The 72089-nt window shown below is 32.6% G+C and overlaps 3 protein-coding genes across 5 annotated transcripts in view; all 3 read left to right on the top strand.

The window, feature by feature from the left end:
- Window positions 1–13823: 13823 nt before the first annotated feature.
- LOC120090836 lies at window positions 13824–17119 on the top strand. 2 transcript variants are annotated; one of them, XM_039048546.1, is made up of 3 exons: window positions 13824–14795; window positions 15403–15441; window positions 16613–17119. In XM_039048546.1, exons 1-2 carry the CDS (start codon window positions 14420–14422, stop codon window positions 15405–15407), a joined length of 381 nt encoding a protein of 126 aa, XP_038904474.1. In that variant the 5' UTR covers window positions 13824–14419; the 3' UTR covers window positions 15408–15441; window positions 16613–17119. The 2 variants fall into 2 exon arrangements, with proteins under 2 accessions (XP_038904474.1, XP_038904470.1); XM_039048542.1 differs by lacking the exon at window positions 15403–15441 and having other exon boundaries at window positions 13832–14795.
- A 3312-nt stretch (window positions 17120–20431) lies between these two features.
- Window positions 20432–44785, top strand: LOC120082742 (BAG-associated GRAM protein 1). The gene is made up of 18 exons (XM_039038030.1): window positions 20432–20653; window positions 22238–22291; window positions 22470–22567; window positions 24613–24688; window positions 27856–27984; window positions 28097–28143; window positions 32352–32475; window positions 32906–33022; window positions 33140–33169; window positions 33266–33365; window positions 33623–33729; window positions 39857–40015; window positions 40102–40206; window positions 40826–40972; window positions 41860–41913; window positions 42254–42317; window positions 43711–43772; window positions 44244–44785. The coding sequence occupies exons 1-18, from the start codon at window positions 20432–20434 to the stop codon at window positions 44358–44360; spliced, it is 1812 nt and encodes a 603-aa protein (XP_038893958.1). The 3' UTR covers window positions 44361–44785.
- A 27003-nt stretch (window positions 44786–71788) lies between these two features.
- The window catches only part of LOC120092323 (transcription factor bHLH153-like), a 5035-nt gene continuing 4734 nt past the window's right edge, over window positions 71789–72089 (top strand). The window contains exon 1 of one of the 2 annotated variants that reach the window (XM_039050507.1): window positions 71789–72089. This exon is cut by the window's right edge and continues 105 nt beyond it. The gene's annotated coding sequence lies outside the window, so the exon portion shown is untranslated. The other variant, XM_039050506.1, reaches the window with a different exon arrangement.

Consider the following 72089-nt stretch of genomic DNA (forward strand, 5'->3'; position numbering starts at 1 on the left):
GTGTGCGTTGTGCGAGTATAGTGAGTTAATCCTCTTTGCTTGGTGAAATGTTGTAGCAACGCTTATCTATGGGTTGTTGCATTGCTTGTCTATAAGTTAAATAGCTGCATCTAACTGCCTGAGAAGTAAGAGATGGAACACACTAAAGCAAAGTATGCATTGTTCCCAGAGATAAGCATAATCTTATGCTCGACGCAACCATACACTATAGAGATATAGTCATGCGGCTGACCACTGCGAGGTGTGCGATGCGTTAGTGTGACGAGATGGGATGACTCAGGCGATTTAAGATAATAAACATTACTATGCGTTAATGGTTGTTGTGTATTTACCTCTTCTCATCGCAAGTCTTCTATTGCTCAATTTGTTTAGTTAGGAGTAGTAGTGTGTAAATCCATTAAACTTTCTTCGTTTTATTTTTATTCATCGCCTCAAACCATTACTTCACCAGCATTATTAAGTGACAAGTCCCTGTGTTCGACCTCGGATTATCCGAGAAACTTGCATTTGCGTTATACTTGGTGCGAGCATAAGAAAATTTGTGATAGGAACCCGTGGTCATTGCATACTAGATTAACGCATTTTCATTCTGACGCATGACCTCAAACGCATGGGCACAAACGCATAAGCCATGTCTAACGCATGTTGCATGTACAAACCCCATCCGTCCCTAATAATAATTTTCCTTCCAACAATTTTTTGGCACCGTTGCCGGGGACTTGGCAGCTAATGTTTTGTGAAGTTTTGTGTTTTTGTAGGCATTTTCTGGCACCATTGTCGGGGACTTGGCATCTAATGTTTTGTGAAGTTTTGTGTTTTCGTAGGCACCCTTTCAATCTTAGACGTATTGTAGATTATGCGACCAAGCTGCAAACAATATTTGAAGTATAGACGATGCGTTGAAAGTCAAATATTGACCTCGAGATAGAGAGGTTATCTGTCGCATGAGCTGAAAGCAGTTAGACGCATGTCAACCATCATGCATCCAACAATTGCTGAAAGCTCTAATGGTCAGAGCGACTCCTTGACCCGAGCAGTTGAGAACCATCTCCTGCATGGGAGACTCCTTACAGTGACAACACTCCAATTTCTCCAGGGACGTCTTCTACTCTATCTTTACGTTGCTTTCTTAATTTAGTTTATTATTTCTATTTATTTTTATTTTGGATATGCGGCTGCTTCCTTGGTTGTGGTGCGTTTGCTTCTTGTAGGTGCGATAATAACTCTCCTCGGTGCGCAGTTACAACAGAAGAATCCTCCACATTCTTCAACGCATGGCTTCAATCGCATGAATACCAACGTATTGTCACATGCGTTATTCTACTTAAGGTTCTATTCTTGTTATCTTTTATGCCTTATCCTTTTGAATTTCTCTGTCTGACTGCGGTTCTTTGCGATGCATCTATAATGGTACAAACAATTCACCGCATCCTCTAACTAATATCACAAGGGTCTCCATACTTTTAATAACTTCTCCATATTGTGAAAGTCTATAGTTTTATTATGTGCAAACCCTTGCTCAAACATTTGTTATCACATTCCTGTTGAGTTTGTTTTTAGCTTGCAGTGAGAACGCTGCCACCCTCTAAGTTTGGGGGTGGCAGGAGTCTCAGAGAATTCCGTTCATCACATTGCGGCCATTTCCTTCAAAAAAAAAAAAGCTTTTGAAAATAACAACTCCACTGCCAACGTAATGGGGAAACCCATGTTGATAAGAGTTGAGTTGTGAAAGGCACTTACCCGTAGTTAGATATCTGCATGACACCTGTGGGGGCAAGCCAAAGCGAAGGTAAGTCGCCAAGATCAATGCATAAGTGCAACTTCTCTATCTGGCACAAGCCAAATTAAGTAAGACATGAGTTGAGTTGAATATGGAACGTAACCGAAGTTGGATGTCTGCATGACACATGTGGGGGTAAGCCAAAACGAAGAGCGTAACCAGGTTCAACGCCACATTCGAATAAGTAAACGCATAATCTGGAATTATTTTGAACGAACGCATTCTCAAGAGCTAAATGCAAAGTTGCGATGAATGAATAAAAAGTTTTTTAGCAAAGCCTTGCCGAATTTAACTTAGAAAAGATTTCTTTGGAGAAGCAGCCGAAGTGGATGAGAGCATTGTGTCCATAGTTAGAGGCACGAGTAAATTATATTATGAGAAGATGGTCATCGCAAAGAGATGGCAGAAAGTGAATTAAGAATTTCTTGAGTATAACGCATGCTTGAGGACAAGCATGATTCTAAGTTTGGGGGGGTGATAACTGGCAGAAATGCTAGTTATTATAAACCTTTTATTTAGAATCATGAGGGCTAATAAGTAGAAAATGTGGTGATAATACTTAGCATTTGCGAAAAATTGAGTTTTGCATCGATTAACACCTAAATCTTCACTGACCCCAATATTATGTGTTACTCCATGCCAAAGTGTCTATTTTTGTAGCTATCGCAGGAATCAAAAGCATGCGTTTGAAATAAGTAATCGCAGACAAATGCATGCAGTGATACTAGGCGATCGTAAAGACAAACACGTGCGCTGAAAGTTAGATTGCATGCGTCCATCGCATGAAAGTTGCGGTGATCGAATGCGTCCATCACATGGAAGTTACGGTGATCGAATGTGCCCATCACACGAAAGTTGCGGTGATCAAGCGAATGTGGCGATCAATTGGGAATTGCGGCCAAAAAGCGACAACCATAATAGAAAGACGATCGCAGGATGGGTAGAACATGCTGATGCTTCAGCTGAATCAAGCTCGGACGCATACCTTGAGAGTATCAACAAGATAAGACGATGTGATATTGCCCATACCGCGACAAAAGCAACAGTGAGCCATAATGAAATCATGATAGCTGTCGGCGTTTAAACTCTATAAATAGCCTTTTGGATCTTCATTTCAAGACATTTGAACTTCTGCCTCAAGGCAAAGGTTTTGATCACAGATGAGAGCTTGAACAAGATTTTCAGTGAGAATTCTTCACCTCCACAAACCAGATCGAGTGATGACTGGAGATTTCGCTGTAGATTGAGCTCGAGAGGGACATCTCCACCATTCATCCATGGCACCACCGGCAGCCTTGACGCAGAGTCCTTCATTTCTCTTCTAACCTCTGTATTGTATTACATTTTAGCTTAAGATATTAAGACAATTTGAAATCAATGCATCTCTTGATTCCTTCATGTCATCTTCTTCATCATCTTTATCTCTATCATTGCTTATCTTCAGCGTTTATTTATCAAAGGCGATCACATACTTAATCGTGTAGCCTAGAGATAGGACGCATGTAGCAACCCACCGAGAGGTGTGCATTGTGCGAGTATAGTGAGTTAATCCTCTTTGCTTAGTGAAAGGTTGTAGCAACGTTTATCTATGGGTTGTTGCATTACTTGTCTATAAGTTAAATAGCCGCATCTAACTGCTTGGGAAGGTAATAGATGGAATGCACTAAAGCAATGTATGCATTGTTCCTAGAGATAGGCACAATCTTATGCTCGACGCAACCATGTACTATAGAGATATAGTCATGCGGTTGACCACCACAAGGTGTGCGATGCTTTCATTCCGACGCATGACCTCAGACGCATGGGCGCAAATGCATAAGCCATGTCTAACGCATGATTGCATGTACAACCCCATCCGTCCCTAATAATCGCCCACGCCCAGCACTGCATTACGCCCACGTCTATGCATGATTTGCCACCCAGCCCAACGCACGGACAGCTGCCCACGCCTACCAGACTGCCCAAATAACCTCCAAAGCTGTGTTTTTTAACATTAAACCTATTTTTGGGTATTTTGAAGTGGGTAAGTTGGTTATTTTAATTTAAGGTTATTTTTAAGACCAAAATAGGATTATTGGAGGAATTTCTTGTTAGGATATACTAGCATGTAATAGGAGCAAATATAATCAATAAGTACTCTAATTACATTTAATTTGAGTTAAAAAATCATGCTTAAACAGAAACTTCAGAAGAGTGTTTCAAAACTACATACATTTGATGAATTCTCCCAATTCCAAGCTGCTTTTCATGTGATTCCAGCTCCAATTCAACAGTGAACCACCAAGAGATCTTCGCTACTATTCTCAGCCTCTAATTTGAGTGGTGGAACTCATATTGGAGTGAATTTGTGAAGAGAAAAATGGGTTTATAGATGATGAACAAGCTTTCTGTAGAAAACTTTTTTCCAGCAGTCAGTCTCCCCTTCATAAGCAAAAATGGAGTGTTTTATATATTACCCATATGCAGGTCCTCAAGTTCAGCAACCTTGACACTTCAATTTGCTGAAGAAAATGGGAAATGTGTGTATTTCATGGAGGAACACTTCATACTTCATCAAGAAATGGGAAATCCCCAATTTTACCTAATTTCCATTTTACTTATTAATCAATTTTAATTAATTCTCAATTAACTAACATTATATAATCATTTCAAATTCTGAATTTGAAATTAAAATGAAAAAAATGGATTTTAATTAATTAAACAAGTTTAACTAATTAAATAATAATTTAATATCAAATATTAAATTAATCACACATCTAATTTAAAAACATGAATCCTATTCATGTAATTAATATTTAAATATTATTAACTCTCCAATTTTGTTTAATTTCGATAAATTAAACATTAATTAATTATATTAAATATAATTATACAAACTCTAATCTGAATTTGAACTTATTCAAATTCAAACCCTAATTTCAATTTGAAATTCAATTTGAACCCTTCCAATTGATATCATTCCAAATTCACTCAATTTATTAATTCAAGATGTTCATGTTTTACGAGCTAGTAGATAAACTTTATGGACCTACAGAACATGAGCTCCAATGATTTAAGATTAATTAGCTAAAACTCTTTAGACCAAATTAATCAGTATTCATTAACTATCAAGTCACACCACTATAGTTTGATAGTTGCACTCTCCTCACTGTAGATATATTTTCGTCCACTTGACTTAACCATAATCATAAGTCGACTCTTCACAGGTTGTTTGTAATAATGGTTGGGCCAATATGCTGTTTTACCCCCGATATTATATCTTGCTCCTTAAGTTCCACCGATCCTCTAATAAACAATTGATTTTTTATCCAATCACTAAATCGGATCCCTTTTGGCCAATGAGAGGGTGGGACCCCTTGTTCAAGACCTGGATTCAGTACTTAAAAGAACAACCTTTATCCAATCCCTAAATTGAGTCGGTGTGAGTTCCTTATTGCACCTATATCCCCAACTATCTACCAGGTATTACCCCTGAAATGGGAGGCTTATTGAGCCAGAGCTGTTGAGTCAGCCCTTACCTATGTAAATCTAAGGATAGTCCCAAATAAACAAGATTTCATAGTTAGCTCAGGATTAAGATCGAGTTACCTAGGTCATCTAAAGCGAAATAATCATTCTTAAACAGTAAACAACGTTATAAAGTAAGAGTGACTTATTTCTTGGTCCGATCTTACGCAAACTTATTGCATAGGATGCCTCCACTTCTCATGTCAATAAATGAATGAATCAAGATCACTTCGTTTGTAGCACCTTACAATAAATTGTAATAACTACAGAGTGGGCCGCATCCGATAATGTTACCAGAATAAGGCACCCAACCTTATTTATGTACTATAGATCTTTGACTATTTACTCGAACCTAATCTATTTTTCTATCTCCACATAAAGTTCAAGTATTCATATATAGTCATGGATCTTAGTTTATTAGCTTTAGACTTTATAAGTGCAACTTATAGATTCAATAACAAATTTATTAAAGTAATGTTGAATAACACCTTTATTGATAATATAATATGTTTAACTTTACAAACTGCTCATTTTAGGACATACAACCCAACATTTCTGAGCTAATTTAGGACTTCTTTTAAAAGAATTAGAATTCAAAGGAATCAGACCAAAAGCTGCTCGAGGAAAATTTTAAGGAAAATCTTCAAGAGGACTGTGAGTGGTTTACTATTTTCATATTTTGAATTATATGTGTATATATATAGTGAGGTTTGAAATTGGCATGAATGGGAAATGTGCTTTCTGGATTTTATTTGTTGATTTTATTTTTGTGTTTTGCACAATGAGTTGCATTGGAAACTGGGATTGTACCCTAGGAAATTGTTAGTGTGTCTCTAGCACATCTAACGGGATATTGTCGACATGTGCACATTCGGCGGGCTATAAGGGTGTTGGGATTGTTTCCACAACATGCATGGTAGGAAATGAAGGAACTCTTATCAAAGAGAACCTATGAGCGAAAGCAAGATCGTTCCAAATTCATTGTGACAGAATTAAAGCATCCACAATCAAACAAACTAGTTATGCATTTCAGAACAAATTATGGCATGCTTTGATAAATTAAATATAAGGGAACAAGAAACATACCTTTTGAAGAACTCTTCTTCTAACTTTCTCTCGCTCTCGTGGATTCTTAGACCAACATGTCTTGCTATTGCTTAGAACGCCAATCCAATCGTCTACCCAAATCTCGCTTAGCACATGAACAGTATTCCCATGAACAAGCAGCCTTTCAGACACCACCACTTAGTGACCTTGGTATTCTCAGAATGAGAATCCAGGAGGTGTGGACTCTATTGGATTTGGTAGAAGGAAGGAGGAAACAACGATCACACTTAATAACTAAACAAGTGGAAGAGTATTGTGTCTATTGTATAGACTTGTACTTGATCGTTTAGAAAAGGTGCAGGATCGTATAGTAAAACAGGTCTTATCGTTTACACGATCGTTTAGAGAAACTCGCTAGCCATGCAATCGTTTAGTAAAATGCTACACTATTGTTTAGATAATGGCGCGTGTACACGATCGTTTAGACAAACACTTGAAGCTATCGTGTAGCCTCTCGTGAGCTAAACGATATGTAGTGTACTTGATATAAAGCGATCCATACAAAATGAAAACAAGTTTCATTTTATCCTTCATTTATGAAAACTGAATATAACCTCCCACTATCACACACGGTTAAGGAGAAACCACCAACAATTATCTCATAATTGTTTTAATTATAAATAAATATAATAACTTTTAATTATAAATAAATATAATAACTAACTTATCATATTATATTTATAACCTATAGTTTGAAATCATAGTTGTTTTCTCCTTTACTTGATATAAATCATATTTATATCATTTTCCTCCAATTAATGTATCTCATACATCATGTCAACTATGTCATATATAATTGAACCAGTTTAGTCATATCATATATAATCAAATTCCCTCTCGTCAATTTGAATACTTCAAACTGACCCAAAAACTGATTCTCAACTTGAATCCATTGAGCTACCAAAGGGGACCTTATGGACCTATAGCTTGAAGCTCCAACGATACGTGAATAGCTGACTAAACTCTTTAGCCACGAGATCCACTATCCGTTAACTGTCGAACACTCCACTAAAGACCAACAGCTACACTCTTCTCACTACAGATATATTTCTGTGTCCATTAAATATAACTAGTGAACAATACATCATAGTCACATCTAACTCCTTAAGTACAACTGATTCCTCTAATGAACAATACATCATAGTCCTACCATGAGTGAACACCTCTTAGGTCGTGAGAAGGTGTGTGGCGCCACATCGTTCAAGCCTCGGAATCAACCCTTAAGGGGAAATCTATCTACTTACCCTACTTTGGGGAATGAGTGAATTCCATCTTGTGTAGCCGAGTTCCCAGCTCCCCAATCAGACGAATCCTCAAAGTGGTAGGTTTAAGTCGGCAAACTGGCCACTCGCACTCATGCAAATCAAAGGACCGCTCTTAAAGGCAGGAGTTTCCAACTCACTCAGGATTAAGGTCATGTTACTTACGGTCATCCTAGTGAAGTGAAGTCTCTATCATGAACGACGTTATATAACGAGACTATACACTTCGTGGTCCGGTCTTATACAAACTCCTTTGTATAGGATGCCTCCACTCGCATGTTTCCACATGAATGATCAGGATCAGACCATCTGTAGCACGTCACAACATTGTAACAATGTACAAAGCGGGTCACATTCGTAGTGTCACCAGGATAAGGTTTCCCTCCATATCCATATACTACAGACCATTTAGGTTATCACTTAAGGCATGATCCACTTGTATGTCTCCACATACATGCTTAAGTTACAACGACAACCAGGATCTTAGTTTATTGGTTTGTTGTAAAGCAATTAAAACATCTCATGTTCATAGACAACAATGAAGAAAAGTTCTCATATTATTATATCACAAGCATTTGTTCAATACAAGTGTTTACAAACTATAGGACCCAACGAGAGTTTAGGGCGTCAAACCTAAGAATAGTTCATGGGAACCCTCAGGAAATACATGATCATGCCATGGATACCCAGTTGTCAGGCTGGAAGGGTTACATTCTTATGTGTGATAACTGCTTGATTGTGAAATTGGTTTACCAAAAATGAATTTCTGATACAAGCATATTTTTTTAAAAGAAAATATACCGCTCACTGGGCTTTTAGCTCACGTTTTTCAATGTTTTATTCCTCCCCCCCCCCCTCCCAGTAGCGAAAGCGGAACGTTCTGGGAAAAACCACTCAAGGTCTAGAACTGACTCTCTCACAGAGCAAAACTCGGATTGGGTTATCTTTGAAGGTCATTAGAATTAATTAGGATTGAAAATGTATTTAGAATGAATGTTTGTAACCGTTGCTAAAATTAATTAATTAAATCTTACGTATCTTGTCACTTTCTGAATTGGCAGAATTTGGACAGGGGATATCACAAGAATGGTATCGACTGTCTTCACATCTTCTTTCGAGTTTGGGAGATAAAACTCGGGAGGGGGTGTGACACAATATGCACATACATGATATAATTTAGGTATAACATGTATCACATGCATAAATATTTAAACAACATTGATATGGACCAGCTTTCGCATCCTAAGCAAGCAAATAAGCTAGTTATTACAAAAATAACATAAAAACAACTTCAAAAAGCCTTTGAACTGCTCGACCAGACCCGGACCGAACCCAAACCGCCCAAATCGATCCTTCAATGCTCCAAAAGGTGTTGAATCAGATCAAAACAGGTTGAACCGAACCTCTATGCAACTGAACTAATCGAACCAGAACCCTTTACGAACCGGTCCTCCCGTGCGCGCATTTCTGGGCTAGGATGAGCAGCGTTGCGACACCCATCTCAGCGTTGCGATGTTTCGGGCCTTCAAGAACAGCGTTGCAACGCACTGTAGCAGAATTGTAATGCTGCCTGGCAGAAGCTCCAAATCCAATTTTCTCCAACTGGCCTTGCTTGAATCGTTAATTACAACTTAATTTCAACTCTATTCACTCCAATAAAATTATAGACCCTTAAGTACATATTAAGGTCCATCAAACAAGAGCCAATTACAATTATTATAACATAATCAAAGAAGAATCTAATGCCAAAGCTGGATAAAAAACTATATCAATCACCATAACATGCATCTCATGAAATTCACCCACCATATTCAAATTAACATTAATTGAGTACTTAAATCATGCTCTGATACCAATTATTAGAGTAAACATTCAATATATGGAAGCTAATAGAATCACTAAGCACTCTAATTGAGTAACAAGCATGCAAACTCATAGTTTCAAATATAGGATTTCAGTTTTACTACTTTTGTAGATTTTTATTTAATCCTTGCAAGTTCTACGAAATTGGCCTTCAATCTCTTCAGTAAACCACCAAGACTGTCTTCTCTACTAATCTCAACCTTGGATTGAATGGTGGAACTCTTAATTGAGATAGAATTGGAAGTGGTTTGGAGAGAGTTTGAGAGAAAAGCAATTGCAGCAGAATATTGAATATAATTATCCAAACCCTGAATATTGAATATAACCAAATACTTTAAATTGAATTTGACAGTAGAGCTTGAGTTTCCCCTTTTATTTAGAATAATGAGGGCCGATAAGAAGAATATGCGGCGATTATTCTAAGAATTCATGAGAAAGTGAGCTTGCATCGATCAACAATGAAAATCTCGGCTAACCCACTATTATGCGTTATTTTGCGTCCAATTGTCTATTTTTGTAGAAATCACAGGAAACGATCACATGTGGTGAATCTCACCATCGTAGAGGCGATCGTATACATTCAATGCATGGATGTTGCGGCCATTAACTGCATACGTCCATCGCATAGAGGGTGCAGCTAGAAAGTAATAACCGTAATAGAGGGATGAACGCAAGGGTGGTGCAATGCGATGATACTTCGAAAACCAAGCACGACGCATACCTTGGGAGTATCAAAAGGTGATGTTGACATTTCACCTACCACGCCATTAGTAGCAGAGATTCAGAGCAGGTCCATCACGCCGTTAGCAGCAGAAATTCAGAGAAGGACCATTAATGTTGTCGTCGATCCAGCTCTATAAATAGAAGCCTTAGAGCTCAACTTCAATTCATCCGAGCTTCTGCCTTAGAGCAGATCCTTGTGATCCAGACAAAAGCGTGAGAAGATATTCTTGAGAGTTCTTCATTTCTCCTACCATTCCGAGTGACGATCGGAGCTCCGTCGGAGATAGATCTCGAGAAAGACTACTCCACCACCCATTCATGGCACCACCAACAACCTTGACACACATCTGATGGAAGCAAGACATTACCCATCTGGCCCTTCATATCTCTTCTATCTCTGTATTGTATTACATTGTGGCTTAAGAGATTAATACATTTTGTGATCAATGCATTTCTCTACTTCCTCCGATTCCATCTTTATTTACCTTTTCTTATCATCCTTTACTTTTATTGCAACAACTAAGTAAGATTGCTAGAGTATCACATACTTAATCATGCGGCATAGACATATGAAGCATGTAGCAAACCATCGAGAGGTGTGCGTTGTGCGGGATTGTGAGAAATTCCTATTTGCTTAGTGTGAGGCTAAGGCAACGCTTGTCTATGAACGGACGCAATGCTTGTCTATGAGCTGAACAGCGGTGACTAACTGCCCGAGAGGGTAAGTAGTGGAACGCACTAAGCAAAGTAAGCAGTGTTCATAGGAATAGGAATAATCTTATGTCAACCATGCTTTATGTGATTACCTTGTCTTATGAGTGCATCATTCATCATTTAGGCATACTTGGGAGAGTAGTCTAAAAACCAAATCTAGGCTTGGGAGAGTCAGATTGGATCGCATAAGCAAGAATAGAGGCTTAGGAATAAGCTATGTTTGCCATGACACAACGTATGTACCCTATAGATAAGATATGAAAGTATGCAGTCACATAGCATGCGTCTAGAAGTAGGATACGGTGGTATGCGGTCACCATGTTTATGTGTGGGAGCACGTGAGCAAGAATAGAGACTTAGACATAGGTTCTATCGACACTATCGCATATGCATCACATGCATCTTCGTCAAGTGTGTATAGCATAATCGCATAGCTTGCGCTGGCTAGGGTTACCCTTGCGATCAAGCTTATTGATGTGGTGAAGTCATCCCCGCCATTTTATCTATTTTTTCATGCATTTTATTACACGTTAACAGTTGTCTCTAACTCTCATAGTCATACTTCCATTGCTTAATCTGTTTAGTTAGGAGTAGGAGTAGCGCATAGCCCCTAAACCTCAATATTCTTTTATTCTTCGCCGCAAACACATTACCTCGTAACATTTAGCTACAAGTCCCTGAGTTCGTCCTCGGATCACTCCGAGAAACTTGCGATCTCGTTATACTCTGCGAGAGAGCAAGAAAACTTGTGGCAAGAACGTATGGTCATCAGACGCATATTGCATATCCCTTAGTCCAATGCATGACCAGCGACGCATGGAGAATGAACAATGAACACATATTTATTTACTCCATTTTCCACCCATCACATAGCGATGAAACCCTTTAAGAGGCGTTCCCATAAAGGAGGGGGAGTTCCGATTCGCTGGAGAAAAGTATTTCTATAAAGGTAATCTCTTCTCCTTTCCATTTTTCATACTTAAAATTGTGATATGTTTATGCTTATGTAATTTACTATTCTATGCTTTTCTGAATTTTATTTCTAAACAAAACTCAAAACAAAAGGCGATTAAATGCTTATATTGAGAATTTCATTCCTTCACCCATATCATTCTCCATCCCCACAAGTTTTTCCACGGATCAAGACGGGGATTCCCTACAAAGAATTTTGTGGGAAATTTTTTTCGTTTGATGTTTAAAAAAAAAACAATTAACTTAAATCATCAATATGGATAATTTTTTTTTATTAAATAGTTAAATTCTTCATTAATTTTTTATATGATTAATTACACGTAAACAATTTGTATTTAAAGAGAAATTAGTCTAGTAAAAGAAAAATTACCAATCAAATTATTAATATATAATCTAAATTTAAATGATCAATTCAAACATATTCATTATTTTGACCATTAAATAATAAAATTTGAAATTTAAATATGATATTCATATAATAGTATTAATAACAAAATAACATTAAATTATTATAATAAATAAAGAAAAGAGGGTAACAAGGCAGGGGCGGGGAATGTATTCCCCATCCCATTTCCATTTAGGTTACGAGCAATTTTTTCCCACTCCTCCCATTTTTCCGTCTAATCAGGGAATTCCCATCCTATTAGGGATGGATTCCCTGGACCCATCCTCGTGAGAAAAATGGACATTTTTAGGCCAAGTGGTTGTGAGATATTTCGATCATCATTTAGTGTCATTTTCGAAAACTTAATGTGTTCATTTTTTTTAAAGAGAGTATATTAAAACGCAAGAAAAAACTAAATACATCCATTGTCCTCTGACAAAGCGGAGGACATCCTATCTGGGAAAGACCCACACCCAAAAAGCTCTTTTGATCCCTCATTCAAGGAAGAGACACTACATAAAATATGGTGGGGAAGCTAAGCTTCCATCGTCGCAAGGACATGAGCAACCTTATTGCAAACCCTATTACAAAAAGAAAACCTCAAAATATTCACTTGAGGAGCGAGGAAAAAAATATCCTCAGCAACATTTGACGTCTCAAATAAGTTCAAACTATCATTTTTTAATCCTTATGGATTAAGTAAGGTCAATAATCAAATAAGTTACTTTTTAATTTAACAATTACATGAGTAGAGAATCAAACTTACTATCGAAATGATAATCAATGTGTGTATGGACTAAAATATGTTTAGATATACAAAAGCTAAATATACATATTTTCTTTGAAAAACTGAGACAAATACATGAAAAAGAAATATAGGGATTATGGTACAACTATTAAAATTCAAAAACTAAAGTCAACTACTTACCTATGACTTAAAAAAAAAAACAAAAACAAAAACAAACTTAGGTAAGAAAAGGCAACTTTTCCAAAAAGTTTAAATCATCAGATGAACATAATTTCACAAATACAAACTCACTTCAAATGTAGTAACAAGTCAAAAGTTCAATTCTTCTATCTCACTTAAAAAAATGCATCAGAATTGAAATAATTACATTACAAAAATCACCATTAAATTATGGTGGTGGTAATCACAATTATATCTCAACCTTCCAATTTATAAATTTAAAACTATAATAATGATATAAATTTGATGGTTCAATTTTTATTATTCAAGATCTAATTCTACTGCTATTGCAAATTTAATGGTCAATTTTAATGAAGTTAGAAACTTAAAAGTAATTGTAACTACCATAATATTTGATTTTTGCAATAAATAAAATATGAGTGTTTTCTTAGTAACACCTATCTTAATATGTAATAAATAATTTTTTTTGGATAAAGAATGAGAATGTATGTTGTACCTAATCATTATCTTTTTGCAATGGGTTTAGAAAAAGAAATCAATCATTCTTATTGAAATTTATCACACGCCCCTATGACTTCTCCGATCCCAAAGAAGAAAGGGAAAGGCTCCAGCAAATTGCCGCATAAGGAACGCCAAACTCCCAAAATTCGCAGCAGCATGCGAAGAAGCCATTACGCGAGCGCAAAGCCGTCGTTATCCCTTGAAGATAAGATCCCAGCTCCCAATTCGTGTCCATTACGTGTAATCCACCAAATCTTCCCTTTCATTTCACCCTCCTCCATATTTATCTCAATCCCAATTCCCCCTTTTCTTCCTTTTGTTTTCTCTCTATCCAAACAGAAAATCGAGTTAAAAGTGAACAAGAACTTTCTGGGTAACCCCAAAAAAGGGTTTTTTAGTTCGATCTTCGATTTGGGTTTTCACCGTTCCGTGTGTTTGTCTTGTGGATTGAATGATTTTGTCAAGAAACAAACAAAAGTTTTGCTTATCAGACCTATCCACTTGCCGTTCTTGTTGTTGACGGGTTTTAGTCTCTCCAATCCAATCACGGGGCCCCTTTTTCCATAAAAAGTTTCTTTGATTTATCCGTTTCCCTCGACTTTTTCAACAAAAGCGTTGTTGGGTTTTCTTTTTCTTCAGAGGATTTTCCCTTTTGGGGAGTTTTTGATCTAGGAATTATGATGCAACGACAGCAGCGAGATGGGGGGCAATCGAGTGTTTTCTACGAGTTTTCTTCGCTTGTTATGAATATTCTCCGTTCGCCACCGTCGTCGATTCCGTTTTCCGATCACTCACCGGTGGTTACAACCGCGTCTTCACGACGGTCGTTTCCGGCGCAGATAACTCCGGCGGGGTTTGCGTCGCTACTTCTAGGGATTTCTCTGGCTCTGATGCTCTGTGGATCGGTTACCTTCTTCATCGGATTCATGATGATGCCTTGGGTTATTGGATTGGTTATGTTTTTCTATGTCGCCGCGGTGGTTTCCTGCCTCTCCATGATCGGACGCTCGATTATCTGCTACGCTACGGCTCCGCCTAGAAAGGATATTCCAGGTACGGTTGTTCGTTTTGATGATTTTCTTGTGAATTTCGATTTCTCTTTGATATGATTTTGCTGTGTTTGAATGACATAATCAATTTTTGAGTCTTAGAAGTAAATTTAATTTCTCCTCCAATTGGTATGTTGAATCTGTTTAAAGTAAAGTAGATTCAAATTCTTCTGTTGGAACTCTGTTTTTTTTAGAACCAATGATGGGGATGGCTTTTATGTCTTATTTTCTGAAGGTCAAGCGTGATCTTTCGTCGTATTGAAGAACTAATCGTTTGGGGAAAGAATAATTTGTCTTATAAAACAGATAGATCAAGGCTTCCTAACAATCTATGTTTCAAACCGTACAATCCCAGAATAGAAACTGACGAATAAGCACGAATAGGAATACAAATACATATATGTGTCTTACAAGTGTTGGAGTGTTCTAATATTTGGTGCTTTTTTGGAAACTGATTAGTCTGATTTTGATTTCGTTTAAAAGCCAGGTTATGGACCTTATGGTTGATTTTAGCAAAAACGGTGTCACTTTCACGTTGGCATTGTAGTGCACGGTACCATGAAATATCTTAACACTTTTTCCTAATGATAACCTTGATTTTTTTCTTCCAGGATAGAAACAACTTGCATTGAGAGAAAATGAAAAAGAAGGTTTGGCCATTTGATAATCTTGATGTCGAGGGTCCCATTTCTTGCATTTATGCTCATGGTCCACCCTCATTAATCTTGCTAAGCCACGGTCTGCCCTTGGGCTAACTTTGAGAAAGAAATAGGCTTTAAAATGAGTAAGATTTTCCCTACCTAGGACTTGGACATAAAACTTTGGAGGCTTTTCCAAACGTCCCAATCCTTTACTAATAGATCCACCAAACTTTTCAAACCATCGGTTAAGCATCGGAAAACGAAAAGGTCGTTGTGAGAATGTCAAACTCTATTTGCCTTGTTGGGTGAATTTTCTTTTTCACTTACCCTCCACAAATTGAAATTGTCTCTTATCAAAATTTCGATCCTTTCCTTTCCTAGAGCATGTTATCTTGATCGCTATCTCTTGATTTAAATTGTCTAAATACTTCAAGTCTTATAGTTTTGATAAACTTTTGTCTAATTGGAGATGTTTTTTGTAACTCCTTTGGACCTTTGGCTTGGGGTTATTCCTCTTTCCACTTTTGTAATATGAAGAATGGTTTGTCGAGATCCAAAGATGGTAGTATCAAAATCCATGGACATATAAATACAAAGATTCTCTAGGGAATGTCAAAATCAATACTAACAGAAACATGAAGACAGTTCCTTCGTTGGTCTGTTATTCAGAATTTTGGGATATGTATTCTGTTTGTACTCATATATGGAGACCAATTTTCATCTTTGTTTATGACCTTGTAAGCTGTTTGTAGTTTTTCATAGTTTCATTCAAATGTCTTGCAAATGAATGACTTCAACCAAGGAGTCATTAACTGTCAAAAAACTTCATGCTCCATCTTGGGTGTCGACAGAAGTCGCTGTTTTCTGCAATTGCCTTCTGTTAGAAAGTGTTGCCTGAAGTAAAAGATTTGTTTTGCAAGTAATAGCTTCAAGTTTCAATGCTGCATTTTCTGTACTTGTCTCTGACCGTAATTGTTAATTAGCTAACTTTACAAGTGTTCCATTTTAGCATTTGTAGAGTCATAGGACTATGAAGATTTGCTAACTTCGTAACTACTATTTTTCCCATCCGCACGAAGCTGTTTAATCAGCAACCAGCCCATCTATCGTCCCTGTTTCTTGTTTGCAACAAATATAGAACTTTCTAACTCAATTTTCCCATTTACTTTTGTGACTGCAGCTTGGAAACTAATGTGAAGAGGTAGATGATGTTGGACTATGAAGCAATTTCTGTTTACGGTGGTGTCGGGTGCCTCTAATTCCCTTGGTGCTGCCTCGCTGGTTGGCTTTCTTCTCGACTCCACGGAGAAGAAATGTTTGTTAATAGTATATTTCATACCATACTGGATCCTGTTGATATTGTTTCTGTTAAATTGAAGGGAACAAAATGTTGGAAGGTTTAAGAATATGATAAGGAAATGCAAGAAGTGGGGGACCTGGTTCCATTTCATTTCCTCCTCTTACGCTTAGGCCATACCTTTGAAGTTACTTGTATTGATTATAGAAGTAATTAGCTGTTGCCCCCCCTTTTCATTACTGAATACTCTAATATCTCGAGCCTCCTTCTACTTGGTTGAAGGTTTATGTCGTTTCACACTAGCACATCGGGGTCCATGGATGAAAAGCTTTAGAGAAAATATCTAGAAATGTTACATTTTTCTTTTTTAATAGAAACAGAGTTGTGAAAGTCTCACCCTAACACTTGAAGTTGAGAGTTACTTGATATGGGTAATCATATTGTAGTTGGCAGCCACATTCATTAACTCCTTAACATAGACTTAGTCGTAAAGATTGTATAAAAGTGGCAAAGTGGACAATTAGCCTAAGAATTGATTCTTGTTCATCCTTTTTTTTTCCCTTCAGCTTTCATCCTTTCCTTTATGGGTTATGTGTTGTATTTCTAGGTGGTCCCACTTTTCATTTAATTTCTTTTGTCCTTTCTTTTGAAGTCAAATATGTTACTTTTAGTCCAAGTTGACGATGGATTTATCCCAAAAGACTCCTGAAAAATACTGAGTGAAAATGGCTAAAATCGATTCAATCAATCGAAACTAACTGAATTGAAGTTGGTCAATTTCCAGTTTTCATATAACAAAATTTGAAAAGATATGTATAAATATTATTTTTTTATTTTTTATTTTTTTAAAATAAGCATAAAAGTAAGCATACTATCATTAACTTAGGCCTATTGCCTTAGTATTGATTTATTGTTTTTCTTTTTATGTTGTTTAAATTCCAAGTCCACTACATGATTGATTTAAATTTTTTAATAAAAAATGATTGATTGAAAATTTAAAAAAAAAAAATTGCAAATTATATTAACATGACGAAAACACTTCATCTTTCATTTTCATTCACTTTGGTTTTCCTGGAAAAAAAAATCCAACAAAACCAACCGAGCCTACTGACCGTTGGTCGGATTTCATGCACTTTTTTGGTCGATTTTTGGTGTTGATTTTCTCCCAAAATTGACATAGACCAACCGTGTTCACTCCTAAAAATGGCTATATCAGATTAAAATGTGCTATCCATGAATTAAAGACTTTGGAATTAATAGGTATCTTTTATATCTTTTATAAATATTTATAAAACTTATATTATATGTATATATTGTAATAGGAAGATCTACATAAATAATAAGATGGATAGCTTAGTGTAGAAGAAAGAGGAAGTTGATTAATTTTTTTTCCTTCTATTTACAGAAGTATTTATAGACATCGATATTTTATTTAATATGAAAATTTGATATTGACATCGATATTAATTAATTATGGCTGAGATTGAGGGATTGCTTAAAAATTGGAAAACTATAATGGGTGATAAAATTAGTTGTTATATTTGTAATATCTTGACTTTTTCTTAATAAAATGGTTTTAATTAGTCTTTGGTTGGAACTTTAGTTGTGATGTTATGTAAGAAGTCAATCACTGTTATTCAATTGTGTGATTGGTCTGAAAAAAATGTTTAAATATATTAAAAGAAAATAAGAAATATTGTTATTTAAATAAACTTTTTATTTTCAAGTGTTTGTTATTCCTTGTGAATTTTGTGGTTAATTTTATATTTGAAAAATCATGTTAAATTAAAAGCTTAGTGTTATTTTTGTTGTCTATACTCTTTGAAAAGTTTTGAAGAATGAGCATTCAATTAGTAAATTCTTGTACTATCAATTTCAAATTTAAATGTTCGATCTTTTTATCCTATATGTTTAAAAGAATTTAAAAAAAACATTTGTTGAAAAGTTTTTAATAAATGGTTGAAGATTTAAGAGTGTGTTTATTTAATTTCTATACTTTAAAAAGTACCCGCCATAATTTATAAATCTAGTAAATCTATGTTATTAATTATCTTATCTTGACCTTCAATGTTTTGAATTTCTTCTTAAATCAGTTTTTCAAATAAATTTTAAATAAATATTAAAATACAAATCAAACCTATTAGATATATTATTGATGGAGAGGTCAGAGGTCGGAGTGCTTCCACTACCAATTATTATACTAAAAAAAATAGATACAAAATAAAAATCTAGAGATGGAATCCTTAATTAAAATGTAAAGTCTAGATAGGTATAGGAACCGAAAGTTTATATAGTTATTCAAGTTTAATATCCATATTTTTCGATAAGTTTCATATGTTTTTTTTGTACAATCTTTATGTGTATAGATCTCACCCTTCTGTTCTTTCTAATGTTCTAAGCGTGTACGCGCTCGAAACTAAAAAGATTATTTCTTTATTGAAAATATTAATTTATTTGACATTATTTTTGTTTCCTATTTTGGATTTCTCTCTCTCTCTTTTTTTGTTCTCTCTTTAAAAATTAAATTCTTCAAAATAATTGTTATTTTCTTTTAAATATTTTTTTCTTATTGTCAAAAATGTTTCTAAGATGAGATTTGCACCACTTTGGTCATTGATAAACTCAAGGAAGTAATTATGTTATATATCCTTACCTCTCGCTAATTGATTGATTGATGAAATATTTTTCATTACTGAGTGAATGATTCTTTGCTATAGATTTAATGTTGGTTTTTATTGAATCTTTGGACATGCGTTTCGATTGGAGATTGTTAACTACTTGAACAATTGTTGAGCACACAATATCTGTACAAGAAGAGTTAGTGAACATAAATTATCAGAGAGTGATAGGGATTACAGCTTAAACTCAAGAAGAGAATTCTTTTAATTTATGCAAAAGATGGTCTGTACTGTAAACTAATCCTTTGATAATCTAATCTATCCTCGATGACAATGGGGATACATCTCATCTAGTGTCATAATCTTTTAGCTAGTAAGAATCTCACACGTAGGAAGTTTATCGAGACACACCCTCCAAATAAAAAAGATTTTAGGTTTGGAAGAATAGCCATGGACCATAAGATTTCTCGAACTTTGTGTATGAAAAGCCGTAGTTTGTGTCAAGTTATAAACACTATTGATTAAATAGATACTCTTCTTATGGTAATGCCAAAAGAAAAGCTTATGATCAAAAGATTATAATCAATTGATGAAACGTTGGAATATCGAATCGAATCCTCCCCTTATTATTTATTTTAGAGGAACAAGAAAAAGAAAGGTAATGAGTGGGCTCGTGACTGTCCTTGTCCAGATGAAAGCTCTCAATTAACTACCAATCTATCAGTCTCCACTTCACAAAAATATTCTTCATGCATTAATGAAAATTCAATTCCCTCTACCTAAAACACCCTTCATTTCTACCAAATTACTAACATATTCGATTACAATACGGTTGGCCGGCAAGGGCAATTTCGTCATGAAGTGGTTACAATTTTGGTCTTCTTCCTCCAACGGTCCAACTTTGACCCTTTATTTTTAAGAATTAATCACAAAGAGAGAGAAGAGAGGAAGAAGAAGAAGAAGAAGAAGAAAAAGGAAAGGTTTCAAGAAATGGCGGTTCCAATTTCTTCCATTGGAACACACAGATGATCTTTTCGAGCTCTTCAAAGTCTACAGCAATACCAATTCTTCGTCAATATTCGCTATGACTTCTTCAATTCTCCTCCACTTCGAATTCAGGCCACAAATGGTGATCGCTATGGCGCTCGATTTCCTTCTCCCCTCCTGGTTGGAGATCGAGATCACTCTCGCTACTTCTCTCTTTGTGATTCTCGCTTACTGGTTTTTCGCTCACTGGAGTGGGTTATTTGATGCTGATCGTTCTCTGATTGATGGTTCTGGGGATGGTATTCACGTTAAGGACAAGGTTGTCTTTTTCTTTATTTTTGGTTGTAATGTATTTTCTGTTTGAATTGTTTATGTTTTCTATTGATTGGTGTACGTATTAATATTTGAATGCGGGTTCGTTTTGCTGTTGGCTTTGATCGAGTAGTTTCTTGCATAACTTGTATAAGTTCATGTTTCAGTTTATGATGAAATCATTTTATTGGGTTCTGGAATTGGGTTTTGAAGGCGAATTGTTTTTATTTATTGGGGGATTTTACTGGTTTAAGAGATTACTTCACATTCAACCGTTTTTTGATTCGCAACTTTATATATATATATATATATTCATGTTAGTTTAAGGAACTGATTTCTGATCCTCAATCTTTAGTTCTCTGCTATTTGGTAGATTCCTGATATGATCCTTTGAACTTTCGGGGTTTAAGCTATTATCTCGTGGATTAAAGTCTAGCCTCTTGTTGCTACTCTGTGTGTGTTTTGTTTTTAATTCTCGTATTCTAATGGGTTTGGGCATTCTGACTTCCTGTATGTTAGTCATACGAGTTCATTTGTAATTTTGAAATTTTGTTACCTGATACCATCAAAACTGGTCAAATGGATCTGTCTACCAGTCTAATTTGAAATTTTATTACATGATACCATTGAAGTTGGAAAAGTCGAGTCTTCTTATAAGTACCAGTCAGTGGTGTAACAGACAATTCAGTATTTCTTTATGCTGGCCTGAGGAATTAGTCATTAATGTTGAAAACTTGGGTTCTCTGTAACTTAACCTGTGCTTCATACCAATAGGTTTGCTTACATAGCCAACGAATGTTACCGGTAAAATTGGATGTTTTCTGCAATCTTTGGGTTTTATCCTCTCTTTTTTTTTTTTTTTTTTTTTTTGATAAATAATGTTTGCAGATAAAAATCGCTATTAAGTATGAATATACTTATGAATAATGTGAAATAAGAATGCAGAACTTTTTTATATATCAATTTAGTAACTAGTTTTTGAAAAATAAGCTTATAAATACTACTCCCACATGTGAGTTCCCTTGTTTTGTCATCTATTTTCTAAGAGTGATTCCAAACTCTAAGCCAAGTTTTGATTCTTTTTGGCTTTTAGTTCAACATAGTGCCTCTTGGTGGTATGCAAATCATATTGAATTCTTTTGTAATTAGTCTTTTAATGATTATTAACAATTGGAGACTCTCTTTTGTTTGTTGTGTGGGGGGAGGGGTAGTCTGTATGTTTCTTAAAATATATATAAAAATAAATCTAAGTTAGTTTTGAAAACTATTTAAGGTGCTTTTTAAAAGTAGTTTTTGTTTTTAGAATTTGGCTAAGAATGAAATCTTTCTTTTAAGAGTGATGAAAACCAAATTAAAGAAATTGTGAGAAAAAAAGCACAGTTTTCAAAAACAAAAAACTAAATAGGAAGTCGTTATCCAAGGGCCTAATCTTTTCACTTTTCTGGTTCAATTTTGGAACTGATAAAAAAGGAAGCATTTAGCCGCTCTGTTGCAATGTTATATTGCTTGTCTTAGAAAATGTTAGATAGATATTTTTCCATAAGAGTAATATGTAACTCTTCTGACGTGCAGTTTTGCAATTATTTTGTAGATTCCCCCTGGTCATTTAAGAGACCTTCAAACTAATTCTGCTTATCTAATTAAGGTATGTTGGTCATCAAATGGTTTGCTCTGGTTCTTATTGTGTGGATGAAGACTGGCATTGCTTTTGTCAAATGTTCAAATCAAATTTTGTACAAATGTTCAAATCAGATCTTGTACTTTTGTCCTCAGTTACATAATACGGCTTCATTTTTGTTATTTCAATGCGTTTGATTTTTCAGTTGGAATTGTTGGCTGCAAAGAATCTTATAGCTGCAAACTTGAATGGCACTTCTGATCCTTATGCTATCATTACCTGTGGTACAGAAAAGCGCTTCAGGTTATTTTCATGTTGATCCTTTTCTGAAATTTTAACCTTTGAGAATAGTTGATGGTTTAGTGGGGATGTGAGCCGTACCTAATAGTCGGATTGTAAATCAGTTTTCTCACCTGGATATGATTTGATTAATGAAGAAAGTTGGATCAATATTTTACATTTTTATTATGCTAATGTTAGATGAATAGTGGATGGGGATGCAAACTAGCATCAGAGTTTTTACTCCAAGAATGCTCATTTGATAATCTTTATTGTTGTTCGTATAAGCTTGAAAATATAAGAGATTCACCTTTATTTATCTAAATTAGGATGTTAACCTATGAAGTAAGCTAACCACTCAAACTAAAAATTTAAAAATTTGCAGCAGTGCAGTATAAGATTCCAAACTTATTAAATCTTTTCATTCTTATGAAATGAATCATTTTTGAATGATTCTATAATAAATTTCTAGATGGATCCCCAGTAGTATGTTAGTTGATTTTGTACCTTATGGGCCACCATTAATATTAACTAGAATAAGTGACAGTCATTGAGCAAGATCGCTTATTTAGTAAAAGTGTCAAATTCCATGAGAAATAGTAAAAAATTATTGCTAATTGCCCAAAATGAGAAGTAAAAGTATCATGGTAAAGACTTTTTTCATGGTATTAATACAAAGCCTAATATGACAAAAGCTAAATGTTGGCAGACTTTATTTACAATTGTTTGTTTGGTTAGAAAAATACTCAGGATATTTTGGTCTTGAATTAATGATCATTGTTGAGCTGCACGCTTTGTATCAAGTCATTGCTAAAGGTGGAAACACTTGTTCAATTTATCTCTCATAATTGGGTCTCCAGGAAGGACATGGTTTTTTCTATTGCTAGAAGACCATTTAAAGACACGTAGGATCAAAGGATGTTGTGAAATAAAACCTTGCAATTCGTGAATTTCCCTGTCAAATAGCCTGACTCAAAGTTTTCTTTACCTGATTTTCTCCCATAGGCTCAAATGAGGGTCAGTATGGTCCCTTTAAGATAAGCAATAAGAAAATGGTTGACTACTGGTGCCTAAAAGGTATAAGGGTGTTACTCTTCTGTGCAGTATTCGTTATTGTTCGAAATCACATCAGCCCCTTGGCATCATTTTCACCACACTTCATCGAGTCCCTCCCTTTTGAATTATAACTTGTCCTCAAGCTTAAAGATAATGAAGTTGGGAATTTTACTTAGAAGCTAATAAAGAATTTAAAAACTTGAACAGAAGATGTCTTTTTAAGCTCATTGAAGCGCCAATTCAGTAGATCATTGAATCCTTGATTTGTTGAAAATTCAAGTATTGATCTTGAATTAATGTTAATTCAGTAGGAGTCACTTCTCTTATACTCTTACTCAACTTCCAAATGTACAATTCACATAGCTTATGCTTGATTCTTGTCTTTGATACCATACGATAAGACGAGAGTCTCTTGATATATCCAATGGTATTGTGTCATCTCCCTCGAGCATAAACTCCCATGGTTTTATTTTTGAACTTCACCAGGATGGCTCACACCAATGTAGATGTTTTCTTTATAATATATATTTGATCTTCTTTACCTCTAATAGATGTAGAAGTATACTTGCATCTCCAGCTCCTTTTTATAGTTTGTTTGTAACTAGGTTCCATATTATTGAAAATTTTGGTTTCCATCCTCGTGCTCAGTCCTGTGTGCTACTCTCATACTGTTCTATTTTTCTATTGTCTTCTAATTATCTCCCTCACCAGTTTCCTGTATATATGAAAACCAATATTCTGTATGAACCCCCTGTTATTATTATTGTTATTATTTTTTGGAAATCAGAACGTTTTCTCATTGCCACCTGCTGTTTAATTTTTTGCTTCATTCAAAGTGTACCTTATGAATAAAGTTTTTCAGAGTTCAAATGTTTTTAACATTTGCATGTCTACTTTGTTCTCATCATACTTATTGTGGTTTTTATGAAAACTTTTCTATTAATGTATCGAGATTGTGTAACTTTCGCTTCCTTTTCCTTCAATGCTTGCATTAAAGTACTTGCTTGGTGCAGTTCAATGATTCCTGGTTCAAGGAATCCCATGTGGGGAGAGGAGTTCAATTTTTCCGTTGATGAGCTTCCTGTGCAGGTAGCTTTGCTGCTATTAGAGATACTGTCATCATTGTTAGGATCCGACTGAAAATAGAGATACTGTCATTATTGCTAGGATCTAAAGAATTGGTTTTTTGGACTGGTCTGAGGGATCTATATTCTAAGTTTTTAACAGAGTGAGTGAAGTTTGAGAGAAGCAATCTATGTTAACCATCTACATTAACCACTATGGGTGGGCCTAATGGTCATTAAACTAGTAAAAAGGTAAATAAACTTAGAGGGAATAGGTTATGTATATAAAGAAACTCTAAACCATTCCATATACTAGAGCTCCACACACACACGCGAAATCCTTGAACTGAATGAATGTAAAAACTACACTAATTGGGACAAGTTACTTGTGCAAGTTCTTGATCAATTTGAATTGCTTTTAATACCTTCTCTATCTTTAGTTACATATATACTGAAAACTAACTATTAATAATTTAATAGGCCCACCCATAGTAGTTAATGTAGATGGTTAACATAGATTGCTTCTCTCAAACTTCACCCGTTAAATGGACTTATTATCAAATAAATAAATTATAATTACAGACTTTCAACCGTATTTTTTTCTCTCTTGAACAAGAAACAAGAATTTTTCATTGAAATAATGAAAAGGGACTAACGCTAAAATGATACTTTTCAGTTTTTTTTTTTTTTTTTTTTTGATAGGAAACGAGAAAATATATTTCAAAACGGGCAAAAGAATAAAACAACCTATGTTAACCATCTATTTAACGTGTGACTTATAATTATTTGATATATCATGCATGTCTTAGATACTTTACTAAAAACTAACTATTAATAATATAAAAATTACAAACCTGTGCCGATGACTCAAACAACTTTGCCTGACCACCTCTACTGGCATACTTAAGAGCTAGTTTAGATTACATTTAGTGTTACACCTGGCTCATCTCTGTCCTAGATACTGAAATCCAACCCAACAGTTAGTCCTTACTGCTGACCTTGCCAACTCTTTTGCCACCCCTTGATCTTCTCTACTCCGTGGAAACTCAGATGATATTTATTAAACAAATTGCAAGTTAATTCGGTGAACATATGATTCAGGATTGCCCGCATCATAGAGCAAACACACTAAAATACATTGATGTAAGAAGAATAGGGGTTAATTGGGTAATTAGGTAATATTCTAGGTTAACTTCCCTTTTACCCCCACTTGTAGTAAAACTCTATAAATAGGAACTCTCCCCTCTGGTATGAAATACATTATTCATTCTAGTAAAAGATCAACAATCTTGATTCTTGGAGAGAATTCTCCTTTTATCTCCTTTAGGCTACATCAATTGGTATCAGAGCGACCGCCTGGGCCAAGATTGACTGCCTCTAATAGAAGACCGTGAAACTCTTGGCGATGTTGATCACAAGAGGGAGCTTCGTGAGTTGTGCTCATTGCCAAACAACACACATCTCATAAGGAGAAATCCTTGAAATTCCAAGAAAGAAAGAAGAAACCAAAGATTTTTCAAGATTTTGCAAGAATAGACCATTACCAACCAAAGAAGGCGTCCAAGAAAAAATACAATAATTGATATGGGCAAGAAAATCAAATTTACTTATAAAAAGAGTCCTGGAATTTTGACTCAAGTGATTCCAAAGAAGAATTTCAACATACTAATTTTGCCCATGCTTGATTTTCTCAAATAACCTATCATTATCCACATTGGAAGTTTGATTCTAGTGATTCTAGTGATTCTGATGATGTATCAAGAGCAGTTTAGGACGGAATAAGAAGGCGAAAATATCGGAAAAAGGCCCAAAGATCCAATCAAACCCATTTTTCAAGATATCAATGTAAAGATTGGGAATTAGATGAATTAAAGAATCATCAAGAACCATCAAGAATGGATTTTTACAGCCCAAGAAAAACGTTCAAGACTCAAAATTACTCTTTTGGTTATGAAACACGATCAAGAAAGGTTGATTCAAGAGAATCAATGGATGAGCCCTATACCCATCATGAGATTAAAACATATTCAAGAATCCAACAAAATGACTACTTTGATCCTATAGCATTGGAGGAAATAAAGAAAACAACAAAAGAAATCCAACATTCATTGGAGAAAATGACTCAACATATTGATCAACTATCAATTCATTTGCAAGAGTTCAAAAACGGATTGGTTTCATATACCGAAGAAAAACAAAAAAATCATGATTGGAAAATTTTCAAATAGAAAATCTTGAAGATAAAATTGAAGAAAAATAAGAATTTGAAGATGTTGATTTGGAAATAATTTCAAATGAAGAAGAAAAATCCAACAAAGAAGATGAAAAAGAAGCATCAAACACCAAGCAAAAATCAAACAAGAACAACGACACACTGAGTGCGGAGGGAATGGATCACCAAATTGTCAAAGAACTTGAAGCGAATGATAAAGAAGATCTGATTTTTGAATGATTTTCCTTGGAATGTGATTTTTTTAGTGATTGGTCCTTTGAATACGGTTTTGAATGAGCTTGAAGGAAACATCTTTTTTGGGTATATGCCCGATGGATAAGTTCATGTTTTGGTGGTAATATTAGATTTTTTGTCTTGAATTTATACCTTTGATCATAATATTTTTGTTCAAAATGTAGGAGGTTGGTTTGGTCATACTCCGTTGAGCAAGTTTATTTCATTCCTTGTTTGCTTCATAATTTTTTTCTTTTTAAAACTCGAGGGCAAGTTTTCTTTTTGGAGGGGTAGTATGATGTAGGAAGAATAGGGGTTAATTGGGTAATTAGCTAATATTCTAGGTTAATTTCCTTTTCACCCCCACTTGTAGTAAAACTCCTCTCCCCTCTTGTATGAAATACATTATTCATTCTAATAAAAGATCAACAATCTTGATTCTTGGAGAGAATTCTCCATTTATCTCCTTTAGGAAGCCTAACCAAGATAAATTAACAAGAATCAAGATTGTTGATCTTTTATTAGAATGAATAATGTATTTCATACAAGAGGGGAGAGTTCCTATTTGTAGTGTTTTACTACAAGTGGGGGTAAAAAGGAAATTAACCTAGAATATTACTTAATTACCCAATTAACCCCTATTCTTCTTACATCATACATACTTGTTTCCATTGCTTCTGTCAAAGTTCAAAGTTGTATATCTAATTTACATGCCACTTATATAACCTTTTCCCCTTATCTAACAGATTAATGTTACAATTTATGATTGGGATATAGTTTGGAAAAGTGCTGTTCTTGGTTCTGTTACTGTTACAGTTGAAAGTGAAGGCCACACAGGTGCTGTGTGGTACTCATTGGATAGTCCTTCTGGGCAGGTTCTCATTCATAAGTTTTTTGCTTCTTTTTGTTTTATTATTTACTTTTTTCTAGTATGCATGCTTCCCTTTCCCTAAGAAGACTTACTAAATTTGTACATGAAATTTTTAGGTTTGTCTCCACATTAAAACTATAAAATTGCCAGTGAATGCCGGAAGGTACATTTTGTACTTTAATCTTCTTCTTCTTCTTCTTCTTCTTCTTCTTCTTCTTCTTCTAATAACTTGTGTTATCTCGTCATGTTGATTCATTTGAGATGTGAACAAAACTCAGGTTGGTGAGGAATATGGTCCATGGATTTCCTTTATTGGAACTAGGCTTCTATTTATTTTTTGTTTGAATTGGTCTGGGCCTCTTTTACTTTGCAAAATCATATAATTATCTCACGACAGTTAGCCGCACCTGCAAACAATACATACAACTGCTGGCATATAATTCCATTAAGAAATTGCATGACAGTAGGATATCGTATATTCTCTTTTTATTTGAGAATGGAAGGCTTTTTATTTGGTTCAAATCAAAGAATGGCTTTCTGACTTTATGTGTTTTATGAGAAATGTTGATACTATCATTTCATTGAATAAATGAAATTACAGAAGGGAGGAAAGCCAGTGGATTAAAAAAATGATTTTAATGGTAGTGAGTGATGTGATACTGTAGCTATTAAAAAGAGGGGAGAATTTACACCAAGTAGAACAATAAAAGTTAAATGATCAAAGAAGGAATCAAAATCCATTTCCTTATCCTCAAGATGCGATCATTCTTTTCCAACCATATCAACTAGAAAAAGGCCTGTGTGAAGGTTAGCCATAAGATTTCTTTTTCTTTACAATCTGGATGCCCAACATGAACAGAGTCTAATAGAGTTGGAGGATCTCCTAGCTAGGCAATGATTCAGTTGAACGTGAATTGTGTAAAAATATGCATCGCTAATCCACTATTATGTTTCAATAGGATACACCAACTAGAGGATGAAGAAAACCAAGGATATCTCATTTGTAAAACACGTGTTGTATTGATAGACCCTCCCGACAGGGATGAATAAAAACCCTTGTGCAAATTAGGGACAAAGGCTGAGAGGCCAATCCACTCAATATCGTTGTCCATGAGGTTTCTTCTAATGCCCAAGTCCCAGCAAGTTGATTCCCTATTCCATAAATCAGCCATGGTTCCATTTTTCTTAGAGATAAAGTAAAAAGTCTAGGGAAGGCCATGTTTGGAGGAAAACTCCAAGCCACTGATCAGTCCAAAAGCATGTAGAGCTGCCATTACCAATCACAAATGCAACATTATTTAAAGAAAAAAAGTGTCTTGAAGCCACCATACGTACTTCCATGATCCTTTGGAGAAGTGGAGAGAATAAGTGCCTAGTTTGTTGCTAAAATGAGAGGTATCATTGTTGTCAGCTATACTCCGTCTCCACATGTGACTTTTTCCATGTAAAACTCCCCGAGCAAAAGGAGAGATGGATTTCTACCTTTTCCCTGACTTCCATGCCAGATAATGTTTCTGTAATGTCTTTCAATAGCGTGAGCAACTTTGGATGGGTGATAAAAACATGGATCTATAATAGGCAGGAGGTTGGAGAGCAGCATGGCTTAAAGTGAGCCAACCTCCCTTGGAAATATAGGATCTTTTCAATAATCGAGCCTCCTAACAACCTTCTCAACAATAGGCTCCCAGAGAGCACAAGTACAGAGATTGCCCTTGAGAGGCAATCCTAAATATGTGGCCAACCATGCACCCCACTTGTTAAATTTGTATATTATTGAATAATCAAGATACATATTTAACCTTTTACAAGGTGAATAAATAGACATCAAGATACCAACTAAATAAAAATATATAGATGGAAAATATCCAAAAAAAATAATAATAATAGAAAATAATAATTAGTAATAAACCCTAATTTCCTTTTAACACCCTCCTCAAACTGAAGGTGGTAGATTGACGAACAACTTGAGTTTGTGAAGATAACTTTCAAAACAAATCAACAAATTTGGGATTGAAATAGAAATCCACGAAGAACAAAAACACGAAGTAGGCTGGAAACATAAACCCATGAAGAACGGAAACAAACTTTTGGGCTGAAAATAAAGATCCTCGTAGAGAGATCGATTACAAAACCTATGAAGAACGTCTGGACTGAAAACAAAGAACCTCATAGAGAGATCTACAACAAAACCCTTGAACAACCAATTTGAAAACGAAACATAAATCCACAAACGCAAAGTGAACCAAAGCAATCAAACAAACCAAATCAAATGAGACGAGGAACAAAACTGAACCAAACAAGAATGAATAAACCAAACCAAAACTTGGATGATTAAACCAAATCTCTTTTAAGTGGGCCATTGTCCCATCCCCATGTTTTCTAGTGTATAACCTCTTGTAGAAATCAAGAAATTTGGCTTCAATATCTAAATCAGTGACCAATTTCACTCCTAAGAAAGACAAACTCACCCCTGATCATAATAGGAGCTACACAGTGGTGTTTTTCATTCTCTTGTACGACATTAAACGATGTAAAAACCTGCTGTTTTCATCTCCTTCTAAGTCCGATTTCAATTTCCATTTGGGTTCAAGGAATTGTCACAGCTTGCACCTTCTAGCTGCATCCAAGTGTTTGCCGATTTAGGCCATGGAAGTTCCTCAGATGTGCATATTTTTTAATGGGCTTTCAGTTTCAGTCCAATTATACTTTGATGTTTGCAAAAATTTGCAATCTCACCTTCATTAATCAAATTAGTAAGTTAATGACCCTAATTGTAATGATTATAAGCCTAAACAAGAATGGAAAGCTAATCTTACAGAGAGGGAGACTAATGAATGTTTACCACGGTTCCAAAAGGGGAACTATTTTCAATAAGTAAAAGAAATATGCTAATAGTGGACCTTACAACTACCACTTATGTGATGGACCTTACAACTACCACTTATGTGATGAATTCAAATAGTATTAATATTATGAAAAATAGAATGATTGAAGCTTACCCTCTCCATTATACTCGGAAGACTGCCCCTTATAATTCAGAGATTAATCCAGATATTTTGGAAGAAATTTGTGTTCAGTTCGTCACTTCCTCGCCAAAGTTACAACTGTCTCTCTTTCAAAACCTTCTAACTCATACGTCCATTCAGTGATCACTCCTCCAGGATCAACTACTTAACCAAAGTTTGAGCAGTGAGGAAGCTGATGCACACTTAGTTGATTTAGGATGGAAGAACCTCCTATCAAAAACTCTTTTGTAGAAGCATTTGAAAGTCTTTCTTTGGTTGATGATAGAAGGAATTTAGTTGAAGTTTTGAACTCCATAGCATTAGTTGTTAAGTACCCTTCAGTTCCTCCCAAATTTCATTCCTTAATCAGTTTGTGGATTATAGATGAAAGAAATCACGCCTCAATCACCACAAATTAAGATCAAATTGTGTGTCATTGGTCTTTAATGATTGTACTGCAGTGTATAGTTCTTTTTAGTATTTCAGAGGCTTTGGGGTTTGTTATTTTAGTATTGTCTTGAACATCTTTTGCAATTTTTTTTTTATTATTTTTTTTTTTGTTAAGAAACAAATTTCATTGACGTATGAAATTTACAAAAGGGGGCCAACGCCCAAGCCAAAGGAGTTACATAAGAATTCTCCAATTGGTCAAAAGGGAAGAAAGGGTGTATGAATTAAAGAAAGATGTGCATTTACACCAAGTATAATGAGTTCAAATAGCAATCAAAAGAGCTTCCCTTATCATTGAAAAGGTGCTTGATTCTCTCCTTCCATGTCATCCATAAGAAAGCACGAATCAGATGCATTGTTTGGTAAAGAGATGTCCAGTGAGTGTGTATGAGAGGGCACTGACAATGTCCTTAGGAAGGGCAGATTTGTTTTGATGTTCAAAGTTTATCAGTTGAAGCTTTTTTTTGGAAGTCTTTGGGGGCTTATACTTTGGTGGTTTGGTGTTTAGTGTGGTTGGGCATCTTCATTTCCCAAGATTATTGTTCTTCAGTTTCCCTTGGCTCCCCCCTCCTTCGGTCTCGTTTGCTCAAAGCTCGTCACTCTTGACCTTTATTTTACTGTTTTGTTAGGATTATTTTTGGTTCTTCATGGAGGATTTATCTTTATTTGAGTTATTAATCCCTTTCTGTTCCTTCTTATTTGTTTTTTTATTTCTTCGGTGAAGTTTTTGTATGTTTGGGGCATTAGTTTCTTTCACTATTTCTGAAATTCTTTGGTTTCTTGTTTCAGAAAAAAAGTCTTACTATTGACTCTTGAATGTCATTCTTTTAGATGCGTTACTAACAAATGGTGGTTTCTATTTATGATTAAAAATATATGAACTTTGTATTTATAGATTTTAGTAACTGTCTTCCAGCACAGTTAATGCTTATGCGGGAGCAAATGCTCGAAGAAGAATTTCTTTAGACAAACCAGAGCTGACAGTGGTTCATCAAAAGCCAGGGCCTCTCCAGACAATCTTTGAGCTTCTACCTGATGAGGCTAGTTTCTTAAAACCATCATTGTTTTGAAAATGATTGTATTGATATTCCTTTTAATTTTCAAAATTACTAAAATATTTAGGCCTCCTTTGGTAACCATTTGGTTTTTGTTTTTTGTTTTTGAAAATTAAGCCTATAGACACTACTTCCACCTCCAAATTCTTCCTTTGTTATCTACTTTTTACCAATGGTTTAAAAAACCAAGCCAAATTTTGAAAACTAAAAAAGTAGCTTTTAAAAAAAATTGTTTTTGTTTTTGGAATTTGATTAAGAATTCAACCATTGTACTTAAGAAAGATGCAAATCATTGTAAAAATTAGGGAGAAAGTAGGCTTAATTTTCAAAAATAAAAAACAAAATGATTACCAAATAAGGCCTTAGAGTTTCTGTTACTTCTTGAGCATACCTAAAGGACATCATTTTCCTTCAGATTGTTGAGCATAGTTTTTCTTGTGCTCTTGAGAGATCATTCTTGTACCATGGTCGTATGTATGTCTCTTCTTGGCACATTTGCTTCCACTCTAACATCTTCTCCAAGCAAATGAAGGTTAGGAATGTTTGATTAATTTTTGTGTTTGATGGCAGTTTCTAGTCTTAAATCAAACATTTTTTTTAAATTAGATTTGTTGTTTCATATTATGTTTATTTTCTTTTTTCTTGACAGGTGGTTATACCACTAGGAGATATTGATGAAGTATTTTCTGTCTCCCTCTTTCTCTCTCCATACTAATTTTGCTTTTTTCTTGTGAAAATTCTTGTGTGTATATAATGGAATTTCTTTTGATTGAAGATACGAAGAACTCAACATGCATTTATCAATCCTGCTGTAACAATTATTCTTCGTATGGGTGCTGGTGGGCATGGCGTACCTCCATTGGGAAGTCCTGATGGTCAGTACCTTTCTATACTTGACAGGACACTTGTTATGTCACAAAATATGAGTTGAAAACACATATTTCAAGCTTGTCAATTTCCAAATTTCTTTGATGAAATTATTGTTCCTAATTTTTAAGCTTCCTGGTGGTGGTTTGACTATGATTTACGGAAAAATTATTAGTTAATGAAATGTGACTTTCATTTGTAAATCTTGATCTTGATGCACCTAGATGCTTCAATATCTTTCCTCACTTTCTTATTCCATTTCCAGGTAGAGTGAGATATAAATTTGCATCATTTTGGAATAGGAACCATGTAGTTAGAGCTTTACAGCGCTCAGTGAAGAACTTCCGTGAAATGTTGGAAGCTGAGAAGAAGGCATGTTTCTTATGTTTTTCTTTCCGTTGAAGATATTTCTGGAAAGATATTTCCTGTTCAATTTCCATTGAATTCAATGCAGTTCTATTTGTTTGGTTGTTTGCGTTTTATTTATTTATTTATTATTATTTTTTGTTATCAGAATGCCGTTTTATTTGTTGTTAGGAAGACATCAAACTTGGAAATTAAGGACCATCAGAACCGGACTTAAGCATATAAATCTTGAGATGTTCTAGTAATCTAAACAGATTTATTCTCTTAAATATATGTTGGTAAATTGTGTAACGACCCGAGTTCCAAATGGGTACATGAATGAACCGATATCACATCCGAATGAGAGGGATCCTGAGGACATGAAAGTATGGTTAAGAAATGCTTAAAAGAATTGAAAGTTACTACCTATACCAACAAGGTGCACCTTCCTTTTCGGTAGCTCAATCAAAAAAACTCCAAAATTAAGCATACTTAGCTTGGAGCAATCCCTGGGAATTTTCCTAGGATGCATGTGAGTGAGGACAAAACATGTTGAAATGACCTCTGTTAGTTTGTGGAGACAACTTCCACTTTGAGAAGTATTCAAGGCACGTAAGGACGAGATAGCTAGGTTGCAGGGGAATGCCGAGGCCATCAGGTGCCAAATCCGGATTCCGAATCCTGGTTCGAATCTTGGGCCTGGGGCATTACAGATGATATCAGAGAGGAACCTCTCCCAGTAAGATGTGGTCTGGGGACGAACCAAGGGGAAGCTAGTAGGCATGTAACGACCCAAGTTCCGGAAGGGTACATGAATGAAACAATATCACCTCCGAATGAAAAAAACTCCAAAGTTAAGCGTGCTTAGCTTGGAGCAATCCTATGTTGGGTGACCTCCTGGGAATTTTCCTAGGACGCATGTGAGTGAGGACAAAGCATGCTGAAGAGACCTGTGTTGGTTTTTGGAGACAACTTCCACTTCGAGAAGCATTCAAGGCACGTAAAGACGACATAGCCAGGTCACAGAGGACGCAGGGGAATGCCGGGGCCATCAGGTGCCGAATCCTAGGCCTGGGGCGTTACAAATTGAGTCTTGGTACCTCGTGGAGATGCTATGACAAGTGTATAATGAAACATAGCATTGACCATTGCTTTGATAATTAATTTTGTTACTGTTATATTATCTAGGTGTGAAGAGCAAAACCTTTACACATTGGTGGTAGTTTATATGGAAGGTTTTGAATGTTTGTTTATCATATTTCTTGAATCTGCTTCCTCCACCCAAGAATTAAAATATTGATGACAATATCAATATTGAGATTTCAATTTTACAGATATATTGACGGATATATCAATAAAATGTTGATATTGACAGATATTTTTGTAAGTCAAAAAATATAGAAAATTTGTTTAGATTAATAATTAAATTGTTTGTGTTATCAGACTAAGGTATAGATCTTGTTATTAGTATTTTCATTCATATTGGATTAAATATCAGACATTTGTTAAATTTTACGAGCATTTATTAAAGATATAGAAGATATCCGTGGATATTTAATATCGATATCATACGCTTCGACCTAAGGCCCTGACCATGAATCCTCATCTTCTATTGATGTAATATTGAACTCTTCCACCCTGACAAATGGTTCACCTTCTCCTATCTCTCCTCCATTTTTCCAACAGCAACTTCAAGCCTCATCTCCCCTCCCTTTTAGCCTTAATGATTTGGCCTCATTGTTGTCAAAACATGAATTATGTGTTATGGCAATCCCTGTCATTCCTCCTTCTAATAAAACCAAGAAGCCATCTGCCACTGTTAACAAAAAACCCTAACTTCAGCGAGAATTACTTGGCCTCTATTCGTCAATCCACTACGACAAATCAGCAACCTTGTCATTAGAGAGGGTACTCCGGGCCATCAATGAAATTCTTTTCTTGGAATGTTCAGGGTCTAAATTCTTGGAAGAAGAGAACTTGGTTAGAAAGCTTCTACAACAGCATAACCCTAGTATTGTTCTTCTCCAAGAAACAAAACTACCATTAGTTGATTCTTTTTTTATCAAATCTATTTGGAGCTCCTCATACATTGGTTGGACGACTCTGGACGTAGTGATACATCAAGGGGTATTCTTATTCTTTGGAGTGAACTTGATTTTTCTGTCCTTAAGGTCATCCGAGGCCATTTTACTATCTCTGTTCATGTTTCTTTGACAGATGGTTATTGCTTTTGGCTTACAGCAGTTTATGGCCCATTTGACAATGTTTATCAATCTGTTTTTTTTTTGCAAGAACTTGATGATCTGGCTGGTTTGAGAGGTGTAAATTGGGTTATTGGTGGTGATTTCAACGTCACAAGGTGGTCATGGGAAAAATCTCATGATAATGCAATCTCCTCCAGTATGTGTGCATTCAACAATTACCAATTGCGAGATACTCCTTTGACGAATGATTGCTTTACATGGTCTAGCTCTAACCCAACTCAATATCTCTCCCTTCTTGATCGATTCTTTCTCATAGAGAACTGTCTTCATAAATTTGGAACTGTTACACTCAAACATCTGGATCGAACTACCTCTAACCACTTTCCTTTGGCTTTATCCATAGGAAACATCGCTTGGGGCCCTTGTCCCTTTAGATTTGAAAATTCATGGCTTAAAGTTCCATGTTTTCGCACTTTGGTGGAGGATTGGTGGAATCTTCACCCCATTACCGATGAAATTACGAGGTCTGAAATCTATCATTCGTTAATGGAATACTACACAATGTTCTGAAGCATCACAACTTCCCTCTCTTGTGACGCAATTATCACAGTTGGATGTTATGGAAGATAGAGGCCATCTTGGCAAAGAACAGTTAATTAGGCGTCATTTGCTTTGAGAATAGATTGAAAATTTGACTGTTCAAGATCATGTCCATTGGCAACAACGATGTAAGCTTAAATGGCTTCTTGAAGGGAATGAAAATACCCGTTGTTTTCACAGAATCGTTGTTGCTTGGCATCATAAAAGTTCATAACTGAAATACTCTCTAGGAATGGCACTAGTCTTTTGACTGATCAGGACATTGAGGCTAAATTTTTGGGTCTTTACTCCCATTTTACTAAAGATGATAAACAAAGCTTTCTTCCAACCAACCTTGAATGGAGTCCTATCTTCTCCTCTCAAGCCACTGATTTAGAGTGTCCTTTTATGGAAGAGGAGGTTTATATGGCTATCTCTCTTTTGGCACAAGCAAATTCCTGGCCCTGATGGTTCGACGGCTAAATTTTTCAAATTCTTCTGGTCCACCATCAAATCTAACATGATGCTTTTGATACAGGATTTTTATTCCTTTAGGGTTATTAATGTTAAGCTGAATGAGACTTACATATGCTATTGATTTCTAATAACGTGGATTCTAAATCTGTTTCAGATTATCGACCAATCAACACCATTCCTTGTGCTTATGAGATTGTGGTCCGTGTTCCATCGAATCGTCTTAAGTTGTTTCTCCCTTTTACTATTGCTGCCAATCAGCTTGCTTTTGTGGAAAATAGGCAAATTCTTGATGCTTCTTTGATGGTTAACAAGCTCATTGATGATTGGTCCTCCTCTAAGAAGTCGGGAGTGATGCTTATAAGATTGGGAATTTCTTGACTTTATTCTTATGGTTAAAGGTTTTGGTAGTCTTTGGCGTACTTGAATCAGAGGTTACATCACTAGTGCTAATTACTCTATTATTATTAATGACCTTCCTCGGGGGAAGATTATACCAACCCATGGTATCAAAGAGGGTGATCCTCTCTCCCCTTTCTTATTTATTTTAGTTGTTGATTGCCTGAGTCGTCTTCTTGATCATAGCTCCTGGGTCTTACTATTGCCCATCCTGTTGGAAATTTGACTTTTTCTCTTAATCATTTGCAATTTGCAAATGATACATTGTTGTTCTCCATTGCTGAGCATCCTGCATTATAGAATTTGTTTAATGTTGTCCGTATTTTTGAATATGCATCTGGACTGAAAATTGATTTTGCTAAGAGTAAGCTCCTTGGAATTCATGTTCCTGAATCTGATTTTGAATGGTTGGTGAACTCAAGGTTGCAAAAGGGGTTTCTAGCCATACTTACCTTGGCTTCCTTTGGGTGGTAATTCCAATTCTGTCAATTTTTTGTAGTCGGTGGTGGAGAGAATTCAGCATAAGCTTCATAATTGGAAATATGCTTATATCTTGAAAGGTGGCAGACACACTCTCCTTCAGGCTACGCTTTCTAATCTCCCTACGTATTACTTTATCTTTGTTCGGGGCTCCCTCCTCTATCATCAATTGCCTTGACAAGTTGGTTCAATTTCTTTTGGGAGGGTTTTCATGGTGATGGTGGCATGCATAATGTGAATTGGGGGATATCTCAGCAACCTCAATTATCAAGGGGATCTTGGTATTATAAACTTTAAGCATCAAAATTCTGTCCTTCTTGCGAAATGGAAGGGTGAAAGAAAGAGAGAAAAAGAATATGAATGATATATGATTCCAATATGTAATATGTAAGGTCTATGGGTCATCTCATAAAAGGTAGTGTAATAAAGCATTAAGCTGATGGATTCATAATTAGATGAATCTGTTTTGTTCATAGAACAAAAAAGCCAAGAGCCCCGAGACAATAAAGACTGAGAAGATTGACTCAAAAACAAATTTTATTTTATTAAGGGCTCCATTGTAGAATTAAGACCTTGTGTGGCCTTCTCCTATCACTCATGCATCTTATAAAGCATCTTGGAGGTTTATTTGCCAATTTATTGGTCTGGTTGCTGCTCGTATCCGTTGTCGGCTTGGTGATGGTACTAATACTTCTTTTTGGAATGACTCTAGGCTTAGTGCGGTGTCCTTTCAACATTGTTTCCACGGCTTTACCACCTTGTTCACCAGTTGGAGGCTACTGTGGCTAATGTGTGGATTTCATCCTCTGGAGTATGGGACTTAAATCTTCAACGTAATCTTACTGAGTTGGAAATTACTGAATGGGCCTCTTTATCACATCACCTGGCTTCTGTCAAATTGTGCTCCTCCCCTAATTCTTGGATATGGCCTATGGATTCATCTATGGTCTTTACTGTCAAATCTCTTATGGTTGATTTGGTAGGTGCTAGGGATTCTTCCTTATTTGATCTTTATTCGATGTTGGAAAGATCGTTACCCTAAGAAGATTAAAATTTTTCTTTGGGAGCTTAGTTGGGGTGGCATTAATACTACTGATCGTTTGCAGTATCGATTTCCTTATATGTGTATTTCTCCCTCTTGTTGCCTCATGTGTCATCAACATGCTGAATTTCCAATTCATTTGTTTTTGCAATGCCAGTTTGCTGCAAAATTTTGGGATATTGTTCTGTCTTCTTTTGGGTGGTCTTTTATTTGCCCTAATTCCATCTCTGATGCTTTGGCTTCTTTATTGGTGGGTCATCCTTTTGGTGGTACTAAGAAAACAGTTCGGTTGGCTCTCATGCGCACTTTCTTCTGGAGGTTGTTGAGCAAAAGGAACAGTCGACTTTTTAAAGACTCATCTTCCCCTTTCAATCTTTTTATGGAATCGGTTTTGTTTTTTGCTTTTTCTTGGTGCAAAACTAAGCACCCTTTAAGTCATTTTAGCTTATCTTTTTCAGTCAGTAATTGGCGTTCCCTGATGTAATTTTCTTCTAGGGTTTTTCCCTGCTTTCATTTATCAATGAAATGTTTCTTTTACCCAGAAAGGGGGAAAAAAACCTTTGATTTGTAGATATATCGACATATCGATGGATATTTTCATCCTTGCCCTCACCTAAGCAGGTTACTTATGTAACTGATCCAAATAAGTCTTGGTCTTATGATTTCTTTCTAAGGCCTCTGCTTCATTCTCGTTACAATATATTTATTTGAATTGGGATGCATTTATCTTTCCTTTGAGTAATAATCTATCTTCTAGTTTTGTATCTTGTTAAAAATTTATATTCATAAAAAAAATCTTTTCCTTTTGAAATATGTTAAACTCTTGTAAAGTCTAGTAATATGGGAAGTCAATTGTAGGGATGATTAGTTCTTGAGGCCTGGTGGTAGTATATGTTTTTTCTTCCTTTTTTGGATTTATGTTAAATATCATTTTTAATGAATGGAAGAAGACAATTGTTAATTTTATTCATTTCAGGAGAAGGCTGAGTCAGCATTACGTGCACATAGTAGCTCTGTCAGAGTAAGTGAAAGTAAGGAAAAGATCACCGCTGATCATTTGCCCAATGATCATTTGCCCAAAAGTAAAAATACTCAGGCATTCCTTAAAGAGGAGGTTCTTGCAAGCATACACAATGTACGTATCAATTTTTACCATCTAGCCCTTGAAAAAAACCATAATCCTATAATGAGCTTGGTCTCTGTTGCCATTTTCTTTTTCAGGGTGTTTTTCCGTGCTCTCCCGAGCAGTTCTTTACTACGCTGTTGAGTGATGGATCAGGTTACACAAGTGCTTTTGTTTTGAGACGGAAAGATACAAATCTAGTTGTAAGTAGGAAACTCACTCTTTTTTTTCTGGAACTTGTAACTTCCTGAGCCAGAATGGTTATGGTTTGGATTGTGCTACTACTGTAAGTATAGGTTATATGTTCTCAATGAAAGTTAGGTTTCTATAAAAAGAAATGATAGATCTGTTACTTTCCTTGGAACTTAATCGTCAATCCTGACTCTCCCTCCTACAGTTGTTTTGAACCTTTTCTAGTTGGTTACTACATACTAATACTAAATGATTTGATCTGTTAATTACACAAAGTGTTTGGTTGTTCATTAAACCTACATGCTGGTTTCATTCATTACATTGACTTTCATATTATTTCAGCTTGAAGCATAGAAACTTTAAATTTTCTCCTTAAACTTGTTTGGTTCATTGCAATTATTTTTAATTAAAACTGAATTAATTTAACCTCATTGCAATTATTAAAAATAAAAATAAAAAGTACATCTTTCCTACCCTGGGGTCAGAGAGGGGCCATTATCTTATTTACATACTTTCTCCATCGTGAAATATTTTGCCAATCAAAGAAGAAAACGTTAATGGAGCAAGAGCATCTTTGGGCTTCCGTTGATTGCATTTCTAATGCCTTACATTTAATTTTGCTATATTCAGATGGGACAGTGGCATGCTGCAGATGAATATGAAGGTCAAGTCAGAGAGCTTACATATAGATCCCTGTGTCATAGCCCCATGTGCCCACCAGACACAGCGATGACGGAGTATCAACATGTAGTTTTATCTGAAGATAAAAAAAATTTGGTATGGCTAGGCTACTAATTTTCTTTCTTAATATTATTATTTAGCTTAAAGTATTTATGGCGATCAAACTGCAATCAACTTTTAATATTTTTGTAATTTCTTGATAGCATTGCCATTATTTTGGTGTTTGACAAGAAACTGAATATAATATCGAGGAAAAATTTACAAAATACCACGGATTTAAGAAACTGCAGTTTTTTTGCCCATGGTGCTTAGTCCCCGGATGGCTATTGCATTAGTGTGTTTCGTGCATTTAAAAACACCAATTCTTACGTCTCTTAAGGTTGACCATCCTTGGAAAAGAAATTGCAATTTTGCTTTGTTCCTCATTTCCTTTCTTCGGTGAATCTTCTCATAAATACTCTGAAGTCTTAGAGTTCCTCTAGGACATTTAATTGACATATATTACAAGGATAACATTTTTTTTTTAGTAAATCGAACTTTCATTTAGAAAAATGTTAGAATAACATAAACATACGAGGAAAAAAAAACAAGCCTATAATAAGGGAATCCAAGAACTAACTACAAAAAGGACTTCAATCCACCAAAGTCAAACCATGATCATGAAAATTGAACGATCTAATGTCTGAATCTTATGAAGAACATATATTACAATTCTCCTAGATGAGGTTGTTACAAATATGAGATTTATTGTTTAATTTTTTTTCTATGAAGGGTAACATGTATTACAAATCTCATGAATGTCCCTTACAGTCGAAAGTAAAACAAGAAAGAAATATACACCACTAATTGGTTTTAAATATTTATTATTTACCTTTTTTTTTTTTTTTTACTCTTGGTAGGTTTTCTTTTACATTTCATTAGACCAAATTTTTTTCCGATACCTTTTTTTGGGTACTTGATATGTTTTATATCCTTTCTTCTAGGTATTCGAGACAGTACAAAACGCGCACGATGTGCCATTTGGGGCAAACTTTGAGGTGATCAATTTTTCAAGCATATCTTCTTTACGGTGTTTCTTGATATATTTGTTGCTTTGATTATAGATAGAAGTCTTTATTAGTTTTTAATTAGATTGGTGATTATATGCTGCTTATACATTTCCTTACTTTTCTAAAAAGAGAAGAATAGATGGTTAAGCCATTATCATATAAATTAACCCTTCTTTTCTAACATAAGTAACTTTAGGGGTAAATATTTGTAGAAGGGGCCAGTAGTATCATGATTCATAAATTAGGACTGGCTTAGTTATTTGTTAAATTAGTTGGATTTTAGCTGCAAGTTACGCAATTGAACTAATAATTGTATCTACTGTTTCAGCTCCACTGTAGGTGGTCGTTGGAGAAGAATGCGGAAGACTCTTCATCTATTGATATTAAAGCAGGTAAGTTCTTGCGTTTTTTTTTAAAACAAGAAACGTAACTTTTGATTGAATAAGTAAAAAGAGTCTTAAAATTACAGACTCCACGGGCGAGTGAAATAAAAGATATAAATAAAGAGAATCCTAGCCCATACAAACTTCTGTCTCTGCTAAGAAGTCTGAATTTTGATGCTAGTGTTACAGGTATCCTATCTTTAGGCTAGAACCATGAAGCATACAGTATTTGGATTTTATGTTTATGCATCTGCTAATGAAACAACCTTCAGCTAACATGTCCTGCTTTCCATCTTAGAATGGATATTACTGCGGGGCATAATTAAAATCAAGCCAAAAGTTCAGGGTATTTTGTATAATTTAACAAAAAAATAAGTATATAGACATGTGAATTTTCAAACCAACCCAGAAAGCACCATAAAAAGATCCATAAAATAGCCCCAAAACCCATATTAATACATTAAGAAACCGGGATTCTCATCCTCGGTAGAGAAGCTGCTATGTCATCAAAATTGCCAAATAGCTCCAACGAAATACCAAAAGGAGCAAACTTAGGAACTTAGAAGCCCAACAAGCTGTAAATCTACCAAGTCAAGGATGACGTGATCACGCAAGTCCATAGTGGATTTTTTAAGTTTGCAAATATTTGATCATTTGATGGATCAAACTTCTCTTTACAGCTAGAGGAAATCCATGTATACCTTTTCTTCCAAATCACCATTCAAGAAGATATTTTTAATATCTAATTGTTGAAGACCCCAATCAAGATTTGTTGTTAGAGAGGTATTTCATATAGTGTTGAGTTCAGTAACTGGTGCAAAAGTTTCTTGGTAGTTAATCGAATGAGATTGAGTGGATCCTCTAGCAACAACTATGGCCTTCGATCTCTCAATAGTCACATCTGCTTGATGCTTCACTGAAAAGATCCACCCATATCTCCACGTGCCATTTTTTCAAGTGCTTCAATTTCATCTTCTTTATCTTTCCTCCAGTCAAGATGCTTTATTGCTTCATAAATTGGTTGGAACTTCAACATTGTCAATTATATGACTCAAATAATCCATCATATGAACATGACTCTCCCATGGGGTGAATCGTGCTGGTCCTAACCCCTTTTCTTATTACACTTTAGGAGTCACAAGATCTTTCCAGCTCACTGTTATATGCACTTATGGATTGTATATTAGAAGTTGGAACCAGTTCAGAGCTTGTGAACGTTGTCCTTTCCATTTCTGTAGCTACTCTTCTCTCCTCTTCCAATTGGAGAGGCCTTTTGTAACCTCTCCCTTCGGGGGGTTTTCCCATTTTCTGTAATTTCTTTTTTATTTTTCGGGGAAAAAAAAACATTTATGAGAGTCAGATCTCTAATTAACAAACAAGGTTCTTTTTTACTGGGACACAGGTGTACATTTTAAGAAATGGTGTCTGATGCAATCCAAAATAAAAGCTGGCGCAATGCTTGAGGTTTGCATTTTTTGTTTTTTGTTTTTTTTTTTTTTTTTGGTTTTGTTACAGTTTCAGCTATCATTCCTTCATTGTTTTTCTTGCTCTAGTTTCTTTTAGGCTTCAATTATTAAGTCCAGTTTGGTAACTATTTCATTTTTTGTCTTTTCTATTTCCTACTCATTTCTTACAATGATTTTGCATCTTTCTTAAGTACAATGATTGAATTCTTAGCCAAGTTCCAAAATCAAAAAAAGGTTTTAAAAGCTACTTTTTTTAATTTTTAAAATTTGACTTTGTTTTTTAAACTATTGGTAAAAAGAAGATAACAAAAGAAAAAATTTGGAGGTGGACGTAGTGTCTATAGACTTAATTTCAAAACAAAAAACCAAAAAACAAATGCTTACCAAACGGGGCCTAAGCTTTCGAGCTTTCGAATATTTCACTTTCATTTAGTTTTGTTCTAAATGGTAAATTGATAACTAATTACAGTACAAGCGAGCTGTGGACCTGAGGATAGAGGTCGCCCTTGATTATATGAACTCGAATTCTTCTGGCAGTGTAACCGAAAAAATTGCATCGGCGGCTCCATCAGAAGCTCAGACCTGATGATTTCCACCAAGGTCAGATCAGATTCCTCCTATACCATACACACTGTAACAATGATATTCTCTCATTTTTCTTCTTCTTTGAACAAGTTTCTTTAAAAGCTTTCTTGGTGTGTGGAAACGAGTTTCATCATATCAGAATAAGTGCTTTGTTTAATAGATTTTGTTTTAATTTTCACCCTGCCTCCTTAGGAGACTGGTGGTGTGTTACGTTTATGCAACTTAAAAAGTGATTTCCATATGGCCCCCTCCTATTGTTTCTTCAAGAAACTACAGAATCTTACCCTTTGTTTTCAGGTAACTCAGAATGTTCATAAGCACATTTACTTTGTAAAGTGATTTAATTTTCACCTACTTTATTCATATCTCGTGTATTTTTATGGAACAACTGTCTAATTTACCATACAGTATTGAGTTATTGGAAAACTAAGTCATGACGTACCTTTACTCCTGAATTGATTCGTGTGCGTTTCCACTGCTCTCCACTGCATTGGTCGTCCAAGTACTCCTACTAGAGTATTCGACGAATATTTTTATTCTACTCCTTTTAGAAGAGTGCATTTATCTTTTTCACGTTTAACTTGACTAATAAATTCTGTTGATGCTGATGCAAAGGCAATATTTTTTTTACTTTTTTTTTCGATTTGATTGTTCATAAAATGAGAGACAATGCTAAAAAATAATATAATATAATATAAAATGAGAGCTAGATTAAAGGAAAATTATCAAGTTAATTAATTAATAATGGTTAGCAACTTTTTTAATTCCATTCTAATATATATTATAAACATGATTATCCGACAAAAATAATAAAACATCATTAATGTAATCTAGTTGCTAATATCTTGTCGGGACAGGAAAAGGGAATTTGTTCATCAATTCAACCATTTGATTAAAATAATAATAATAGTTCCCTATCTTAAGATTTAATTTAGAGATTTATGTTTGTTTATAAATTATGGTTGAAATATTCAAATTTGTGTCTTTTTCAGTTGGTGTTGTTTTTCAATTATTTCAACTGTTCCATGAAAAGCAATTTAATATTTGGATTTCATATCTCTTTCAATTTTGAATAATACTGCTATATTAGATGACAACAATAATTAATTTGTATATTTTTGTTTTCTGTCAAAAAATAATAATAATACAATCATTTGCTTAATATTATGTTATTCTTAAAAATAAATCTTCTTGATGATAAAACTTTTCTTTTTGTTATCCTTTTGTTTTACTGTATTCTTAAAATCTCATCGAACTTTCAATGTAGAAATAGAATCTGAAATTTTAGAATTGATTAAAAAATAAATATTTTTAAAAACTAATAGCAAAATTATTTTAAATAGTAATACTATTAAAAATGTTTTTAAATATAGCAAAATGTCACATTTTATCAGTGACAGATACTGATAAACTATCGATGTCTATTACTAATAGTCAATAACATTTTTTATATTTTTAAATATTTTGATTCATTTTTCTATATTTAAAAATAATAAAAACTAACATGTATATATATTTGGGAATCTGAGTAAAGTTTGATAAAAGTTTGCTCAAAAAATAAAAGATAAAAAACAATGTTATTAATCAACCTATTTTTTCCCCTTCAATTTGATTAATATTTGAGAAACTATAAAATTCAAGATGTAATGAAGAGACATAGGGTTTTGTTTTCTTTGTTGCTTATCAAAATATTTAAGCCAAAGACTCGAACCTTCCACCATCAAATTATTGTGCTAAGAAAAGTGACCATAGATCACCATCATTAATATGTCTTTTTTTTCTTTTGAAGTTAGAGAGGTTCAAATCATCTTACCTCGAAATTGTGGTAAAAATTATGATGATTTTTTCCTTAAAAAAAATATGTGGGGTGGAAAAATCGAATCTTTGTCTTTAAGATTGACATTATAAACATTATACCAGTAAAACTATGTCTATGTTAACAAAATGATTATTTCAAACTCTCGACAAGTATGTACCAATAATTATAACTCATGCATGAGGAAATTTAATTCTCAACAAAAAAAAAAAAAAAAAAAAAACGTTTTGTTATAATTAGTCCAAATGAAACTTATAAAAAGAAAGTTATGAATAGTTACAAACTATGCCCTTGAAATTTATGATATTTGCAATCTTACAATTGAAATAATTTTAAATGTTTGCACAGTTTGTAATTCTATAAATACTTTCCTTCAATTAAATTTAATTGTTATTTTTTAACATAATTTTCACTCGTGACTCATTTTATATCTACTATGTCAACCAATTAAATTTGAAATTTAAGAATAATTTGTTTCTAGAATATCACTCTCCAATAAGAGAGAACTGATTTGAACTTACAACTTATATAAAAAAATATATATATTAATAATATGACCAAATAAGCAATGTTCAAGTTGACACAAAAATGGTGTAATTTGTAATTATGATTCACATATTAAGGAATTAAGAGAATCTAGTCTTTTTTTTAAGTGTGCAATGAATAGAAAATGATTTTTAGGTAAAGACTAAAGAGTAAGTGATGAGAATGACAAAAAATGGCAATAGGGAAAGTTTGGTTGTTTTTGTTTTGTCAAAAAAGGGATTTAGGGTTTTGACAAAATAAGCATATTTCATCTTTCAAAAATTAGGCTCTTTTTGAAGTCTCCAAGAGAGATGTTGACTCCTTCAAACTTTGACAATCATTAACCTTCTTTTTTTTATATATAAAATGTGTTTTATTTGCCTTTTTCACCCTAACTTGAGGATATTTTTATCAACCTTTTTGCTAAAAAGTTTACGATAATATAACGGTGGATTTACAATAGGTTCAAGCTTTCCTATGTTCATTGTTATTCTAAATAGTTAATTAGTCTCGGAACAGAATTTAAAATATCATATAATTATTTAAAGTAATAGAAAATTCTTTAGGAACCTATAAATCTATTCTTAAGAGTTTGGAGACAAAAAAATTACATTTTGAAAATTTAGGAACTGAATGCATGTGTTCCTATAAATTTGGAACTAAATATATACATTTTAAAAATTCATAGACTAAATATACATATTTCTTAAAATTTGGTGACTAAAAATGTTTGATAAAACATTTTTAGAAATTGTTTTTATAAAATGGAAAATTAAAAAAAAAAAAAAAAAAAAAGATTAAAAAGAAAGTATGAAGTTATAGTGAAGCAAACTTTTATAACTGTTTTAAAATTTTGGAACACTTGGTGAAATAAGAAATTGTGATGTCCAATCTTTTGCTTTTTCACTCTTTGTAGCCTACTTTTTTTTTTGCCCTTTTTACTCTTTGGTGATCAACTAAATTGATATCTTTGTAAAGGTTGTTTCTTACATGTTAATAAGATCTTTAAGAATCTTTTTAGCAAAAGAAAAGGTATTTAATATAAAAGTATGGTTACATATATATGAAAAAAGAGACCATGTTGGAAAAAATTAAAAAGACAAAAATTATAGTGATGCTATAAATAATTATTTTACCCTTGGGTTTATTTGCATTTGATTGGACACTCAATAAATAAAATAAAATAAAATAAATGGTGGTTGGCACTTCTTAATATTTAGATCTAATTCTGATGTGGGATTGAGACTTTTTTTTTCTTGTTTAAGCAACCATTTTATAAGAAAAGTAAATATCTTTTTGAATTTAGGGTGTGAATAAATTTTTCTTAAACTTTTAATGTCATCGTATTGATTAAATTTAGATAGATATTATTTTTTTATTGGTTAATTTTTTTAATTTAACAATACATAAGACGAGAGATTCAAACTTCTAACTTCCGAGTCGATAGACTATACTACTCCACTAAATTATGTTCATGTTGACTATTAGCTAAAAGAAATATTATCACATATGTTCGATGTAATAAATAGATATGAGGTGAAAAAGATGTATTATTATTTGTGTTGAATTTGTTGAGTTTTGAGAGGTTTAGGCCCCTTTAGATTCATGGATTCAATTACAGTTTTTTGTTTTTCTATAGTAAAAAAAAATATTTAAAAATGATTTGAAAAAGAAAATTGGTATATTAAATTTGGAAACTTAGTTTTCAAAATTTCTCCAAAATAGCATATTTTCAAAAATAAAAATGGTTGTTTTCTTTGTTTTCAAATACTATGAAAACTAGGGATGCATTTTTCCATAGATACATCCCATAAAACAGCAAATATTTCCCTTTTTCTCCCAAATTCTCGCTATTTTTTATGAAGATTTTTTTATTATATAAATCAAAATAATAAAGATCAACAAACCAAATATATACTTTTTCAAAAAAAAAATTATAAAAGAGACACAATACTGCCATCCAAAGATATACTACAAGTGAACGACGTTAATAAGGGGATCATCTTGGACTACTCGAGGAGACTTCAAGGAGATTTTATCGAGTAATCGCAGAAGTAAGGTCTCATGCAAAAGACAACTGAAAAGTATTTCAAGGTCTTGCCCTTTGAAATAATTTCAAAATCTCATAAAAATGTAACATGATTTTTCTCTAAAAATTCGAAAGGTTCAACCATAAATAGTTTGGAATTCAATCTTTTGGTCTTTAGAAGTTCTCTTCTGGTATGCTTCTTAAGTTGAACTGATTGCTTTTCTCTATAAATAATATTGGTTTTTTGAACAAAACAGATCTCTTGTCTTGGTTTGATCAACCATATGCCTTATGAAAAAAGGTTGTTAAAGCCAAGAAAGTCAATCTAGAATAGTTTGCTTAACTAACTGACTTAAAAGGAAGAAGTGTGTATATATATATATATATACACAAATAGAAATATACATTAAATTTACTACATCATTATTAATCTTGCAAATTTGTTATAACTTTTCAATTGTTGTACTTAAAAAATGTCCTAAATTCCCTTTTTTTAATCCTTTTGTTATCGGACTTTATTGAGGGTTGTCCAAGGCAAGACTAAAAGTTCACTGGTATGCCCAAGTCAAAAGAAAACAAGGAGGGGATATAGAGAAACGCACGTCTCAAAAGGAAAAAGTTAAAGTCTCAGAGTTTGGGTCGATCAATAGAGCTGGTGAACATATACCAATCGGAAAATAATTAAGCTGCACTCGGTTAGTTGGCATTGTCAAGGTTACACATAATCACAAGCAGTTGTCAGAGGAAGGGCCTTATAATAGACTCATTTGGTGAACCTAAAGGGGAGAGTAAGTCATTTCCAAAGGAGAGCGTTGCATTACTTCTTATGTGCTTAGTTGAACGATACACTTCTTGTACTAATTTAGGCATCAGAGTGTGGTGGGTGATAACTCCCCTTAAGTAAGTTATTTAGCTTTAAAATACTTAAGTTATTGAGTCAAAAGCATGTATTTAATGCCAAATTTGATAGATTTACGAGTGTTCTTATACAAAAACAAGTCATGCATGTAGCTTAACCTCGATGAGTGAAATAATGTGAAAGATGTAGAAAAAAAAAAAAAGAGTAAAATATTGAGTAATTGTTATGTTTTTACGTCATTTGCAGGAAACTGTCAAGGTTGTCAAGGTTGCAAGGGTTTAGATGACAGAATAGAAAGTTGGAAGGAATAGTCAAATTGTGCCTACCAAAAACATAAACTCCGAGATCGGTGGGGGTTTGTTGATTCTTATTAATGTCGATCCAAATCATATCAAATCTGTATTTATTCCGTCCATAACTGATCAGGAAAAAGTTGCAAGGTGTTCTAAGAAAACTCTCTCCCCTTTCAACTCTATAAAAAAAAAAAATCGTTTGCACTCCCGAAAGCATCAATCAACCAAGAAGCTCAAAAGCTCAATCTACCTAGAAATCTTAGTGTTTTTCTGTCTTTTTCTTTTTATTTTTTGTAAACACACTATAAGGCTATTATTTGATGGAGTTAATGTAGCATCGGTAAATCTTAGAGTAGGTGAATAGGGTTCAATCAAACTAATTAACGCTTTTTCTCTAAGTATGCTAAATTAAACAAATTAACAAATTTTTTACTCACAAGTAATTTAAAACAAATAAATTCAAGTCAAAATAATCAAAAAGTATCCAAACTGGTTCTCATAATAAGATTGATAATGGATATAGAAATTCAAAAACAACCAATCAAAATAATCTAATATGAACAATTAATTTCAAGAATAAAAAATGCAATTAATTTCAAGCAATAAAATATAATAACAAATTAATTGCAAAATTAAATAGGAGAGAAATAGAGAAATTGACATCGAGAATTTTATAGTGGTTTGGCACAACCGGCCTACATCCACTTCCCAAGCTCCTCTTAGATATGTCACTACGAACTTGACTCTTTTCACGACTTAGAGTCAAACCGCTACAATGTTCTTTTTTCGAGAGCAAAAATGAACCCAATTCTTTCCACGGTTGAGGATCAAACCGTTACAACCACTTTTTTTAGGGATCAAGAGCAACCTTACAATGAATTTGGAAATGAAGAACAATATGAGAACTCTTGAAGAGTAGATTTACAAATTTAGCACTCAATGAATCAATCCTCACACATATAATATCTCTCTCAAGAAGAAAATTTAAGCTTAGAGATAGTGAACAATGATAACTTAATAAGTTTTGGAGGATTGAAAATAATAAAATTGTTATTATGATTTGGAGAAAAAGATAAGTTTAAATAGAGAGGAAAATTTGTTGGAAATCACATTTAATTTGGGTCATTGCATCTTAGAAAAGAAAATTGAACGATAACTCAACTAGCAGTTAGACACAAAAATAAATAAATTATATATATATATATATATATAAATCATTTTCTTTTAAAACCCAACAAAAAGTAAAAGTTCATCATATGTCCAACTAACGTTAGACACAAACATAAAATAATATTATATTCATTTTTATTTTAAACCAATCCAAAAATCAAAAGTTCACCCTGTGTCATTCCTTCCATGCTCCAAGTGGCTAAGAAAATTGGTTCACTTTGATGAAAGAAAAATATATGTCATGTCTCGAGATTTTTCTGTTAAGTTTGTTTCGCCTATATCTTTTTCGTTTGAGCTCCGATTTGGATTCAAATTATGTTGAAATCGTTGTTTCGAGCTTTATGTAATATATATTTCAAAACACTCAAATTGTCAATAGATAAAAATAGATTTATTATCATCAAAATATTAATTAATTAATCAATTTAATAATTAAATTTTATTAATTTGAAGTTAAGGACGAGAAAGCCAACAATTAACATTTAACATGAGGAAGCAATTTGGATCTTAAGCACTCTAATTACATTAATTTTGAGGATCAAGCATTTGGGGTTTGAGAAAAACAACCTTTGTTGAACTCAAAATTCCTGCAATCCTTGGCTCGATTTTAATCACGAATGGTTCATAGACCACCGTTAGAGTCTTCCCTGCTATTCTAACTTTATAATGGATTGTGGGGTCCAAATTGTGTGAGAATTAAAGGGAATTTAAGAAAATTTGAGAGTTTTGGTGTATATAGGTTGAAGGACAAACTTCTTCAAATTGGCAAAATTGTATGAAAAAAAATTCCCTTAATTTTTCCTCTTATTTATAGAGAAAATCCATGCAATCCGATTGCATGTTGAATTGACACCAAATCTACTCAAAATTAGTAGGAATTTAGGTATTGTATGAATGGAAAATGTGGGATTTTCCCACTTTCCAATTTTTCTTTATTTTAAAATTAATTTAAAAGGAATTTTGATTTTTTGAATTTCATAAATTCAAGTTTATTTTTAAATAAAATTAATTCAAAAAATAATTTAAATAATTAATTAAACTATTTAATTAATTTAATTAATTTAATATCAAATATTAAATTAATAAAAAACCAATTCCGAACGTGAATCTCCATTCACATGTATAATATTTAAATTGAATTTAAATATTTACATCTCCCCAATTTTGTTTAATTAGATAATTAAACATTATAACTATATTACATATAATTAACATAGTTTATTCCTTAATCCGAATTTAAACATTTCAAATTTTCTCACCACACTATTTTAAAGTTTAGTGCATTATGAGCTAGTAGGGAAACCTAATGGACCTACAAATAATGAACTCCAACAATCCGAGATTAACCGTTAAACTCATTAATCTAATTAATCAACATTCGTTAACTACCGGGACACTCCACTAAAACCCAGTAGTTGTACTTTCCTCACTTTAGATATATTTCTATCCACTTGATTGAACCCTAATTAGTAAGTCGGCCTTTCACAGGTTGTTCGTAATTACAATTGGGTCAAAATTACCGTTTTACCCTTATAATTATATCTTGCTTCTTAAATCCCACTAATCCTTTAATGAACAATTGGTTTGTGGTCCAACCAATAAACCGAGTCCTTCTCAAGCCTTAGAGAGGGTGGGTCCCTTGTTCAAGACCTGGATTTAGCACTTAAGAGAACAACCTATTTACTTACCCTATAAGCGGGTAGGAGAGAATTTCATCTTGTAGGACTATGTCCCCAGCTATCTACCCAATCTTACACATAAAATGGGAGGTTTATTGAGTCGGTGGTATTGAGTCACTCTCATCTATGCAGATTAAAGGATAGTCCCGAATAAACAAGAGTTTATAGTTAGCTCAGGATTAAGATTGAATTACCTAGGTTAACGAATTGAAATAGTATCTTATCAATAAACGATGTTATAAAGTAAAAGTGATTATTTTATGATCTGGTCTTATGCAAACTCATTATATAGGATGTCCCACTCGCATGTCTTAACATGAACGATTCAGGATCACATCGTTTGTAATGCTTTACAACTATTGTAACAATTACAAAGTGCGTCGCATCCATAGTGTCCCTAAGATAAAATACCCAACCTTAACCCCTACACTATAGACCGTTTTGGCTACTACTTGAACTTGATCTACTTTTATGCCTCTACATAAAGTTAAAGTATTCATAATATAGCTAGGGCTTCTTAGTTTATTGAATTTAGGTTTAAAAAGTGTAATTCACATATTCAATAACATTTTTACTGAATAAATTTCAATAACAACTTTAATGTAAATAGAATATGTTTAATGTTCACAAACTACAACGCCGTTTGGATTAAGGAGTTAGTTATTATAGTCCTAGATTATTATAGTTAGGTTATAATAGTTTGTGTTTAGGGTGTAGATTATTTTAGTTTGGGTTATAATAGTATGTGTTTGAGGTATAAACTATTTTGATTTGAAAAGGAAATAGTAAACATTGTAGCAAAGAATAAAAAAAAATGATGAATGTATAATAGTAAAAACTGTAGCAAATAGTAAATACAAAATGAGATTTTGAATAATATTGACTGTAGTTAATTTGAGGCTTTGAAATAGAATTTACTATAACAAAAGGTGGTTATTATAGTCTTAGGATAGTTCTTGTCCTAAATGTCCCCTATGAGTTTCAGAACATACAACCCAATATTCTTCATCTCGAAAAAAAGGGATTAGCTAGACTGAGAGGCAAGTTAAGTTTACTTTAGGTTATGTCTTTGTGTTCTTTACTTTATGTTATGAGTTAAACAACCTTTTGAGATTCAAATAGGTGGATGTCCTATGGAATTGTTCTTGCTCTACACTTAGTTTACGTTTACTTTTATTGATTTTATACATATTGTTAACTCAAATTGATCATCTAGGTTGACATACAAGCAATATAGGAGAAAAGCCTAAACATGGGATTTCATTTGACCTATAGGTTCATTGAATTGCATGTTAACTATTTAAGTTTGAATTAGCCATAGAAATATGTGTTTTATTGCTTAGTCTCCTAAATGTGATTCTTTAAGAGGACTGAATAAGAGTTAAATTGAATTCATGTGGCTAAGTGTCGATTAGGGTAAATTGCGCCACGACTTAACCTCTCTTGGCTTGAAAAAGCAAAGATGTAGGTACATCTAGGTCACATACCAGGTTGTGTCTGGATCTAGTTGAACAGCGTAATTGCAGTCATATAGTGAATGAAAGGTCCATTCTACAAATTGAAGCTTTCGTTTGAATCCCATTCTTTTCTTATATCTTTCTATACCACAATTCTCCACTTATGTTTTTCCTATTCTTTTCTTATTGTTTTTCAACATTACATTTCTAATTTTATAATTATTATTCTCCCAAAACCCTACCAAATTAGCAAAACAAAAATTACGTAATTATAAACGCCTAAATAAAGATTGTTTTGGAAACAATCGTTGAGCCATTAAGAAAGAATAGGTCGTTGGGACTAGATTGCACATTGTGGACACACAAAACAATATAAAAAGCTATATCGAGACTGTCCCCTTATATAAAAAAAAAAAAAAAAAAAAAAAAAAAAAAAAAAAAAAAAAAAACTTGCCACTTGCCCCTTGATAATGCACAATTTTGGCCTTGATGAAGTTTGAACTTCAGCTTAAACCAAGCATGAATAATAATGAAATTTAAATTGCAACTCATTGAGCATATGGAAATCCCAAGATGTAAGGATGATATGATTTCAGAATAAGAGAAAGCCACTCATTCATATTTAAAATCAGGGGAAAATAATTTTAAGTCCCATCTAATTTCTATTTGGTCTCTAGGCTTCAAAATTTAAGATATTTAGTCCTTAGATTTTGAGTTTAGTTTCAATTTAGTTTTTATATTTCAAAATGATTTTTTTAATAAGACTTAAATTTCAAAATGTCACAATTTTACTCTTGAGATTTGAGTTTCGTTTCAATGTGGTCTAGTCTTTAAGTTTTAAGATTTGCACTTTTAACCTCGATTTATTGTTAAATATACCCACTTTCGATCATTGGCATTAATGTTTATTAATTAATTTAAAAAATTATGTAAATTTTTAATTTTAATTTTAATAGTGATAAAAATAGTAAAACTTAAATAATTATAATTCTTTTAAATTAATTAACAAACATTACTACTAAAGATAGAAAGTTAAATTTTGTAGTTAAAAGTGTAAATCTTGAAATTTAAAGACCAAATTGAAACATAATCAAAGCTCAAGGGTAAATTTGTAATATTTTGAAATCTATAGACTAAATTAAAACTAAACTCAAAACTTAAGGACGAATGTGTAACATTTTAAAATCTATAACCCAATTGAAAGTAAACTCGAAATTTGGGGACTAAAAAAGTTTTTTTCCTTAGAGATGTTTTTGAGAAAGTTAAGATCGAGATAATCCAAAAGTGCATGTTTATGTCAAAGATTTATTAAACATAAAAATAAAAGTTTATGAATTTATTGGATATTTAGGACGATAAAAAAAAATGTTGGATATAAAATGAATGGAATGAACTTATAATTTAACGTAAATTATATTTAAAAAAATAGTTAAAAAAGGAGGAGGAAAAAAGTTGAAAGAGATGTGATGTCAATTTCATGGGTTGATTTGGAAATCCATGTTTTATGCCTCAATTCCCGTTGCCACCCTTTCTCCCCTTAACTTTGTCAATACTCTAACCAATCCCATTTTTAATTTCATTTCCATTATCATCATTATTATTTTAAAAATAATACTTTTTAACTTTTTTTTTTTTTAATTAACTACTTCCCCTTGCTTCGGTTTCAAATCTTACTACACCGATATCCAACTCTACCTTTGCAAAATATGCATCTCTAAATGATCTGTTTGGTTGTTTGGTCTGAGATTTTTATTCTTTATTTTAGATCATTTGGAATTTCTATCGTTGATCCGAAACGCCTTTTTTCTTCCAATCGTGTACTTTATTTTTACCTATTTGATTGATTGTTTGTTATGTTTTCTCTTGACTTCGACTCTAAAGTTCACTTCTCTTTTTCCTAATCTAATATATATACACTAAAAAATTGGTGCCTTCTCGTTTGCTCATTGTTTTCCTTCCTTTGAAGAATTTTTCTTTTTATTTGTGTTTTTTTTTTTTTTTTTGTTACAACTATATATTTTAATGTTGTTATAAATAAAAGGTAAAAGGGTGTGGTACTAGTACTAGGTAAGATTTTTATTAAACGTACAAAAATAAGAGGTTAAGGGTTCAAAAAAGTTTTTATTTATGGTTGAGGGCCTAATATTAAAGAATGGAAATAGGGTTTAACTTTAGAAAACAAATTATTTTCTATTTCTATTTTAATAATAGAATTAAATTGGAAATTTCATCCCATTACTTTGACTTTATAATTGGTTTATAAATTGGAAATTTCATCCCATTACTTTGACTTTATAATTGGTTTATAAAGTTTTAATTTTGTATCATATAATACTTAAATAAAAAAAAAAAGGTCAATAAATCTTTTAATTTTTAATATTATATTTACTTAGTCACTAGAGTTTAATTTTTTTATAAATAATTTCTTGAATTTAGAAAATGGCAAATATGTACGGATTTTTTAAATACTTTATAGATGGTATCAAAGCAGAACCTCCCCAATAAAATGTGGTTCAAGAACGAACCAAGCAAAAGTTAGTGGACATGTAACAACGCGAATTCAGGAAGGATAAATAAATGAACCGATATCACATTCGAATGAGAGAGGTCTTGGAAATATAAAAGTATGGTTAAGAAATACTTAAAATAATTGAAAATTACTATCTATACCAACAAGATGCATATTCCTTTTCGGCGGCTCAATCATAAGGACTCCAAAGTTAAGTTTGCTTAGCTTGAAGCAATCCTATGTTTGATGACCTCCTAGTAATTTTCCTACGATGCATGTAAGTGAGGACAAAACATGCTAAAATGACCATTGTTGGTTTGTGGAGATAGTCTTTAGTCTTGGAAGCACAAGATGATAACGTGTCAGGTTATAGGAGAATGTTGGGGCAAATAAGGTGTTGAATCCTAATCTAAATCCTGGGCCTAGATAGTTTTTTTTTTTTTTTTTTTTTTTGGTGCAAAGGTACTGAGTTGGTTTTGTCATATGATTGCATACAATTGATTGCGGTGTAAGGTTTAAAGAGTGGTCTAGTGTGTTGTTATTTATCCTATTTTGAGAGAGTGTAATCTTTATGTTCATGTGGCTATCTTACGAGTTCTCCAGGTAATTAGTTAAATTTTGTGGTATATTGTTTTTATGTGTTGTTCTAAGTGGTTTAGCACTTCATCGGGGGATTCATGTTGTCTCTTCCTTTGGGACATATATCATTGAGTTGTGTGAACTTTTCTGTGTGGTGATTGTTTTTTTTTAATTATTATTATTATTATTATTATTTTATTTCTTTTGATGTTTTGATAGTGCCTCATCCCCTTTCTTTAAAATTTATAACTTTATTAAACATTCTTTAAAGAAAAAATTTATTAGAGGCAATATTAAATTTTAATTTTATTGATATTGGACACTTTTTAATATTACAAGAAAAGACCTTGCAAGAATTTAAATGTCAAGGGAGACAAAAATGTTGAGATCATAATGTTAAAGAAAATATTGATGAAAATATATATGACAAGACATATTCGCTGTCAAAAAATTCTAAGGAACATTTGGTTTAAGATTTTATATTTGAAAATGGAATATGACTATATTTGGTTGTACATGAAAAATGTTATCAGAATTTTATAAATAAAAATTATATTTGTATTTAATTTATGAAATTAAATATGACAATCTTATAAAATTGTAATAGATTAATTAATAAATAAATAAATATCATTTAATATATTGATAAAAAATAATAATTGAGATTCAATAATAATTTTAATTATAAATATTTGAATATTGAGTAATTTATAATTAAAACTAACCAATTAATATATTTAATGAGCATCATATTAATTATAGTCTAAGAACTTATCATTTTTATAATTAATTAAGTTCAAGATTTGTAATTTTAATTTTAATTAAATAATATAAATATATATATTTCAATGAACAATATATTGTATAAAACGTAAAAATGAGATAAAAATATGATATGTTTAAGAATACTAAAAAATGGTTTTATAAATATAATATGTTAATAATAAATGAAGCATAAAAATTAATCATAATAAATAATTAACTAATTATAAATAATCAATAATTATATGTGATCTCAATAAATAACTAAATTTAACTATTTTTAATTTACTAATTAAATCTATTTAGTTTACTAATTAAATCTACTTAAAATATTATTAGTTAATTGATTAATAACTGAAATAAGTTTTTATTATAAAAATAAATTTAGTAAATATTTTAATAGATGTTATTGATTTAATACTAATATTATATTAACATTCAAAACTAATATTAATTGATTAACTATATTCAAAATGAAAAATAGATGGAGAGGGAAAAAGAAAAAACCCACCATTTTCAAAGAGAAAAGAAAACTCTTTGTATGTGGAAAATGAAAACGTTTAGGAATTGCTTATTCGGTAAAGTGTTAAAAGTTGTGAAATAAACATGGATTTCGGACGTTTGTGTCCATTTCCATGCATGAAAACTTTCAACCAAATGATACCTTAAGAGTATTTGGGCCAAAAACGCCATTATTTAGTTGTGAGACCTATCTTACAAATAGTTAATTAATTTGGATAAATGATTAAAATAAGGGGAAAAAACATAAATTAAGTATTATTTATGAAAAATGGCTAACATAATTTTTCCTAAAAATGGCTAAAATGACTAGATTTATTGCTCTATTAAATTGAAACAGGGATAGATATGTCCCTGCCTAAAATTACTATTGTTACCGGGTGTATATACACAATCTACGTGCTTAAATCAAATAATATGAAACTAACCATATCAAATAAAATTACAAGATAATTTACACACCTTTAAAAACAATAAATATTTTATTTTTATGATCCTAAAAAAACACAAAAGACAAGAAATTGAAGATGTAGAAATCTTATAGGATCAATTTATAACAATATATANATATATCCAAAATCCTAAGAAAATAAAAGATAACCAATTTTAAAAACTCAAAAATTAAAATATAAGACTCAGTTGGGTGACCATTTCGTTTTTTATTTTAGTTTCTGAAAATTTTCTTCTCAATTTCTTACCACGATCTGCATTTTTTTTTAACTATAATGATCGAATTGTTAGTCAAATCCCAAAAATAAAAACAAGTTTTTAAAAGCTAATTTTTTTAATTTTTAAAATTAGACTTGGTTTTTAAACTATTGGTAGAAAATAGATAACAAATAAAGAAATTTGGAATTAGAAATAGCGTATCTATATGTTTAATTTTCAAAAACAAAAACTAAAATTCAAATGATTACCAAACGGAACCTTACAAAATGAAAATAAGTGTGAAACAAGGAATAGAAAATTCACAAACATCTTAGGAATTAATTAAAATCCCAGATAATCTTACGTTATAAAATCGATTGAAGAGATTAGGACCTATTCGGTACAGAATTCGGATTCTGTTTTATGTTTTTAGATTCACTAAGTTCAACAAATATATGTTTGGCAAATAACTCAGATTTTATTCCTAAAAACTATTTTTTGATTATGTGATCAAAACAGTGCAAATTTTGAAAACGACATTTTTATGTTTTCATTGTATTTAGATTTTGAATTTTAAATTTTTAAAAGTAGAATTATAATAAATAAAGATAGAAATATTTAGAAATAGAACATGATCTTCTAAACTCAATTCATTTTTTTAAAAAATATAATATATATTATATAATGTATCATAAATTATATAATATTACAAAAGAATACTTATATTAATTTTTTTTTTAACATAAATCATATTCATGAATAAATTAATTATAGTTTGTTGTTAATTAACAATTAGTTTTATGATTTATAGATATATAGTACCAAATTACAATAATTATTTAAATTAGAATCCAGTTTTTGAATCAATTACCAAACACATATCTGAAAACATGAAATACAGCTTTATTTCCATTTAATCCCCTATTTTTATATTTTTATTTTCAAATTCTCTATCAAACAGACTCTTAACGTCTCCAAGTGCATATCCATATGATACTATTGCAAAATTAGCTAAAATAATAATAATAAGGGCAAACTTTTCTTTTAAAAAAAATAAACAAATAGATACAACAACAATAATGATGGAAAGTCACATGGATGACCTAAAATCTGAGCCTAAAATGAAATATGTCCTATATTTTCAAATTGAAGTTTTATGATATTTTGCTTACGCTCATCAACTATCTCTATTTTTCTCTTTCGCTCTCTTGCCTTTTGGTATCTAGTCTTTCGATGGCCGACAAGGACACATTTGCATCTGGAAAATAAATAGATAAAAGGAAAATGGAGAAGAAGAAGAAAAAAAAAAGGAAATTAAGGATAATTTTCTCAAGCAAAAATCTTAAATTTTGAGAAAGTGATAAAAAAATCATTTTGTTTTTTTTTTAATATATATATATATATAGAATTATATCAATAATAATTTTGTAATTAATATATATATATATAGGAGAGTTATGAGGAGTAGGACAAGGGGTGGAAGAGTAAATAGAGGAAGGGGTTGTCCTGAGAAATGTACCAAATCAGGTACTTTCAGTAGTTGAGCGATCTGCGATGGAGACCAAAACCGCGTCGGGAGTGGGTCCCACCAGCGCCTTTTTTGTGCGACTTTTGGGGTATCCATGTGGGACCCATGAACACGTGGCGTAACCATTGTTTAAGAATAGTCGCGTAGGATTCACGGACCACTAAACGACGACTGGACATGTGGGACCCCACACTGTCTCTCTCCACTCTCTACTATACTTTACGCCGCTACCAATTCATCATCCGCCTCCTTCTTTCCAACATTCAAAAAAAAAAAAAACTTGAAAACAATTGGGGTAGGGTTGTTCAAAAAATTAGATGATCTAGAAAAATCCATCAAATCGTATTATTTTGTGTGGACTATTAATTCATTTGGATTAAATTGAGTTCAAATAAATAAAAATTTTGTAAATTTTGTTGGTTCATGGATTCATCTAATATAACTCAAATCAATCTGAACCAATTCAAATTTATTTTTAACTTTAAAATATATATACTTACAGAAAAATGTAAATAATTGTAAGAAATGTATATGGTATATGCTTAATTTTTAAAAACAAAAACAAAAAGTTAAATAGTTACTAAAGAAGACCTAATATTTTTGTTTTGGTAAAACATAAGATAGAGACTAGATTCATGATTTATTGAAAAGATATAATCTAAAACTAAATATTTAAAAATAGTAAATACTAAAATAAAACAAATTTTAAAATATGGTGAAGTAAAAATTTTATTTTAACAAAGAAAGAACAATATAAGAAAATGAATAATTAGACAAAAAAAAAGGAGAAAAATTGTTGACGTTGATGACCCACGCCTGTCACTCTCTTTTTCTTCTTCTGTTCTATTTTCCTTCAACCTCCTCAGATCTGGAAAAATAAAAATGGAAGAGAGTTCAGATTTATTAGATCAAACGTCAAATCAATGAATAGTTGTTCGAATTTGTCAAACAAAATCAATAAATTTATTGAGAACTGGACATCGGAATCGGATGAGTCATAATAAATTAGGTTTTAATATCTACTACCTTCTCTTATCTCCATTCTTTTATTCTTCTCTTCCCTTGTTGATTTATCCATTCTTTTAAATTACAATCTTTTGTTATTCTATATTTAGAACCACAACCTAGGATTGAATTATATATATATATATCTCCTAAAATTAGTTTATTGAATTCGTTGACGAAAAACTCTACCGATAAAAAAAAATATTAAACTATTTACATAAATAGTAAAAAAATACTAATAGACTGTCCATCAATGATAGATTTGTATCAGTTTCTACTATTAATAGTGTCATAGAGTTGTATCATCTTCTATCACTAATAAACTTCTATAAACTTCTATTACTCATAAACTTCTACCAGCATCTATCTATGATGGACATTGATAACAATGTCTATCACAACTATCTAAAGGTAACAAAACTCAAATCTAGCATCCAGTTTCATAGGTAAATCAATTTTAACACAAAAACTTAATGGGTGTTCAAGAACTAAACAAATAAACCCAAAATGCCCGAAATCTTACCAGCAAAATATCTGGCGACTCTAGCAGTGGTAGCGACAAGGATTGGGTTGCACGAATCTAAGAGTTAGAGAAAAGAGAGAGTGAGTCGGTAGAAAGAGAAAATTTGGCTCACTGTGGCAACGTGCAACCAAATCTGCAACGTAGACTCAAACAATGGTGGATTGACGATTGGGCATGAGTGCGATAGCTGTTGGACGATAGAATGCGTAAGTTAGAGATAGTGACAGAGATTAGACCGAAGAAGAAGAAGAAAGCGTGCAGGTTAGAGAGAGAAGCCAAGATCAGACCAAAGAATAAAAAGAAGAGGGAGAAGAAGAAGACGACAGATAAGAAGAAGACGGAAAATGGAGAGTATGGTTAAATTTTGCTATTTTATGTGAATAGTTTTCTTTATTTTTCTATTTTTGAAAATCTCCCTCTATTAATCTTGTATATTGTATTAAAAATTAACTTAATCAAAATACATTATGAAGACAAATAAGTAAATGATAAATGAGTGCAACGTTACTGAAGAAAATAACAGATTTTTCCATTCATTTTTATGCATTTTTTTATTCAGCTTCAAGTTCCACTATTTAGTGGTTAATTATGTATTTTCTCTTTCATGGTTGTTATTGTAGACCATTGATATTTTGCCATGTGGCTTTTCTTAGGCTAATAAATAGCGCTACACGACGAGTGATACCGGTCGTGAAGGCTGATCATCTTAATCAATTCTCTCTATCGTTTATGCTTTCTACCTATCGTATAGCAAATTTCCTCTATCATCTACATTCTATCATGTACTCTCCATCGTGTACACTTCCAACCCGATCGTCTACATCTTATCGTGTACTTTTGTCGCCTACATAATCAACCCAATCGTGCAATCTCCTACCCCATCGTCTACACGCTTACCTCTATCGTGTAGACATTTGTCTTATCGTTTACCTTTTTCCCAACGATCGTCTAGATATCTAACAACGATCGTCTAGCCTTTTTCACAACGATCGTCTAGCCTTTTTCCCAACGATCGTTTAGCCTTCACCTCTCAACGATCGTTTAGCCTCTCTTTCTTCCTCCTTCTTACATAGTAAATGGAGATAGATATTTCTTACTTTTTATCGATGCTTTCTCTCGTTTCACTTGGATCTATACGATGAAAAAAAAAATGAAGTTCTACCTTGTTTTCTTAAGTTTCAAGCTATGATTTTGAATCAGTTTTCCATCACTATTAAATTGATCCAAACTAAGGGAGAAGGGGAGTTCAAAGCTCTCTCTCCTATACTAGAAAAACTTGGCATAATTCATCGTGTATCTTGTCCTTACACACCCCAACAAAACGACACTGTTGAACGAAAGAACAGTTATGTCATTGAAGTTGGTATAGCCATGCTTGCTTACTCCTCTGTTCCACATAGCTTTTGGCCCTTCGCTTTCCATACTACCATCTACCTTATCAATCGACTATCTACACCTCTCCTTGAAAATAAATCCCTCTATGAAACCTTATACTCCAAACTTCCTGATTACCAACTCCTGGAAGTCTTCGGCTACACCTATTTCCCATTCCTTCGACCGTTCAACGACAATAAACTCCAATATAGATCTCATCCGTGCGTGTTCTTAGACTACTCTTCCTTGCATAAAGGATATCTTTGACTTCATCGTACAACTGGTCGAATTTATGTCTCTAGGCATGTCATCTTCAATGAAATTGCTTTCCCTTTCCTTGATAACTCTCGATCAGTCTCTTCTCCTTCACACTCTTCCTCTTAAGTCCTTTCCATTCCTATTCCAGTCAGCCCTTCTCCCTTACATCAGGTCACTGCCAATTCCGACAGCAACGATGTTCATCACCATCATTCCCTCCACCTACCTCCCTCTATACCACCCCTATCCTCTTAACCCACACATGCATCTACACCTCTCAATCGAACCCCTCCTTATCTTTCCCAATCATCTTAACCATCAACCAATCCACCAGCTCCCATTATTCCCTCTCCCTCACCACCACTTACCTTTGCTCTCCCAACTCCTCCTGCTTCCCCACACCCCAACCTCCCTACCACCTCAGAACCAACACCATCCCTGCCTCTTACAACCAATAACCACCCCATGATTACACGGTTCAAGATGGACATTTTCAAACCAAAGGCTTAGCTGTCCGAGGTTACTGACTTGGATAAAACAGAACCACGATCCTACAAGAAAGCTCTCCTTCATCCAAGCTAGAAACAAGCAATGCTTGAGAAATATGAAGCCCTCATAAAAAATAATACATGGTCTCTCACAGCTCTACCCCAGGATAAGTTATTAATGGGTGTTCAGACTTAAAGAAACTCCATATGGTGAGATTGCTTGTTACAAGGCTCTTTTGGTTGCTCAAGGCTTCAACCAAGACTATGACATCGATTACTTTGAGACCTTCAGTCCAGTAGTCAAGCCTACTACCATTTGGCTTGTTCTGTCAATTGCTCTGTCTGAAGATGGATCATTAGACAACTTGATGTACACAATACCTTCCTCAATGGCGATCTATCTGAGGAAGCATACATCAAGCAACCACATGGTTTCATCAGTGACAAACACCATAATCACGTATTACTGCTACACAAGGCACTATATAGCCTCAAGCAAAGTCCTCGCGCATGGTTCTCCAAGCTCAGCATCTGTTTGATGCAATGGGGTTTCTCTAATGGAAAGTCTGATACATCTATGTTCATTTTCCGCAACTCAAATACTTTAATTACCTTTCTTATCTATGTTGATGACATTATTGTTACTGGAAATAGCCCTGCAACTATTAGCACTTCATCATTTGCTTAAACACTCAGTTTGCACTTAAAGATCTCGGTGATCTATCTTTTTTCCTTGACATTCAGGTGTTTCGCTCTTCAGACCACCTATATTTGTCTCAGTCCAAGTACATTCATAGTCTTCTTGAACGTGCATAACTCACTGACTGCAAGCCAATTCACTCTTCAATGGCTGTTGGCACCTCACTGTCCCTCACCGATGGACAATCGCTAGACAACCCCTCTGAATACAGAAGCCTAGTTGGTGCTCTTCAATATTGTACATTGACTAGACCAGACATCAGCTTCAGTGTCAATAAGCTCTGTCAGTCCATGCACGCCCCAACCACTTCACATCTTCAAGCAACAAAACGTCTCATTCAGTACCTCAAAGGCACGACCAATCATGGTATTATTCTAACCAAGTCCCTTGTTTTGGCCTTAACTTGCTACACAGATGCCGATTGAGCCAGCTGCCCGGATGACAGGCGAAACACGAGTGGATTCTATGTCTTCCTTGGTTCAAGCCTTATTTCATGAAGCTCATCTAAGCAAAAGGTCGTCTCTCGATCCAGTGCAGAATCAGAATATCGTGGTTTGTCCAATGCTGCCGCTGAGGTTTTATGGATCCAATCAGTTCTCACTGAACTTGGTGTCAATAACATCTCCACCCCTTTGCTGCTCTGTGACAATCTCAACACCACCTACATGGTCATCAATCCTGTGCTTCACAACTAGACAAAACATCTTGAGATTGATCTTCACTTTCTCAAAGAAAAAGTTGCTTCCAAACAACTTTCAGTTTGATTCATTCCCTCTAAGGATCAGCTAATCGACATCATGACAAAAGCCTTACAAAGTCCTCGTTTTCTTAGTTTGAAAACTAAGTTTACAGTCGCGGCAGCTCCTCGTTCGTTTGTAGGGGATGATAAATGAGTGCAACGTTCCTGAAGAAAATAATAAATTTTTCCATTCATTTTTCTGCATTTTTTTTTTCAGCTTCAGGTTCCACTATTTAGTGGTTAATTATGTATTTTCTCTTTCGTGGTTGTTATTGTAGACCATTGATATTTTTCCATGTGGCTTTTCTTATGTTAATAAATAGTGCTACACGACGAGTGATACCGGTCGTGAAGGCTTATCGTCTTAATCAATTCTCTCTATCGTTTATGCTCTCTACCTATCATATAGCAAATTTCCTCTATCGTTTACATCCTATCGTGTATTCTCCATCTGTATACTTCCAACCCGATCGTCTACATCTTATCGTGTACTTCTATCGCCTACATGCTCAACCCAATCGTGCAATCTCCTACTCCATTGTCTACCCGCTTACCTCTATCGTGTAGACGTTTGTCCTATCGTTTACCTTTTTTCCAACGATCGTCTAGATATCTGACAACGATCATCTAGCCTTTTTCACAACGAGCGTCTAGCATTTTTCTCAACGATCGTCTAGCCTTTTTCCCAACGATCGTTTAGCCTTCACCTCTCAACGATCATTTAGCCTCCCTTTCTTCCTCCTTCTTACAGTAAACATCAACATACCCAACAAAAGGGAAAATTAAAAAAAAAAAAAAATACTGAAAAAAACTAAATAAAAAAAGGAATAAACTCTAATTAACTTTTAACATCATTTATATAAATATAAGAAAAATCACATTTTTATTTTCGGATTTGTTGGGAGTCTTGCATTATGGTAGCTAAAAGAAGTTGATAGCAATGTTTTTTTTTTTTTTTTTTCCATTGTAAAGTATATTTTAACATTTCTTAACATAATAACAATTAATTTTCCTTTGAGTTTTGTCTCCCTCTCCTCCCTCAATCTTCTCATCCTGAGAGAAAGGACGGAGAAGAGGGGGAAAAAAGGAGAATAAAAAGAAAATAAAGAAAATAAAAGAAAATAAAATGAGACGAAAAGAAGATGAGACGGTGGCACGATGACATACCATAGATGAAAGAAGGAAGAAAAAAGAAAAATATATTTTTTTATTTTTAAAATAACTTTTAATAAACAATATTTTCAAAACCAATTAACAATAAATAGCAAAATGCCATTAAACTAGTTAAAATGAAACCAAGATACTACTAAACATAAACTTTATGTACAAGATATGTATTTTTTTCATATATATATTATTATTCCTAGGTACCTAATATACGATTATGTCCCAAAATAGTAAACATAACAAATGTATCTTCAAGCCATTATTACCATGCAAATGAAAAATATTATTACTCCATTGACAAAAATTCAATAATTGATTTAGGATTATTCCTTTGATATATATATTTTTTTCAATAAATAAAGAAATATTACATGTGTCACGTTTTATTGTTTCATAATTCCATTATATAAAATATTTTTTACGTACGAAGAATTATCTAAAATAATATCTTTTTTAAATATAATATTTATAAGTAAAGCATATCAATAACATCACCAATGTAAGGTCCTAAATTACATTCATATATTATACACCATTTAAGTTACATCTTTTAGTTTATTAATTATCGTATGTGGATTACATATATGCATAATTTAGTTTAGATTACATTTAAAAACTAAGAAGCATTTTCATAATTTGATTGTAAATAGATTGAAGACCAACATTTATTATTATTTTTTTTAAAACTTGATTATTCATGGAAATTCTATTAACAAGCAAAAGGATTTGCTTTTTATGGACCTCCAAATTAAAATCATGAGTTCTAATAATTTGAAATAAATTAATTTAACTCATTAATTAACTTTCATTTACTAACTTAAATTCATTTAATTAGAAATTTAGAACTCCATTTCTATGCATTATAGAATTAATTCATCCACGAGCTTAATTATTAAATGTAGTCAACCTTTCATAAATGATTGGTAATTAATTTCAGTTGAGCCAAAAGTCTAATAAATTACTCTCTTAATTACATATTTTTAACTCCTAAGAATCATTAAATTATTACTTAACAATTTATTTGTTTATGATTGTCATAAATTAAGCTAGAGAAGCTAAAGCTAATTTTGTTCAAATCCTAGACAATCATATGTTTTCTTTATATAGAAACAAGTGAACTACATCTCGTAACATTACTGTTAGATTTATGCTTTAAAAATAATTATTTGTTAAATTATCTTGAAAGCAATATATATATATATATAGTCCATTTGATCACAAATCCTACCCTCACCATTTATATTCGTGAACAATGAATAGTCTTTTTTTTTTTTCAATGAAGAAAATTTAATCAGAATTTCATTGTTGTATAAAATTACAAAAGAATAATATGTGCAGTGAGGGATTACATCACATTACTCAAGAGCAATATAAGAGATATGAGATTTTAGTCCAAAAGATTTCGTTTGACAATCGTTTCGTTTTTTGTTTTTGTATTTGAAAATTAAACTATAGACACTACTTTCACATTCAAATTTCTTCATTTGTTATTGACCCTTTACTAATGGTTTAAAAAATCAAGTCAAAATTTGATAACTAAAAAAAAAGTAATTTTTAAAATTTTATTTTTGTTTTTGAAATTTGGCTAACAATTCAACCATTGTAGTTAGGAAAGATGCAAATCATAGTAAGAAGGGAGGAGGAAGTAAGTTTAATTTAAAAATAAAATAAAAATAAAAAACGAAATGGTTACTAAACGAGGCCTAAATTAAAATCAATAAAAGGTTTAATTGATATTTGGGATAATTGGAGTTTGTAACAAGGAGGACTAGGTTTGAATTTTTCTTCAAATTTTAACTAATGAGTTGAGTTTCTTAGAAGCCGTTTGTATTTTAGGAATGTAGATAACCGAAATCTTAGATGCCCAGAATTATATATGTTAGGAATTATAAACATTCGACATCTTTAGATTATCATTCTTGTTTTGTAGGAATAGTTTTGTAGATATATGGGAATATTTTAATAATTGTGTTTGTTTCGTAGGATTTCTACTCGAGAACGTCTTAAATTTATATAAAGTTCCAAGAATGACTTTAATATTTATTACTTATAATTATTTTGATATAATTTGAACTTATATAACCTTTTTTTTAATCAATTTGAATGTCTTTTAAAATGAACACAATATATTATTATTATATATTACTTTTCTCAACCAACTAATATATATAATTTAAGATTTTTATAAAATAAATATTAATTTAAATTTAAAATTGAATATATTACTAAAAAATAATAAGAATTATGATATGACTAAAAATATATGACATACATAATTAAGTATTTATTTTAATTATATAATGCAAATAAAGGAAGGACAAAAAAGTAAAATAAGAATGCTCTCAACTCGGGGACATAGAAAACCCATATTTAATTATTTAATCTTCAGACACCCGGGACATCTCACAAGTACGGTAGTTCAGATGTCCATTCCATGGAAATATAGGATGTATGTGAAAAGAACGACCCCTTAAGAAAATTGAAGTGACTTAAATTTAATAAATTGGATAAGGGCATGAGAAAATGACTTATAAGACAAGTCATGTTTGAATAATTTAAGTGGCCTACAAATAAGAAATTTTGCATTAATATGATGCTTTTATCCCACATACTCTGATGTTTAAGTTAGTACCAAATATGATATGGTGTGAAGGTGAGAACAAATGAGTTGTATAGGTTACTCCCATATTTCTATAATCCCATCGATGCTATATTATAAACTTATACGAAAAGGTGAGGGTGTTTGCAAAGGAGATGTTTCAAGGTCTTTCATCCAACCTATTGCCCTACTCTCGGAGTTTCAAAACAAGTAAACTTTTGAAAATTTTAGGTCCGTTTAGTAATCATTCTATTTTTTAAACTTAAGTCAAATGACACTACTTTCACCTCTAAATGTCTTCTTTTGTTATCTACTTTTCACTAATTGTTTAAAAAATTAAGCCAAAATTTGAGAACTACAAAAAGTAGTTTTTGTTTTTTGAATTTGGTTAAGAGTTCAACCATTATACTCAACAAATATGCAAATCATTATAAGAAATGTGGATAAAATATGCCTAATTTTAAAAAATTAAAACAAAAAATAAATAGTTACCAAACTGGCATTAATTTTTTTAAATTTGCTTAAAAACACTATATTTGAAAATTGGAATTATTTAAAAAATATATATTCTCTTGTTAAAATAAAGGATGAAAGTTGATGTAGTAACTAAACGAATAAAAACTAAAAAGTGTGTACGATATTATTTACAAATATATAATAGATTAAATCGTTGTTATTATTTATTTCATCTCAAAATATATGATCAAAATTATTTATCTAGTCAATTTTTATGCATGAACTATCTCAATAATTTACGTAAACATAGAAATATAATTGATAACTATTCCAAGTTTAAGAATTTTTTTATATAATTCAACATTTTCCCCCTTCCAATCGGTCATTGCACATGGCAAGATNTTATTATTATTATTATTATTATTATTATTATTATTATTATCATTATTATTATTATTTTGCGCCTACATCCGATCGTGTTTGGACTCAAATATTAGTACAAGTTTATGAGACCAAAGTATGTAAATATTAAATGAAGAGAAAATAATATCATAAAAATTTAAATTTAGAACCTTCTATTCTAATTTACTTTATAGTAAATTTAATTTCATTGGAAAAGGAAAAGATCAATATTTAAAACGTCGATATTGACAAAAATATTAGAGCCTCACTTTTACGAATATGTCGATAAAGATCTAGGTAAAATATTGACGTGAGTAGATACTTTGGTAGAAACTATGAAAATAGAAAATTTAAAATAAATTAAATTAGTAAATAAACATTGTAGGTTGTTTTAAACAAGTTAAATGATTATTGTTGATATTATTGATTATTAATGATATTATATCCATATTAGTGGAATTTTGTAATTTTTTTCCTAATGTTGATGTATTCCTTAGTCGATGTCGAATCCATGAAAATATGAAAATATCGATAAAAATTTAATATCATAGTTACAAATATCATTATATGAAAAAAAAAAAAAACCTAAACTTGAGAATTTAGAATAAATTTAATATTTTCAAAAATTTCCTCAACAAAATTTATGTTATAAGTCAAATTTAATAGTCTAGAAATACTTTTGCTTAAATATAATTTTAGTTTTATATTTTGAAATTTGTTTAATTTTAGTCCATGTATTTTTAAATGTCTAATTTTAGTTTTGGTACTTTTAATAAAATTTAAAATTAATCTATCGAAGTTAGTTTTTTTTTTTTAAAAAAATTAAAATGTACAAATAATAATAATAATTTTTCTTCAAAGAAATATAATATATGAATATGTTTCAAAATTGATAACGAACATACAAATAAATTCATTTTTTTTCAAAAGAAATCAATAATAAATAAAAGAGAATAAATTTAAGGTTTCTAAGAGATACATAAACTAAAATTGAACCAACATCAAATCAAAATAATATTCTAACTAATAATTTTATTATTCTCAAATAGGTGAGAGGATAAAAAAATCATTTAGAATATTTAAATAGGAAAAAGAATTTACAGTTAGTAAATATTCTTATTAAAAAAAATAAAAAAAGGAGTAAATATTAAGCCTTGGAAAAAACAATTCCATCTGTGGTCAATTTTACTTCCTTTCCTTTGCCTAATTTTCTTCCACCTCCCCTTCCTGGCTGGATATTAGCTGTCAATTTTTTAAAATATATATAAAAACAAATATATTCAATTTTCAAATATCTCTATTTGTTTTTCTAAATTTATTAATTTATTTTCTGTCTTTCTTTTTTTCTCTCTTTATTTAAACACTTTCAAATAAACCTTCACTCTCCTCTTCTCCCCTTTCCCACTAGAGTTTCAAACTCTCTTCTTCCCTCTCTGAAAAACCTCATTCATGGTGGATTCCTTCTTCTTTGATTCCTCAATTTCACTCCACTTTTGAACTTTAATACTCTTCTAAACCTTCAAATTCCAGTGAATACGCAGATTAATTTGTTCTTCGAAGTCCAAAAATCGATTAACGTGGAAAAACGCGCTTCTGTTCTTCGATTGTTCTACTGAATTTGATTATAGTCTTTAGAGCTTTCGTTT

The sequence above is a fragment of the Benincasa hispida genome, chromosome 1, assembly GCF_009727055.1.
Source record: "Benincasa hispida cultivar B227 chromosome 1, ASM972705v1, whole genome shotgun sequence".
Lineage (NCBI taxonomy): Eukaryota > Viridiplantae > Streptophyta > Magnoliopsida > Cucurbitales > Cucurbitaceae > Benincasa > Benincasa hispida.

Bases quoted from the DNA above. Each gene is read 5' to 3' on its own strand.
- LOC120090836 (XM_039048542.1), top strand. From the start codon at position 14,420: ATGATGCAACGACAGCAGCGAGATGGGGGGCAATCGAGTGTTTTCTAC.
- LOC120082742 (XM_039038030.1), top strand. From the start codon at position 20,432: ATGACTTCTTCAATTCTCCTCCACTTCGAATTCAGGCCACAAATGGTG. The intron at 33,730-39,856 runs GCATGTTTCTTA...TATTCATTTCAG, and splicing joins TGTTGGAAGCTGAGAAGAAG to GAGAAGGCTGAGTCAGCATT. The intron at 42,318-43,710 runs GTAAGTTCTTGC...ACTGGGACACAG, and splicing joins ATCTATTGATATTAAAGCAG to GTGTACATTTTAAGAAATGG.